General features: G+C 38.2%; 1 protein-coding gene across 1 annotated transcript; it reads right to left on the bottom strand.

Moving 5' to 3' along the window:
* Positions 1 to 31060: 31060 nt before the first annotated feature.
* On the bottom strand, positions 31061 to 56517 carry Adgrf1 (adhesion G protein-coupled receptor F1). The gene is made up of 15 exons (XM_076859500.2): positions 56451 to 56517; positions 55160 to 55213; positions 52771 to 52920; positions 51347 to 51520; positions 49666 to 49766; positions 48769 to 48827; positions 45701 to 45852; positions 43916 to 44079; positions 41567 to 41755; positions 38706 to 40079; positions 37045 to 37086; positions 35899 to 35958; positions 32482 to 32545; positions 31512 to 31586; positions 31061 to 31074 (listed from the first exon to the last, which is right to left on the bottom strand). The coding sequence occupies exons 1-15, from the start codon at positions 56515 to 56517 to the stop codon at positions 31061 to 31063; spliced, it is 2739 nt and encodes a 912-aa protein (XP_076715615.2).
* Between the last annotated feature and the right edge of the window lie 15572 nt (positions 56518 to 72089).

Here is a 72089-nt window from a genome sequence, read left to right as displayed (position 1 = left end):
ATTTACTGTTTATTTGAAGCTGTTCTCTTGTTTCAGGTAACCCTTCTCTACCTCTGATATCTTGTCTAAATCAAATCATATTTCTCTAACAGTATTAGTGTCATGATGGAACAACTGGGGATGGTTGTATGGCCCAATTTGATATTAGTTTCTTTAATTTTCCATCTTTTGGCAGATACAGACAGCACTTTACATAGTCTTCAACTCGTTCCATAGAATGCCATTATGATACATAAGTTAAAGATTTGTCTCCTGTGACAAATTCAAACTATGTTGAATATTTTGGCTTACTTGCTTTTTCTTTACCAACCGCCAGAGCACAATTTTTAGCAAACTTTTAAATCAGTACCTAAAATTGAAAGTTATGATTTTAGCTTTTCATAGAAGTCAAAACTTTTACTTTTTCAACAATAGATGTAAAACCCAGGAAATGTTTTTAACTTTTCACTTCCTTGTGTGTCCATCTAGTAGTTTTTAATACTTTCTAAGTATATAGTGTGACTTTAATCACTGACATCATCTAGTTGACCACTGAAATTTTTATCCATTGAATATTCTTATTTAATTACCCATGATTAACAATTTTTTATCAAAATCTCCATTCTATGTAATGATCATTTAAAAAAATAGGTTTTAATATGTTTGGCCATTTTAACATCAAATTTCAAAAGCATTTCTATTTAACCTACAATTTTCCATTATTTTCTGTAAATATTGTTCTTTTATTGCCACAAAAACATCATAATGCTTGGGTAAATATTGCACACAATATTATTCTTTAAAAAATATCACCCAATGCCCAATGGTCTGTTTCAGTGTTTAAATAACTATTGTTTGTTTTCCATTTATTCAGCCTTTATTTTTCAGTTCTAATAATTACTATTTGCCTTCTCATGCATCTTTTATGTTCTTTGTATTGAGAGGCTGAGTGCTTTCATCAGCAGGTATCATCACTAGCCAAAGCTGATCTTAAAAACAGGTTTTAAAACATGCACTGGTAGTTAACACATTGTTTTTGAGCTAGAAAATAAACATGTTTTACAGGGTAAAGGATTTTATTCATTTTATTCAATCACCCAGAAACTTTCATTTAGAAATGACTGAAAATTAAAATTTTAATGGACATCTTTAACTGGGTGGCTTAGGATACACTCCAATATTTGTATTTGTAAATAAATATGTCTGAAAGACAAAAGCCATTTCATCATACCATTCAAATCATCAAGGAAGACTAAGGCAAAAGTTATAAGCATTTCCAATGGGGGTTCTATTTATTTACAAAAACCAAAAGTTCTCTTTGTGAAATATTTTCCCTGAGATGCCTATTCCCTACAGGTTAGTGAAGCCACTTTCTCCGGATTCAGCCATTTTGCAAACACAACACAGCCAATCCTGGGTTGCTTGGACTGAACAGTTAGTGGAGGCTTTGACTACTTTCTCTCCCCTTTGTGATGGCCATCAGTGGCCAAGTGCTGACAGTCTGTCCTCCCGCAGTGCCCTCTACTTTTCAGTTTCTACAAACACTTCTCTAGTTTGGGCCATCAGTAATTCACACTTAGACTTCTGAATGGTCATCCCGGGCCTCTCAGTTGGACTCCATTCTTTCCTTCTTTCAAGTCAAAACACTCAGTACCACATTCATTCTCTAAAACCTCAGACCCATTTTCCTTCATGGATAGCTTATCCATTTTTCAAAATCGAACTGAGTTGCTTCCTCTTCTGTGAAGCTTTGCCTAATCTTCCTATCCAGAGGAGAGCTCCCTCTCTGACTCTCCTGGTCGACTTCCTCAGGGAAAAATAATCTTCCTGCTTATTGTCTGATCACTTTCCTCATTCCCCTTTCAAAGGGGAAAAGACTGAGCGTATTGAGGTTCAAGTCTTGGTCTCTATTCTTTGTCCTTTACATGATGCCATGTGCACTGACAAAATCACTAAATATTTGCTAAATTAATTAGGAATTTATGGAAGCATTCTCTTCTAAATCAGCCAGTTTAAGTATCTGTTTAAACTGAGTTTTTCTTTTGTCTCAAGTATCACAAGATGAGACTTGTTCCATTAAAAACAACCTCACTTAATAGACCCTCTTTGTATGAGCAATGATTTAAATTCCAGGATCTGTGGATAAACTTTCTGTCCTGATGTATCAGGACACTTGTAAGGCTTAGGAAGCATCAGACAGCAGAGTTATCTTTCCTTCAGCATTACAAAAAGAGGGAAAAAAAAAAAACCTGAAATAAAATATCACTGATTCATTCCGAAAAGAGTCCCTCAGTCCTCCAAATCTGAGGGCATTGGCAGTGAAACAGTAATACCGTATACTTCCATCTCATTTGAGAATGTTTTTACATATATGATGCTTAGAGTATCTGTGTTTCTCGAGTCAGGTATTATTGATCTAAGTTTCAGAGCGTAAAACAGATAGTGGGGAATTGATAATTCTATCTATCCATCATTGCAGTAGCATGTTTTGATTTCCTGAACTCTTGGTATTATTCCTTGGATAAGTCCACAGAATAGACTCAAAATTTTCCAAAGATTTAGTCTATTACTCTTTCCCTAAAGCTAATCTTACAAAGGACACACACACACACACACACACACACACACACACAGGTCCTGGACTGAAAAGCTCATTTGATAGTATTTGGAATTGGAAGACTAAATGGTCACAGTGTAATCATGCCAGGTCTATTTGATTGGTAGCAGCTACTAACGTATTTAATTGGGAAAGATCTAACTCCAAGTGAAGGCTAAGTGGGAAAGAGTTCAGTGGTAGATTAGCTGTGTCTTCCATTCATGAGGGGATGGAAGGGATGGTACATGCCCCATTATTTTTGATGAGCCTGATCTAGTGCAATTCTCTTGTTTTATAGATGGGGGAGCTTGACCTCAGAAAGTTACAATGACTGGTTTTCAGAGAAACTTTGTTCACCAAGGACTGAAACTGAACTGGAATCCAGGACTTTGGAGGTACAGAGAAGTCTCCTTTCTACCTTGTGGTGCTCATATTCACATGCACAGATGGGCCTGAAACCATTGACAGAATCTTGGAGCTGGGAGGATGATGACTCTTAAAGAACACAGATGGATTGACATTTTAATTGCCAGTATAGCGACAGACCTTTCCATTTTCATGGATGTGAAAACTCTCCAAGGAAAAGCAATATCTCCTGAATGCACAGGCTTGTTTTCAAAACTTCTGTTTGAAAAATCTCAACCGGAACCACAGCATCAAACAAGAGAAACTCTCTCTAAGCACATTTGTTCCTGTTTGTTTAAGTGAGAATATGTGAAGACATTCTGGCGACCCAGTCCGCTTGTTGCTATGCAGAGGGACATTTTGTCCTCTAGAAGGAGAAAGAACAAAGCTTGAGCCTGGGAAAAGTGGAAGTAAACTCTTTCCCTAAAGCTAATCTCCTTGCAGAGCCATAAATATGACATGTTGTTAATAGAGAATAATTAATTCCCTCGTAATTATCATTCTTATTTCACCATGATGCAGATTTTCTCTGATGTTCGCACTTTCCCCCGCCAAAGGTACAGATACCTCAAGATGGGCTGTAGATCAGCTGAGGTGTCGGAGAAGTTCCTACCTCAAGAAAGCAATCATTTTGAAATGGGCCAGGGCAAAATTCATATTATAGGCAAATGATACATTTATTTCCAACACTTTGTTCTGATACCTCTGAATCAGTAAGGCAAATATTTACTCAGCCCATCAGGAAATATGACTGTGACCAATAAAAAATTGATTTTTTAATTTACATATCTGTCTGGGGAAGGTGAGTTATAAAAGAATAGATTGACAGGTACGTTGGGAACTTTGTAAACATTTGGAATGGAAAGTTACTTTTCTTATATAACATTCTTAGTTTGAGGAAAGGTAGGTTTCAAACAGCATGCTAAATAATTTTAAAATTAAGTGGAAAAAATGTAAATGTCTATAGTAAATTATTATCTTGTGTGATTTGCACATGACTCCATCACACAAAGTTCTGACATTAATCCAAATATTTGCAGAAACAACAATATAACACACCTGTGAAGGGCAATGGAGAAAGTGAGAACATTATACCCTTGAATTGTTCTTCATCCTTGATCACCTTGATGACTACCAGTAATCACCAGATCTGGCTCTGAGTACTTCTGGTTCTCAAAACTATCAAGCTTTGTACCATTAACTCCAACGTCCTTCTCTGAACTGGTGATTGCACTGGGGACAAAGAGGCGGGCCACTCAAGAATAATGTTGAGATAGTAAAAAGGATTTTCTAGTGAACTGGTTTGGAAACAGCATGATGAAGAAGAGCAAGGAATTGAAGACAATGCCCAAGGAAGGAAGAGGGGCCAAGGAGCTCAATGATTGGACAACTCCCGAGACAAGGAATGTAATAGGAAGATCCTGTTTGATTTTTTTTTAAGACCAGGAAAGAATCACAGATGCCTGCATTCATGACCCAAGGCTTCCTCCACAGGGTGACAGTGACATGTTATGTCCTTAGCACAGAGTCTGGAAACATTCTCAACTGTCCCAGTCAGACTGTGGAAGGCTCCCTCACCTCACACTCACCTGTATACCATTTCTTGCACCTTCAGATGGGCCAGATGGGTATCTATATCAATCCAACATTAAAATGAAGCTGATTCAACCAGCAGAGGAACAAGTAGATAGATATTTCAGATAAATGAGGAGATTCTGCCTGACACACCACTTCATCAACATAGACCTTCCAGTGAGCCAGGACGGGCAGGACATCCCCAGATCTGAGCAGGGAAGCCTGCCTACTCCCACTCCTCTCCTGTACCACAAGGAACCTCATGCACAAGGCTGTGCACATCCAGGTCAACACATGCTGAAATTCCACCCTCATACTCAGCAATAACCACACCTTAGTCATTCCTGGGGGCTTAAAGGTCTGCACAGCAGGGGTACAGCCCATTCCAGGAAAAGGCTGCACAGGTTCAGAAAACCAGAGTGAGATCTTTGGTAGTGAGTTTTAGGGCTCTGGATTGCTGGGGTGAAATCTAAAAGGTGTTTCTCATGGATTCTGGACAGGCTTGTCCTTCTATCCCCGTGAGGAGGCGTATGGCTGAAGGATAACCTCTTTGCATTGTCACATTTTGACACAGAACTGCAAGAGTGGAAAAAAATTCCCAATTTGAACCTGGTCTCTCCTCCATTATGAAAGACTATTAGTTGTTGTCTCTTTCCTCTGACAGGCTCAGTTTCCATGTTTCTCTCACCCTGAATATGTGTCTAGGATTGAGAGATACACATTGCTCAGATCACACAGCCCTTAAATGCAAGACGGGGACTTCAACTGATACCAACACAGCCCATATTACTAACCTTGAGATAACACTGGCCATCTTGGGCTTACTGAGTGATAGTATGTCATATATCAGTCAGCAAGTGGCCCATAAATATGGGCATTTACACTGTTGATAGTTCTTATTAAGGGATTATTCAAGAGTAATTTTGCTAATATTTTCACTATAGTCACATGCTGATAAAAAATGAGTACCAGGTCTTTAGCATATGAGCCTTTGTGGGGCATTTAAGATAAAAAAAATCATAAAAATAATAAAACTGAGATCTGGGGGGAAATGAACAAAATGTTGAAGAAAAGCTGAAAGGTTTGCAAACTTAGGCTTGACAATCACTTTTTGAGGCTACTAAATATATTTATTTGAAAAATCATATTTTTCTCCTTAATGAAGATCTAAATATAACATCAAGATAAAACCAATTATTCAAGATTAAATTTTCTCCACTGCACTTTCCATTTTGTAAGGGGTAAGAGACATCTACCACACATGTCTTGACTTCAGAAAGCCTTTTTTATCAGGAGTCTTTTCTACCAGGAAGAATGCAAAGCCACGGCTGGATTTAAGTTTGTAGACAGAAACAAAAACAACTGTCCATCCTGTGAACTCTGGCTGTGCCACTCACTGTGCAAATGACATTGTGCAAGACTTCCAGTCACTGTGTGCCACCGTTTCCTTATCTATAAATAGGACCAAGAATGATCTGCCTCTCTCATGGAGTTGGGGACTTACATGAGTTACAGTGTCTGGTACCTAGTGAGTGCTCAATAATTTTGACTAATGATATTATTACTTAGTTTTTTACTTAGTAGACTAGGAGACAATACTGGATTTATGAACATACCAAAAAAAAAAAAAACAGGTTTCTACAATCTGGAATAGCATATTTGGGGACATAAGTGGAAGAATCATGAGCTAAACCTTTAATAATTATAATAGTTATAATATACTATATATCAGGCAATGTGGTAAGTACTACACCTATACTATCTTACTCAATGCTTATAATCACTTTTAATTGAATTTGTACATTTTAATTGAGACTAGGAAAGGTTAAATACTTGCCCAAAACCACATAGTAAATAATGAAGCTGTTATTTGAGCCATAGTACTATGCTCAGGCAGACTGAGACCACAGGCAATGTGGCTTTCTGGTACAATCAGTTTTATTCTCTATGCAGCTCTTGTATATCCATCACTTCTCAGATCTTTTTTTTTTAAAGAAAGAGTGAGAGAGAGAGGGAAAGAAAGAGAGAATTTTTTAACATTTACTTTTTTTTTTTTTTTTTTTAGTACTTGGCGGACACAACATCTTTGTTTGTACGTGGTGCTGAGGATCGAACCTGGGCCGCACGCATGCCAGGCGAGCGCGCTACCACTTGAGCCACATCCCCAGCCCTCAGATCTTTAAAATTATAACAAAAAAGCAAGAGAAGCTATGCATGAAAACCAAAGGGGAGACCATGTTCGATGAAACTGAGATCTTGGTTAAGGAACTCAAATGCTTGAGAAGGGGATTCATTTCTCTGGTTAAGGGCACAGAGTAAAAGCATGTTTAACTTGGCCCAGGTCCTGTAAGCATGGTTTTGCTATCTCTTTAGGAATCGGGGTTGCAGCTTCCTGGGAGAGTGGAATCAAATGATTATATTTTTATTCTATGATCCATCAACTGGGGAAGGATTTACCAAGTCTCTCATCTGACAAAATCAGCTGAATGGATTTTTTTTCTATAATTCTAACAGTGCAAAAGAGGTGTATCTATCCCAATAAAATACATTTTCTCCTGGTAGACTTTGCTCAACACACTTCTTTTGCTTGAAACAAGCAATTCTCACACTTATTTATCTCAGCATGAATATATTGTTAAAAATTAAACTATTAAAATTTAGAGCTTTTGTCAACGTTTTTGTTTTGTTGTGTTAATTTTTATCAATATTAACTATTAAAGAGATTTACAAAAATGTAAAACAACATTCTGTCATTCATTTTTTTGCTTTAGAAAGTATAATTGCTTTTCATAAAAATGTAATTTTAATATGCAATCGGTTTACTATTGCCATTTAAAATGAAATAAATAAGTCAGGTGTCATGGTGTGCTCCTGTAATCCCAGTGAATCAGGAATCTGAGGCAGGAGGATGGTGAATTCAAGGCCAGCCTGGGCAACTTAGTGAGACCCTATCTCAAAATAAAAATAAAACAAAAGGACTGGAGATGTAGCTCAGTGCTGAAGTGCCTCTGGGTTCAATCCTCAGTACTATGCATACATACATACATACATACATAAAATGAAATAAATACATTTTAAAATTTCTCATTTAATTACACATACAGCTAATATTGATAAAGAGATAATGTTCTCTTGATGAGTGACTTAGCATACATTTTCCACCTGATTGGCCAGAGAATGAAAAATGCAATTATTAGGTTCCACTCTTCCTAGAAACTGCAAACTTTTCTTTTGAGAGCTGAATTCTCCTGTGTATTCATATATGTGTATGCCATCCCTTGGTATCCACAGGATATTGGTTCCAGGATCCCTGTGAATACCCAAATTGATGGATGTTCAGTATCTTATATAAAATTGAGTAGTATTTGCATACAACCTGTGCACCCTCCCATAACTTTAAATTATCTTGCTATTTCTTATAATACCTAATACAATCCAAATGCCATATAAATCATCATTCAGGGAATAATGAGAAGATTGGAAGTCTGTACATATTCAATACAGATGCAATTTTTTCCTCAAATACTTTTGACTAGAGGTTAGTTGAACTCACAGATGCGAACCTGTAGATATGGCAGCCAACTGCATATTTCATTTGTGTTGATTTCACATGACCTGTATCCATTGGAAAGTTTCACTGTATGTACACACAAAAGAATGAAAGTGAAAAAAAGGCAAATTAAATTTTATTATTATTATGAAAACCTAGTAAACTGTGGTCCATGATTGACAACTTCTGGCTTAAACTCTGCCAGCCTTTTTACATTCATCTCTTGTTTCCTTCTCCGAACAGGGTCAAACCTGTCCAGTAATAGGATAATTCTAAGAGGACCCCATGACCACACTCTGGTGTCACTTCTGTGATTAGGTCCTCTACATAGAGTAACAGATTTTATTAATTGATGTCACTAATCAGCGGACATGAAGATAGACCTAACCTAATCACACAAATTTCTTACAAGCAGTTTCCCCGATTTTTTTTCTTTTTTCCCCTTGCTTCTCAGAACAGAAGAGGAAGTTAGAGAGATTTGAATGTGAGTAAAAAGTTCCTAAATTTGCTAAGAATTTTTTTTAAATTTGCTTATTTGTTTTGCTTTCTCTTTGAACAGGTCCCAAATTCAAAGGCCAAAAATTTAATTGGGTATCATGTTATATAATAAAAAAAGATGAAGTTTTTGGAAAGGATAGATAGAAATACAGAGTACCAACTTAACTCATTTAAAAAATAAAATGAAAACATAATTCATTTCATAAATTCAAATTTAGTTTTAAATATAGTTTTCTTCCTTATAGTAAAGACAGAGGTAGATTCTGAAAGAAAGAATAGAGAAGAGGAGAAGAAAACTTAAAGGATAGGAAAGGAGGAGAAAGACCTAGAAGAGAACAAAATGAAAACCATTTAGATATTTAGAGAAAAGGCAGATAAGAAACTGGAAAAAAATTGGTAGGTTTTGACATAAGTGTTAATGTGAGTAAGATAAATTGCATTGGTAAGACTCTACTTCTTCCCTTTAATTATACTCTTCTGAGAGTTACCCCAACTTTAAAATGCTTATTAGCTTATTAGCTTGTTCAGTTACTCTCTTCAATAAGCTTTTTGAGGAGCCACTTGTTAATAGGAGCTAGCATCTTGTGCAAAATTTGCAGAGCCCAGTGCAAAATGAAAATTAGGACCCCTTGTTAAAAAAAAAATTAAGAATTCTTAGTTAGTGACAGTAGCATTAAACCAAGCATGAACCTTTCTGAATGTAGAGCCTTATGATTCACAGTTTTCACACCCATCAAACTGGTGCTGGTAGGAAGACTGAGACTTATTCCCAGGGCTACATTGGCAGTGAGCAGGGACCTATCATCCTTGGTCACCAGCCAAGTTGTTGGAAGTTGCACATCTGTTTTCCATTCCTTTCCAGGCCCACTGGGCACTTTCTCTCAAAATGTAGTAATTTCACCAATGTTTCCAATGTATCTAGAAAATTGTCCTTAGATAAGAGGACATAGGAGGAATAGATAAACTCTCGATAGAGCAGAGGGATAGGAGATAGTTTGCAATATTTGAAGACTTTATGCTTTTGAAAGGTGTGTCTTTTTCTAATAAAAGACCTGGAATTGGGGCACTGGCTTCCATTAATCTATCCATTTATGCTTTGTCATAAAATTTATCAAGTACTCTTTATGTGCAAGAGCCTATCATAAGTGCTAAGAAGATAGCTGGGTACTTCCATTAAATGTGTTAAGATATTGTTATGGTTTATTCAAAGAACCAACTTTTTGTTCTGTCAATTTTTTCAATTGTTTCTTTTGTTTCAATTTCATTGATTTCAGCTCTGATTTTAATTATTTCCTCTCTCCTACTGCTTTTGATGTTGATTTGTTCTTCTTTCTCTAGGGCTTTGAGATGTAATGTTAAGTCATTTATTTGTTGACTTTTTCTTCTTTTGAGGAATGAACTCTATGCAATGAACTTTCCTCTTAGAATTGTTTTCATAGTGTCTCAGAGATTTTGATAGGCTGTATCTGTGTTCTCACTCACATTTAAAATTTTTTTACTCTCCTCCTTGATTTCTTTTGCAACCCATTGTTCATTCAGTAGCATATTATTTAGTCTTCAGGTATTGGAGTGGATTTTATTTCTTATTTTATCATTGATTTCTAATTTCATTCCATTATGATCTGATAGAATGCAAGTAGTATCTCTACTTTTTTTCATATTTGCTAAGAGTTGCTATGTGGCATATATACACCCTGGAATATTACTCAGCAATTGCCGCAGCCCGGCTGGCTGGGCAAAATAACCGGGGGGGTGACGAATGACTTGTGTACCTTGATACAGCAGGAGTGGAAGCCGTTTATTGTAGGACAGGAGTGGTATTTATACATTTCACACAGCCTATCTAATTAGCATAAAATAGATACAGCAGTCAACCAATAAGGAATCTCCACACTTAATGGCTTGCTTTTGTTATTTCACAAACCACTCCCTCTGGCATTTTGCCAGGCACCATGCAGACTTGTTTATAGACTCTAACATTTCTGGCAAAATACCAGGTGCCATCCTGACTTGTTTACAGACCTTAACAAGCAATAAAAGAGAATAAAATCATGGCATTTGCAGGTAAATGGATGGAGTTAGAGAACATAATACTAAGTGAAGTTAGCTAATCTCAAAAAACCAAATGCCAAATGTTTTCTCTGATATAAGGAGGCTGATTCATAGTGGGATAGGGAGTAGGAATAGGGAGCATAGGAGAAATAGATAGACTCTCCATAGAGCAGAAGGGTGGGAGAAAAAGGGAAGGGGCATGGGGTTAGAAATGATAGTGGAATATTATTATTATTATTATCCAAAGTACATGTATGAAGACATGAATTAGTGTGAATATACTTTGTATACAACCAGAGATTTGAAAAATTGTACTCTATATGTGTAATAAGAATTGAAATGAATTTTGCTGTCATATATAAGCTTAAAAAATTTTTTTAAAAAGATATTGTTATGGTTTAGATATGAGGTGGCCCCAAAAAAACTCATGTGGAAGACAATAAAAGAATGTTTCGAGGTGAAATGATTTGATTGTAAGAGTTGTGACCTAATTAATCCACTGATATGGATTAGCTAGGTTATAACTGTAGGCAGGTAGGATATGACTGGAGGAAGCAGGCCACTGGGGAGAGATTTTTGAGGTTTATAGTTTGTCCCTGGTGAGAGAAACTTTCTGCTCTCTGGTTGCCATATCCTGAGCTGCTTTCCATGGTCATACTCTTCCACCATTGTAATGATTAATTTGAATTCTCAACTTGATTGGATTAAAAGATGCTGAGGATTATGGGTGTGTTGATGAGGGTATGTCTAGGAATGATTGGCATGTGGGATAGCCAATTGAAACAGAAACCCTCCCTAAGTGTGGGAAGTACCAACCAATTGGATAATGGCTTGGATGGAATAAAAGTTGGAAGAACAAGAAAGCAGCAGCAGATGTAAGTTGAATTCTTCTTGAAGGGGTTCTTGATTGCTGCTACAATTGTCTGAGAATATGGGACTCTCACTTCTCCACTCTTCCAAAGCAGACTCTGCCAGTGATTCCCCAGAAGCCTTATGTCTCAGACTAGGGTAGTACCATTGATCTCTCTTGTTATGGGGTTCAGCCTCTTAGACTGCTCAGCTACTGGTTCTTCCAGCTCTCCAGCCTGCAGAGGGCCATTGTGGTCTATCCAGCTTCTGGTCGTGTAAGCCAATCTAATAAGTCCCCTTCTATAATTATACTTCCTGTTGATTCTGTTCCTCTAGAGAACCCTGACTAATACAACCATGATGTTCTGCCACACGTCAGGCCCAGAGATATGGAGTTGCCTATATAAACTGAACCTCAGAAACCATGGGCCAAAATAATCTTTTTGTCATTGAAGTTGTTCTGATCAGGTCTTTTAGTCATAGTGATGTAAAAGCTCCTGAAGGTTGAGCATAACCCACAAAATTACCTGCACTTCTGATGTTAGTTGTTAGGACTGGAGGTTCTCAAGGACACCTTCAGTTTCAATAATGCACTATAAGTAGTCACAGAACTCACTGAAAGTTTTCATACTTGTGGTTACAGTTTGTTACAATGAAAGAATCCAGATTAAAATCAGCTAGGGTGAGATGTGCATAAGGCAGAATCCAGGCAATTTCTAAATGGGAGCTTCCATTTGTCCTCTTCCAGTAGACAACAGAGTGAGAACACCACCCTGGCAAGTGTGTGTGTGTGTGTGTGTGTGTGTGTGTGTGTGTGAGAGAGAGAGAGAGAGAGAGAGAGAGAGAGAGAGTATTGTGAACCAGAGAAAACCACTTGAATCTTGTGAGTCCAGATATTTCAATGGGGTTTGATCATGTAAACATAGCTGATTGTCCATGTAGGTGACCTTCAATCTCCAGTCCATCTGGAGGTAGAATGGATACCACATGGCCCAAAGCCCCATCATAAACCATATTATTAGACTGCTTATATGTGCCCCAAGACCCCAGGTAAACAAAGACATGCTTAGGATATTTCAAGGGCCTAGAGATTATCTAGGTAGCCAAGGGCAACAGCCAGGCTACTCTTTGGGTAAAATAATTCTTTACTTTATAGTCACAACAAGGGATTGTTTAAATTAAATTTAGTATAACACCATTAAAGAATAGTATACCCATTAAAATTCTATTTTTAAACTTACTAATGATACAGGGAAATTTGTAGACTGTACTCTTGTGCATATCATTTAGATTATCTGTGGGTGTATGAGACAGAGTATGTCAGAAGTGGTATGTATGGAAGATATATCTTTAAGATAAACAATTATATATTTCCATCTTCTACTGTAATAATTTTTTTCAATTGCCCAAATTTATTTTCTATAGGATACGTGCCCCCCTTTCAGGTCTACAGTTTTTTAGTGAAATAAGAGTCTCTTCCTTTTCCTTCCTGTTAATTTTAGACTCAAACCAGGCTTTGTGTCAATACATAAAATTAAAAAGTAAGTAGAAATCTTCCTTGGAAAATCACATGGAAGAAAGAGTTTTCAGCAAGGATTCTCTGTTTCTCTGCTATTAATTCTTTCACTATTTCATTCATTAAACAATTTTATAGAATTAATACTAAGACTGGGGAATATATAGATGAGTGAGCCCTGTGGTCTTCCACTTACTGGTCTTGAAATGTGGCAATAGAAAGAAATGAGTAAAGGATAAGCTACTGTATGTGACAAAGGAATCTTCTTACCCTATGGAAACCCAAATTGCTCTAGCATGTTCCAGTTTGGAAACAGAAAATCAATAAGAAGTCACTCAGAGTCATGGAAGTTAGGGCATTAACCTAGAACTCTCCTTTCTTTGTGGGTCCCCTACTTTCCAGACCATAAACAGATACTGGCATATGGTATTAGGATGGAGACTCAAGCATGTGCCACCTTATTGGCCCACAGTCTCAATTTCTTCTATTTCTTTTGGAATCTGAGCACTTGCTCTCCTTTCACTCTTGGATACAAAGTACATCTTATTGATTTTCAAGACTCTAGAAAGGCAGAGCAACCATGTTAAAAAAAAAATGCCCCAAGTGTTTCCAAACCTAATCTTGAGTGATTTCATACTAATCCACCTGGCACCATTTCTGGCTTTACCATTTGTCATAGAGCAAAACAAAACAAACCACAAGTATAAATCATTGTTTTACTTGGATTTGTGTAATAAAAAAATCAGAAATATTTTTAACATGTGCATGTTCACATACATGCACACAAAGTGAAAAGCATCACAACAGAATTGGAACAAAAATTGTAGCAATCCAGGAGCAAAAATCAGCTCATCCCACCTTGAGAAATAAGATGCCATCCCTCTTAACCCCCAGTTCTGTTTGTTCTCAGGACATTGAAATTGTCTTTGGCTCCATTTCTAATGACTGCAGTGTGCCAGGAATTATATCTAAGGCACCTCTTTTATGCAACATTAGGCATTTCCTGAAGCACTTCATAAGTCAGTGTTATTATTATTGAGTTAAAGAACAAGCCCACATTTTCAGCACCATTGAAAGCCCTGGATCACAGGAGAAATCTGCCCATAAGCAGGCAGGGAACACATGAAAACATACACAGTGAGAAGTTTACACACCAAACAACTACCAAGAAGGAAATGGATCTCATTTTGGCTTGCCCAGATGGGCTTGGCAAACAATAGAGAGCACTGAAGTGAAAAAATATCAAAAAGCTACTTTAAGGCCTTCATTTGTGTGTTTAAAGAAAACAGAGTTGTGAATGGCTCTGGATCACAGTGTGTTGAGGTGAATGTATGAAGCCACAAGAAATGAATGGGCTTTACTTTCCTCATCTCATTTGATCATATTTTCCATATCTTTACTTTCTTCATTTCATTTGATCGTATTTTCCCTATATTATCCAGAGGTATTTTTTGTTATACCAGGTTCAAAAATTGTTTTGGCCACAGTGATATTCATTTTTCAAATTGCATGAAGAGGAAAAGTCCTATTACTGAGGACCAGTTCAAGGATTTATTGTTTAGTGTTAAGCAAATATAGGTCAGTCTTCTGGTGGTTTCTTCTCTACATTTTGAATATCTGGATGATGTTAGTTTTTATCCACTCACCTTGTTTTCCTGTGGAAAATTTCAGCATAATATAGAAGTTCATTAAGATAGGTTACAGTTGATCTTTCCTCTTATAAATCAAAAATAATTCACACCCCACACACTCACAAACACCCATGCACACACATATTCACATACAAGAAGTTTCTGAGAATAAAAACCAAGAATTACAAGATGAGTTTATTTTTTATCTCAAAATTATTGAATTGTTGCTTAGTTTTTCTTCATTCAGTTAAGAAAACATGAGTCCCTCAATTGGAACCATTGTGTTTTCAACTTCACAATAACCCATCATTTAGGACATAATAAGAACTCAAAATATGGTAAATGACTATGTATGTGAATCACTCAGAATATAACTCAAATATTTGAAAACTTTTTAATTGGCAAGTGAAAATCTACCATTAATATATATTTTAAGTCTCATGCCAATGAGCTAGCTGCCATCAAAGAATAAAGCCCCATCCTCATGGTAAGGACTGCACAATCTAGCTGATAAAATAAGATTAAAGGAAGTAAAAACAAGCAAATGATGTAAAAAAAAAAAAAAAGGCATGTAATAATACCCCACTGTAGCATTCTGGCAGCTATGTAAGTACTACAAAATTCAGAGGATTTGATGGAGACAGGAAAGTCTTCATGAAGGACATGGATACCCCTGACCTTTGAAAGGCAGTGAAACTGGTAAAGGTGGAAAAATGAGTGGGTTTTCTAAGTGAGTGAAACAGCACAATGAATGAAAAGTTTTTCTTTTGGAATTAGACATAAAAGCAGATGAGCACTGAATTATTGACTGATAATGTCTATGTTCTCCAAATCAATTAAAAAAAATAACACCTTGCAACATAGCAGAAGTTAAAAGAAGCAAGACACTGGCCAGACAAACTTGAAAGTTGTGGGGTTTGTAACGGGTTTGTAACCCGTGTATGCATGACGAGTGACAGACACCTAGTTTCCATAAGGGCAGGAATTTCATCTTTGTTTATCTTGTTCATCACTGTATCTCCAGTACTAGAACAGTGTCTGGTTCATAGTAAGCACCCACCCAATTCTTGTAATATAAATGAATGAATCTTCAAATACTGTTTTTAAGGCTTAATGTATGACCCAGTCCACACACCCAGTCTGCCCAAGCAGAACCATTTTCAGGAAATGCACTTAGTGCTGTTTGTTTTCCTAGTTGGTTGAACTCCAGTGGTGTTTGCTAAAAATACAAGCTGATCTAGCTAGAATAGCAAAGGTGAAAGAGCTCAAGAAATGTTCTCTTCCCTTAGAAGTGAATGAAGGTGAATGTCCTTTTCTAAGCCAATCTGCTCACTGCCCAAGCCTAGAATCACTAAACTTGATTGCTCATTCCAAAGTTTGCATGACTACCAACATTAATAGAGGCCATAAAAGTGTTCAACCTTTGCAAACACCCTGGTTAATTATTTTTTTCTGTCTCATCTGTGGAGACTGAGGATGGACCAGGTGTGATAGAGCTTATCATGCATACTGGATTCAAATCTGGTCAAATCCCCTAATTTTTCTGCAACTAAATGCAGAGGAAGGATGTGTTCTCAAATATTTGGATACATTCAGGGAAAAAAATGCTCCAAATAAGAACTTATAGAAGTCAGTTCCTAAGCCAACATGGTGAAGATTTGGGCCTATTTTTTCTTCTATTAGGCACAGGGTCTCTGTTCTAGTGCCTAAGTCTTTGATCCACTTTGAGTTGAGTTTTGTGCAGGATGAGAAATAGAGGTTTAATTGCATTTTACTGCATATGGATTTCCAGTTTTCCTAGCACCATTTTTTGAAGAGGTTATTTTTTCTCCAATGAATGTTTTTGTCACCTTTGTCTAGTATGAGATAACTGTATTTATGTGAGTTTGTCTCTGTGTCTTCTATTCTGTACCATTGGTTTATGTGTTTGTTTTGGTGCCAATACCATGCCTTTTTTGTTACTATGGCTCTATAGTATAATTTAAGATCTGGTATTGTGATGCCTCCTGCTTCACTTTTCTTGCTAAGGATTGCTTTGGCTATTTGGGGTCTCTTATTTTCCAAATAAATTTCATGATTTTTTTTTAATTCTATGAAGAATATCATTGCAATTTTAATAGGAATTGAAATAAATCTGTATAACACTTTTGGTAGTATGGCCATTTTGACAATATTAATTCTGCCTATCAAAAAGCATAGGACTCCAAAACACTAGAAGTAAAATCAGGAGTCAATAAATGAGATGGATTCAAACCAAAAAGCTTTTTCTCAGTAATAACATGAAGAGAGAGCCTACAGAATGGGAGAAAAATCTTTATCAGATACAGTATTAATATCTAGGATATATAAAGAACTCAAAAAACTCAATGCTAAAAAATAAATGAATAATCCAATCAATAAATTGGCTAAGGACTGAATAGACACTTCATAGAAGAAGAAATACAGTTGATCAACAAATATATGAAAAAATGTTCAACATCTCTAACAATTAAAGAAATACAAATCAAAACTACTCAGATTTCATCTCACTCTAGTCAGAATGGCAATTATCAAGAATACAAGCAGCAATAAATGTTGGCGAGGATGTGGGGGAAAATATACACTCATACATTGCTGATGGTACTGCAAATTGTGCAATCATTATGGAAAGCCCTATAGAGATTTGTCAGAAAACTTGAAATGGAGCCACAGTTTGACTCAGCTACCCCACTCCTTGGGATAGCTTGATCTTAAGACCCAAAGGACTTAAAATCAGCATAATACAGTGATGTAGCCACATCAGTGTTTATAGCAGCTGAATTCACAATAGCTGAACTATGGAACCAACCTAGATACCCTTCAGTAGATGAATGGATAAATAAAATATAGTGTATATACACAATCAAATATTACTCAGCCTTAAAGAAGAATGAAATTATGGCATTTACAGGTAAATGGATGGAGCTGGAGAATATTATGCGACGCAAAATAAGCCAATCCTTCAAACCAAAGGCTGAATATTTTCTCTGATAAGTAGATGCTAATTCACAATAAGGGGGGCGGTTAAGAAAGAATAGAGGTAGTTTGGATTAGACAGAGGGAAGGGAGGAGATGGAGTATGGGGATAGGAAAGATAGTAGAATGAATCAGACATTATTATACTATGTACATATATGACTACACAACCAGTGTAATTCCACAACATGTACAACCAGAAGAATGAGAAGTTATAGTCCGTTTATGTATGGTATGTCAAAATACACTCTAATGTATAACTAATTAGGACAAATTTTTTAAAAAAGAATTTACAGATGGAGTTGAGGTATCATTTCATGGCATGAAAACAGAAAGAAGGCCAGGTTTAGGTTCTTATTCCAGAGCTAATGGAGGCCTTGTGCTCTCTGACTCATTCTACTTTGGCTAATGTCTCATCAACCTGTTAGTTTAGCCTCGACATGGCTAGCTGGGAACCGTGATATTGCCACTTTTTCTGAAAATGGCACTTTCATCTCATGCTTTCCTTCTCTTCCACCTTTACCTTTTACTTTATTCTCCTCAGGGTGCACTTCTTGTTTCTCTGTGTGATCTCAGAAGCCCTCAGGGTGGCAATTTGCTTTCCTTCTAGGAATGTACAACCCCCTGTAGCTTCTCCACAACAGGCTCACGGTACCAGCAGGAAGAGACGTGACACCTTTTTCTCTTTATTCCTCCTCCTCACACCAACATGCTTTCCAACATTCGTGGGGGAAAAAAAAAAGCAATTTTGTTTGTTTGTTTGTTTTTTAGTTGATTTTATTTATTTGTCTGTTGGACAGGTCTCCTTTGGTCCCATGTCCCTGGGAGATGGACTGGGAGTGAAAGCAGAGGATTCCCTAAGGAGGGTCACAGGGGAACTTCTAAGCTAGTCTGTGTCCTGCTCCAGATCTTCCTCACTTGCAGGAGAGAAAACAAGTTTCCTTCCTATTTAGAAATTCAGCCTGGAAGCCTGGTTTCCTGAGGGTGTGTGCTGACACTCTGAGGAGCCTCTGTATTTTTTTAATGTTCTGGTCTGTCCACACCTTGTGAAAGTTAACATCAGGGAAGCAAGGAATGCAGCTTTTGATGTCTCCAGAGGGCTATGTAGCCTGCGGAGGAGAGCCCAACAATCAAATCCTTTACATGAACTCAGAATTTAATGGCTAAGCAATGACATTTCTTGGTAGAGTTAAATTAACAGATTGGAAGGAAAATATGAACCAAGGTAGAATGTGACAAATATCAGAATGCACCCTGGTAATCCTTCCTCACCAGCTTTCAGTGGTTTGGGGTTTGAAGCAGAAAAAAATTCAGACTTGGGAGTGAGAGAGTGTTGGATTAGAACCCCACTTTTGTCACTTTCTAAGTGAACTTAGCCTCTGCTTCTTCATCTATAGTACTAAGAGAGTGGTTATAAGGACCAAGTGACATGCTGTATATAAAGAATCTAACACTGAGACATATACCTAGGACAAATAAGTTTTGCAATTGGTGGCTTATTGGGTCTAAAAGATATTAATCTCTAATATGAGTGTTTTGAGTGTGCCCTTCCTGAACAAGGTAGAGATGATAAGTATGAACATTCAGTCAGCAGAGCCCTAGGAGAAGTGCTGTTGTTTATGGTAGATATTAACCAGGAGGCAGAGCTGTGTCTTACAGCAATATATATGGACCCTGACTCCTGGATTTTTTGCTCCTGCTTGTCCTTCTGGAAATGTGATAAGGTAACTGAGCACATGTTGGAAGCATGTTTCATAATGTACTCTTGTCCGTCAAAAAGAGGCATTTTATGGGCTGGGGATGTGGCTCTAGCAGTAACGCACTTGCCTGGCATGCACAGGGCACTGGGTTCGGGGTTCAATGCTAAGCACCACATAAAAAAATAAAAAAATATAAAGATGTTGTGTCCACTGAAAACTAAAAAATAAATATTAAAAAATTCTCTCTCTCTTTCTCTCTCTTTAAAAAAAAAAAAAAGAGGCATTCTGAAAGGAAAAACAGGAATTTGGTAAGGAAGTCTCACCACTTGGCTCTAGAAGCTACTGGCCCCTGACAAGGTGTACTTTTGTTTTTTGTTTGTTTTTCAGATTTTGAAATATTTTTTTTTTATTTTTAGATTAGTCATGCATAAGATATGAATAAACGGACTTCATTTTAGTCCTTGGGGGTAACAAAGATCAGCTATGTGTCTGAATATATATATCTACACACATGCATATATATTATATATTTATTTATGATATTTATTAATAGTACATATATGTGGGTTACAATATGACATTTGAATGCATGTATGCAACATATAATGATCATATCAGGGAAATTGGCATCTCTGTCACTTCAAACATTAATTATTTCTTTGTGCTGGGAACATTCAAAATCCTTTCTACTATCTATTTTAAAATATATAATTAATTATTGTCAACCATAGTTACCCTAGTGTGCTATAGAATATTAGAAGTTATTCCTTCTATCCAACTGTACCCCTGTACCCATTAACCATTCCCTATCCGTTACCCTCTACTCCCACCCTTCTGGTTGAATTTTTTATTTTAATTTTTTTTAATTAAACCAGAGACTCTGTATCTAATAAAAGAAAAAGTAGGCCCTAATCTTCATCATGTGGGATTAGGCCCCAACTTCTTATAGTGCAAGAATTAAAACCAAGAATCAATAAGTGGGATGGAATCAAACTAAAAAGTTTCTTCTCAGCAAAAGAAACAATCTGTGTGGTGAACAGAGAGCCTAAATTCTGGGAGCAAATTTTTACTCCTCATATATCAGATAGAGAACTAACCTCTAGGATATATAATGAACTCAAAAGCTAAGCACCAAAAAAGGAAAAAAAAAAAAACAAATAACCCAATCAACAAATGGGCCAAGGACCTGGACAGACACTTCTCAGAAGAGAATATACAATCAATCAACAAGTATATGAAAAAATGCTCATCATCTCTAGCAATCAGAGAAATGCAAATCAAAACTACTCTAACATATCATCTCACTCCAGTCAGAATGGCAGCTATTATGAAGACAAACAACAATAACTGTTGGTGAGGATGTGAGGGAAAAGGTACACTCATAGATTGCTGATGGAACTGCAAATTGGTGTAGCCATTATGGAAAACAGTATGGAGATTCCTTGGAAATCTGGGAATGGAACCACCATTTGACTCAGCTGTCCCTCTCCTCAGACTATACCCAAAGGACTTAAAAACAGCATACTACAGGGACACAGCACATCAATGTTTATAGCAGCACAATTCACAATAGCTAAACTGTGGAGCCAACCTAGATGTCCTTCAGTGGATAAATGGATAAAAAAAAAAATGTGGCATATATACACAATAGAATTTTACTCAGCAATAAAAGGGAACAAAATCATGGCATTTGCAGGTAAATGGATGGCGTTGTAGAAGATAATGCTAAGTGAAGTTAGCCAATCCCAAAAAAACAAATGCCAAATGTTTTCTCTGATATAAGGAGGCTGATTCATAGTGGGGTAGGGAGGGGGAGCATAGGAGGAATAGATGAATTCTAGATAGGGAAGAGGGGAGGGAGGAAAAGGGAGAGGGCAGTGGATTAGCAAGGATGGGGGAATGTGATAGACATCATTATCCAAAGTACATGTATGAAGACACAAATTGGGTGTCAACATACTTTATATACAGAGATATGAAATATATATATATATATATATATATATATATATATATATATATATATGAATTGTAATTCATTCTGCTGTAGTGTATTTAAAAAAATTAAATCAATTAATTTTTTTTAAAAGGTATACTTTTGTAACAAAGTTGCTCCTTGCTAACACCTTTGTATCTGGTATACTGTTGCACATGAAACTGGAGTTTATTGGCTGCAGGAGCAGGAGAGACCCAGAGTTATACTTCAATTTGGAACTTGAAGTGGTATTGAGATGCAGGGAGGTTGGGATGGGGGAATGGGGCTGGAGTAAATAGGGTAACAAGGGGGCAGAGTGAATACTTCACTTGGAGTTATCCTCAGGAACAGCATCACAGTCTTAATATCTGTGATGGAAACAATGTGGCATCTTTGAGACAGGTATGAATTTTTTGTCTTGGTTTTTGGCTTTTTTTAAGAAAAAAAAAACTTCTCTAGACCTGCCTTTTGTGGACATGAGTAACAAGATAGAGCAAGATAGTTTTGTATTTTGAAAGTTAGGTATAAATTGAAAGTTCTAAGGAGAGCATTAGGACTAGATCTAATGTCATGAGACAGATTTCTTTCTGTATTTTCATATATGGCTCAGTTTTTATAGAAAACAAAATTCACAAGTTTCTTGAATGATTTTTTTTCCTTTTGTTTTCTTTCTTTCTTTCTTTCTTTTTTTGTTTTGTTTTGTTTTTTGGTACTGAACTCAGGGTAATTTTACCACTAAGCTATATCCCCGGTCCTTTTGATATTTTACTTTTGAGACAGGTTTTCACTAAGTTGCTTAGGGTCCTTGCTAAATTGTTCAGACTGGCCTAGAACTTGCCATCCTCCTGCCTCAGCCCCCTAAGTTGTTGGGATTGCAAGCATATGCCACTGCTGAATGATTTTTTTTTTTTCTTTTTGGTACTGGGGATTGAACTCAGGGGCATTTGACCACTGAGCCACATGCCCAGTCCTATTTTGTATTTTATTTAGAAACAGGGTCTCACTGAGTTGCCTAGCTTCTCATTGTTGCTGAGGCTGGCTTTGAACTCACGATCCTCCTGTCTCAGCCTTCTGAGTCACTGGGATTACAGGTGTGTGCCACCGCACCTGGCCTGGATGAATTTTTTTGAAATAAATTTCAAATATAAATCTACAAGCAGAATACATACATGTGTAACGTGGGATCCCATCCATGTGGAGGGATTAACTCTTGAAAGATACATTCTAAATTTTTAATAATGATTACTTCTTGATGGGGGGAGTAGAAGAAACCCGGAAGGTAAGTATAAGGACTTTTTCTATCTTACCTATGTTTTACATTAATAATAAGACAAAACCTAATAATAATAATAGTTAACTTGTATTGAGCACATACTGTGCTCCAAGAATTTTGCTAAAGGTGTTATTTGTTCAGTTCTCTTAACAAGCCTGTGGGCAGATACCATGACTTCCCTATTTTACAGTTGGAGAACTGAGGATTTGGAGAGACTACATTAATTACCAGAGGGCGCATGGTTACATATAAGAGCTATGATGCAAGTGTGGAGTCCAGATTCTATAGTACAGGCCACTGTACCAGACTTCCTCAAATGAATAAATAAATACAAATAAAAATTCCTTTTTGAAAAACAAAGAGTCAATCTCACCAGCTCATAGTCACATCTCTGTTGTATCTTCTGCTCATGCTTAGAACATAAACTTTGTTCATTTAAACACTCAGTCGAATGCATATTACTGCCACACATGACCACTCCTGGCATTTGAAAGGCCTGGATAAGGAAAATGGATGGACATTTGCTGGTGGGAAAGGGAGACAGGAAGAGAGTCCGGAAGAAGGTCCCTGAGGCTGGTGGCTGGACTTCCTTAGAGTAAAAAAACAGAAGGCAGAGAGGGAGATGGGCTAGAAAGGAATTGCAATATAGGTTCCTGAGAATATGGTACATTTGGAAATGTCCCAAATAGAAGTTATGCTCTTTGCTTTCTGACAAAGTTTTTAAAGTCTATTTTGTATTAATGGAGAAAAAATTAGAAATAGCTTTTGGATTGTAGCTCTTCAGCATTATTCTCTTTAAAGGACTTCTTTTGCTTAAGCTCTTTTTCTTTCTAAATGTCAAGAGTCATTTAACTTTTCTATAAAATAATGACCAAGAAAAAATTATAAATACATAAGTTCCTTTCTTTTTCACAGTCTCCTGTAGTCCTTCCCACTACCTTTAAACAGGCATACACTAAGCCAGCCAAATAGAATACCAATAGAAGTATTTTGCCTGAATAAATCTATAGCACACTGACTTTTGTACTCTTAAATTTGAGGGGTTATTTTTCCATGGATAGGAGTAGAAAAAATAGAAATGTTTATTTAACCCCCTTAGTATTCTAAGCACCAAACAGCTACTTTACCTACTTTTCTGTTTTAAGTTTCCCAATTATTTGTGAGGTCATTGTCGTCTTTCACATTTTATAAATAGAGATAGGACAGCAAGGCCTGTCCTTGCTGCTCAGTGAGCAAACTAAGGCCCAAACTGTGTTTTTACTTTCAGCATGACTTTTTGCAGCAGTGACCCTTGAGCATTATTAGTACTAACAATAGCCACTATTTGTTGTTTGTTTACCAAAGGCCAGACAGCTATGCCAAGAACTTTCAGGCTTCTCTCATGTACTCCCAAAGATAACTTTAAAGGAATTACTACCCTTTGCTTACAGATGACGTAACAAGGTTTGGCCATGTAACCGAGTCAATAAGTTTCGAACCCTTTTCATTCTTAGCAGTTTTACTATAATGCCCAGAATACCACCATCCAATATGATACTTCTCTGTTCAAACTGTTCCCAAGACTTTCTTGATGACTGAGGCTCAGAGAAGTGTTGACAATAGAGAAGGAAACAAGAAATCCCTCAGGGGGCCCCTATCCTCCCACGAGAGGGAAGCTTCCAATCCCCTGGGATCCTTAGCCTGTAACACTCAGTCTCTATCACTCCACGCAGGTGGTTCTGAAATTGAAGCATGGATCTATTATCTGGAAGGCTTGGGAAAACACAGGTCCCTGAGCCCCACTCAGAGAACTGGCATTTCTAACAAGTTCTTGACAACACTGATGATGCTGGACAGGGAATACTACACTTTGAGGATCATTCTCTAGACTGAGGGAAAGCAGGTCATGAGCAATTCATATTGTTGCCAACTTGAATCATAAACAATTGTCAACAAATTCTGCAAGTGATTTCATGAATGTGATTTTTAAAAAATGTATTCCTTTGTCAATTAGTTGGGGGAGGGGGACTGTAGAACATTTCCTGAAATCAGGTGAAATAGATGACAGGTGGAGCTGGCTCTCCTGCCCGGCCTACTTCAGGAAAACAGTCACATTATCACCAGCACCAGGCAAAGTTTTCATGCTGTAAAGAGTTATCCTTGGCAGTGCCCAGCTGCATGTGGTCATGGAATTTACAGATCCTTCCCCATGCCCTGTTGAGGGTTATGAGTGAGATCTAAGAGTCAGGAAGCCTTATCCACAAAACCAGTGTGTCCCTTGGCAGCACATCACACTGGGGAGCTCCTCTCCTCTGATTTCAAGCATCAGGTCAGAATTCCACCAGGGTGTTGCCTCCCGATCAGTTGGCATAATGGAGTTGTTGGCAATGCTTTATCTATGATTCCTACGCAGCAAGATAAGGACTTGCCAAATCCTCTGGGGCTGGTATTCTCTGGTGATAAATTTCTCTTCTCCCAGGGTGTTACCCATGAAGAGACATAGAAAGGGCTGGAAGGGACGTTTCAGCTTATCTAATGAATGCAGATCTGTGATGGGAAACTGAAATGAAGAGACACAAAGGGGTGAGCTAGAGCCCAGGCCTCCCAAGGGCTCCTTGATCCAGAGAGAAAGCTCCACATCACCTCACAGGAGCTAATCGAGGAAGGGTCACCAGGCACATTTGGTTAAGACCAAGCCTGGTGTGATGTGGATTCAGTATGAGAGAGTTAGTGGTGATCAGGGAACTGTGGGACTCTTCCTCCATGATTTCTCGCCTTTAGTTGTCTTCTGCTGTTCCAGTCTTTCTCCTACCTTGCCCTAGTTATCAGGATAATCTGCCAGTAGAAACTCTTAGAAAAAAAAATGTACCTTGTGATTTTAGTGTTAGGAATGGTATCCTTTTAGTAAAAGGCGAAAGATTTATACGATCTGAAGAGAAACCAGAGTATATGGGAATGGTATCCTTTTAAAAGATAACCAGAGTCTTATTTTTATTCCACGAGATAAATCCATATCAATACATTTTCTGGCTGACACTCCCCCACATCTCACCTGCCTTTTTGTTGTTGTTTGTTTGTTTGCTTGTTTGTTTAGAAGTATTAGACATTCTAGGAATTGAACCCATGGCCTTGTACATGCTCTACCACTAAGCTACACCTCTACCTCTTTGTATTTTATTTTGAGACTAAGTTTGCTAAGTTGCACAGGCTGATCTGAAACTGGAGACCCTCCTGCCTCAGCTTCCCAAGTAGCTGGGATTTCAGGCATGTGCCATTGCACTTGGCCCTGGCCAATCATTGAGGACCTGGTAGGTCCTTGTTCTGCATACAAGTTACTTTTTTATGTTTGTTTTGTTTTCTTCCTTTTACCCCTAAGACCTTGGGTACAAATTCAGTCTGTGAAGAGTTTGGGTAACTCATCCATGGTGACATGTGGTTCAACCTGACAATACAATTTAAAATTCTCCAAACTATTTCTTCCCAAAGTAAAAGATGCATCCCAAAAGCATAGGATATGAACTATGCACTTGAATTAATTGTGTATTTGCCCAGGGTCTCCAAGGTATAGCCCACTGATACAGAGGAAAATATAAATGAAGCACTAGTTTTCTAGCAGGCAAAACTGCTGTTTTCTTCTGATCATCCCTGATGATGGCTCATTCCTCCTTTGCTTAGAAGCAGCCTTCACTGTTTACCAGCACCTTGGTTATAAACCCAGGAAACAGAGGCATTGTTTGTCATCCGGAAACCGAGCTCCTGTGCCCTTAGCTCCATAATCTCTCTTATCATGATAAACATAGCAGCACCAATGCAAATTCTCCATAATTAGAATAATGGGATTAAACTTCTTTTATATCCCCAAATTCTAGAGTGGATCTCAGGTGTGTTTAAGCTGAGCAATTAATCCCTGATTTTTTTCTCGGTCAGAGCCTGCCCCCTGAAGTCTGATAAGGGAAGTACAGTACAGCTTTCTTACAAAAGGCAAATTCTTTCCACTCAACCACTTGCAAGGAAATAGATTTGGGGTTTTTACTGAAATCTGCATCCGTTTGAAGAACATTCTAGATGCTACAGAGTGGCAATCTCTCAGCATCTTTATTTGTTCCAGAAGCAATAGAGAAAGTAAGAGAATTAATTTTTCTTAAAGTCGCTATTTACACATCTGGAAACACACAGGGCCATGCAAAGTCAAAAGACAATTCTTATTATGTATTCAGATTTCCCACAGTGGAATTTCTTATTCTAAGTGCCTAGGATAGTGATGCATCAATGGCTTTCATGTTTCAAATTTAAGTGGTCTAATTGGGGTCCTTATTTCTCTGACCCACAGCTATAGTTAACCTGTTGCTGTCCATGAAATATTCTTTGGAATGTTTCAAGTCCCTCTTGACATGTTTCTCCTAGCAGGGGACAAGACTGGTCTCCCTCCTACCTCACAGACTGCTCCTTCTCATTCCCCATTATTGGACCCTTCTCTTCTCTCTATCTCTTAAATGATGGGGTGTGACAAGGACCTCCTCAATTTTCCACAAGTACCTGCCAGGGGATCTCCTCTGGCTCTGGGCTCTAAGTGCCACCTTTATGCTGATGACCCTCCAGGCCACATCTTCCCCTGAACAGTAGGCTATAATACTCAATGGCTCTCTGACATCTCAAACTGGCTGTCTCACAGGCATCTCAAAGTCTTAGAGCAGCTAACCAGTGCCACCTAAGCTTACAGAGCACCAAAGCCTCAGAGGTCGAGCAAATGAAGCAAAGTGCCTTCTAATTTTAATGTATTCATGTTCCTTAATTCACACACACACACACACGCACACACACACACACACTTTCATTTGTATTTAACCAAAGTTAGATGGAGATGGTTTTAACAGCTAAATAATTCTTATAATCCTCTGTCTCTTAGAGACAAATCTCTTTAAACTGATTACTTCTATTTATTTTTATATTTAAAAAATAATTAAAATGCTCCTTCTTGGGTTTTTTTTTCAGAATTGATAGGAGAAAGCAAGCATTAGGCTGACAGTCTCATCCAATAAGAAGCAAGTATTTTTTTTGTTCTTTTTAGATATACATAACAGTAGAATGTATTTTGGCATATTATGCTTACATGGAGTATAACTTCCCATTTTCGTGGTTATATATGATGTGGAGTTATACTGGTCATGTATTCATACATGAATAGGAAAGTTATGTCCGATTTATTCTACTGTCTTTCCTATTCCTTTCCTATTTATTGGACTGGTGTCTCTCATTTCCCCACATATAACCTATTGCTAGGATGGTGGAAGGGACAGCTTCTTGAATACATGGCTTACAGAGGGTTCTGGGGATCGCATTGCTTCCCAAATTCACTTTGAACCAACTATCCTATTCAGTCCTGTATCCACTCCACTTTTTTTTTTTTTTTTTTGCCTTTTTTAACAAGTTTATTTATTTAGAATAAAACATAATAAATTCTACCTGTTAAAGATGAAATGTTTTGACAGATAGAAACAATAACCACAATCAAGATATGCATACATGCATCAACTTACAAAGTTCCTCAGGCTCTTTTGCTATCTTGTCTGCCTTATTCTCTTACCTGCCCCCATCCCAAGGCAACTGATCTGCTTTCTGTCACTATAGAATATCTTGCATTTTCTGGATTCAAGTAAGTAGATGGTTATTATCTTATTGTGGCTTTTATCTGAATTTCCCTAATGGCTACAGATATTAACTATGTGGTTTCTTGTCAGTGCCGTGTCTTCCTGGTTGAAGTGTTTATGCAATTGTCTACGTAATTTTCACACCACTTTTTAAGGTATTGCCAAGTCTTGATTCCCCTGGGGATTCTGAAGTGTAAAGTAAGTGGCTTCTTCATATTCCCCGTTCCTGGCTTAATATTTAACTTTCTAAGTTAGTTAGCACTCAACCCACCTGCTTTCCAAAGTAGTATTGCTATTATCTCCTGTCTCACTTCCTGTTCTTGAGAGTTCCTGTCTGGGAATTTTGGTGATCCCTAACTCTCTGTATTTGTACCTTTTGAAATCTCATTCCCTGGATTGTGATCAGGACTAGTTTCTCATCAGTAGAAATATGGTAAACATCATGGAATATCACTCCCCTGATTACCTTATATTCAAAAAGACTGTTTTAAAAGCAGGCTGAAGTAAGAGATTGTGCTTGAAAACTTAATGATGTGAATGGCCAAGCTGGGGAAGTCCATATGGTAAGGACTTACAGGGGCTCTAGGCCATGAGACAGAAGTCCACAGTTCTCATTTCCACAACTGGAAGAAAATGGATTCTGTCAACAATCAGAATGAGTTCGAAGTAGGTCATTTCCCCATTTGAGGCCCCTGATGAAAACACAGACCAGCCAGCACCTTAAATATAGCCTGTGAAACCCTAAGCAGAAAATCCATCTAAGCAGTGCCTGAACTCTTTACCCATGGCACTGTGAGATGATTAATGTGCATGGTTGTTAGCTGCTAAGTTTGTGGCAATTTTTACACAGCAATAGAAAGCTATTACAATAGAAACTGAAGAAAATATTACAATAGAAATCATAGCAATAGAAAATCATGACAATATTTTTCTTTTTTATCCTTTTATTGCTGTTTTAAAAGAATTTTTAGGCACATGTGTATAATCAATGGTTTAGACACACATGGTGTGTGATGAAACACACATTTTTTTTTAGCTTCAGATTATTCTTATAAAATTTATTAAGTGAGAGACACTTTCCCTCCCACTGATATACGGTTATATGCCAGTACATTCGGGTAATAGCAATGTCTTGATTAATTTAAATATTTGATATTAATTTAAATGCTGATTCCCAGTATCATGCAATAACAAGAAACTACAAACAAGTTAGCATTAAATTTTTCTTGTTCTACAAGTCCCACTTTGGACTTCTACGTGCACTAACATATCTTCTCTTGCTGGTTGAAGTTGTTTAGTTTTTCTCATTCTTCTTCCATGGACACTGAGGAAAACCTCCTGTGCCCAAAGCCACAGGGAAGAGAGGTATTTTATGAGACAAGGTCACCTTCAAACTCTCTGGACAATACTCAAAATAATGAAAGAAGAAACATCCCAGAAGTCTTTAGAAAAAAAAAAAAAATCCTCTTCGCCCTAAGTTCTCATCTGTGTTTCCTGTAGCCTGTGCAGATTCTTCTATGTCATTGGCGGTCGCTTGTGACTTGTTCCTTATCCCATGGTTTCATCTGCAAATTCTTGATTCTGGGATTCCTTTACCTCTTTGGACGGCCGTATCAGAGAACCCAACACAAACCCACGTTGGCTCTCTTATATATCTCACCATGGCCCATGGGAATCACACATATCCTTTGCCCTCACACACACTGGGCATACAGACTAGTCCCAACACAAAGTCCTAAACGGGCTCTACCACCAAAGCCATGGCCATAGTTCCATGCAAGAATCTAACTCCTAATTAGCATCCCATGCATTCTAATTGTTGTAGTCACATAGAATGCTATCTGGGAAGTCCTTTCACTATATTTGAGGTCAGGGGCCATGCATTCCTCCTTCTCTTATTTTAGGGGTAGGTGGAGTGAGAAGGCTCATGCATCAGCTCTCTCCAAGGAAATGTTTCTCATAAAATTTTCTTCGGAGTCTTTTATACCTTCGTGAGATATAGAACCACCTAACTAACTGGTCCTCAGTCATTTCCTTTGAACTTGAGTATTTCATGTATTCTGCTGTATCTTGGTGCTTGTGAATTTTCTCTATGCCTGTCTACTTAAGCCTCTTCCATTAACTAGAAATTTTCCTATGCTACCTTTATTTAAAAATGATGAAGGTTTTTCAGGTCAGGAACTAACAGATAATTTCAAACTATGTAACTCTCAAAACAGCAAGGATAAATCTGAGGGCTTAGTTCTTCAATGCATTGTGGTCAGGGCTGAAACTCAGGTGAACCCCAAGTGACAGAATTATGTAAGAGAAACACTGCTTCCAGCATCTATTCATCTGTATTCTGGATCTCATCCGAAAGCAGCATTGACTGTACATGTGAATAACTTCCAAAAAACTCCTACAGTAAAAGAAAATCATGATGTTTGGAGGTACCTCCTTGGAAGCAGACAAAGTCTTTCCATCAATTCCCCTCTTATACAGAATTCTAGGAGTGATGAATCATATATTTAACTTATAAAGATTTCTTAGAATTGTATATAATTTTCTAGGTTGCCCTGATGCTACAGAAATGGACAAGGATTCCAAAGTACATTCTCTGTTGCCCTTTCTTAGCTTCACAATCTTTGGTGAGTCAATTTACCTCTGGGTCCCCATTTCCTTATATCTGTGCTAGGTCTGCCTGGACACTTCACTTTGCTGATGGCAGACCACACAAAAGTGTGTTGTAAAGTGGCAACTGCCACATCACTTATCAAATCACATTCTTATACTTCCTGATAAATGACTACAAAAATATCTGAAATGGAAGTTTTTATTTTGTGTCTGATTAACTTTCAACATTAAGAGACTGCACCTAAGAAGCAAAAACAAGCATCAAATTCAACTGGAAAATTTGGAGAGGAAATGCTTTTTCTCTAGAAATTGGTACCAGTGACTTTTTGACAAGAAAGTGAGCAGAGTTTATCAATTTATCTAAGGCTACATCAGGACATTTTCGTATTCCCAATTCAGGTGATTAGAAATACTATATGAATAGTATTACTTTTATGAAAAAGGAAACCATATTTCATAGTCAGGAAGGTATAAATAACACAATTTCCAACGAAACCTATTCTTCTGCAGCTATGTAGCATTTTTAAAAAATCAAACCACATGAAAATAATTCTTCCATTTAATTTAAGATAAAGGAGGCAGTGATGAAGCCACTAGTGACCATAATTTCTTCACTGACATTTAACTCCAAATGTCAAGTTGCTCCAACTTTTTTTCCTTGACTTTATGATTCCTGACCTTCTTCAGTTGATAAAAACTGAGTAAGCATGATATTGTTGGAGGAATCTCCCTTATGAGAAATTGCATTGTTGCCTGAGGGGGGAAAAACAGGATAAAAATTATTGTTACCATTTTGGAATCAAGCGTGAGACCAAAATGAAAATCAGCTGGGAATCTCTTAGTTTTAGGAAGATGTTAGGGGAAGATATAGATGTGTTTGTAAGAGCATTTCTGACATCACTGAAGCTTGCATTTGTCAGGCATCTCTCATTTCAGAAGTAAAGTACTATCTTTTTCAGATATTACTGGGAAATAACATAACAGATTTGAGATCACAGCATGTTATCACTGGAAGGAACCTTAGCAGTCTCTTAGTTTTTCATTTTATTCATAAGGAACAAATGCACAAAAGAGCTTTAATGAACCTTAGCTTTAATGAACCTCCAGTATATGAATGTAGGACCAATGGGTATCATAGGTGGAGGAGAGAGTCCTGTCTAATCCTCAGAAGCTGTGGTTCCTCCCTCCCCTGGGACATTTAAACAGGATATGTCCAGCACTTGGACACAATCACATGGCCCCATTCCTGCTGCTCAGCATCTGGCACAAATGGGGTGATTTCTCCCATTAGGATACATGTTGATGTTATCTACCCACTTCTCAACCCCATGGCTTGGATGATCAGTACCACAGATATCTACATGCATTTGTGCATGTACACACACACACACACACCCTGTGTCTAACTGAGGAAATGGGATAATTTGTGATGAAACTACTACTTGGTAGTCTCCCTGAGCATCAAATCCCCAATACTGCTGTATCAGCACTGAGCACAATTAGTATTGGCCTGGACATCACAGCTGGTTGATACTCTCTCACACTTCTCATGTAGATTTTTTAATAGCTGCCATTGAATTGTCTTTGCATTATGTTTTCATATTCTTTCTTCCCACCTTTTGTAATAATTGGTTTTATGGTGATTTACCTTTGTTTTGCACTGAGTAACGTTTTGAGCGGTTGGGTTTGGAAGATATCTCTGAGGAGTTTTGCTGCACAAAAGAAAAACAAATCATTTGAATGTTCATAGTATTCTTTTGGTGATGGGGTCTGCATTTCCTGACTTCTTGGTGGCTTTAACCATCTTTTATTCTGTCAGCATGACTCTCTTTTCAAGAACTTAGAGTAGTCCCTACCCCTTTCTCTGCTTTAATCTACTTGAAATGCCTAGAACTTACTTCCAGATGAATTTCACCTTTCTTTATATTTTCACAACTATTATTAACAACAATTATGCAATGGATTTAAGGGAGATAATGATCTCCTCCTCCTCCTCCTCCTCCTTCTTTTTTTTTTTTTTTTTTTTTTGGTTACACCAGGGATTGAACTCAGGGCTGCTCTACCACTCAGTAACATTCCCACATCCCCAGTCCTTTTTACTTTTTATTTTGAGACAGGGTCTCACTAAGTTGCTCAGGCTGGCCTTGAACTTGTGATCCTTTTGCCTCAGTCTCCTGAGTAGCTGGTGTTACAGGCATGCACCACTAAGCCTGGTAATATCATCCCTTTTAAAGATCATGCTTATGTTTCTTTGGTTCACACCCTTGTCAATGAAAGAATAACCCATGGAAAAACCAGTACTCCTAGTAAAAATGGCGTCTGTTAGAACTTTGGGTTACTCTTTTACAATTTAACATTTATCTTTCTTTTGAATAATCCCTCAGTCATTGGTGCAGAGATATAGAGTCCAATAATTTTAAAACTTAATTATCAAACTGAAATAACATATTTAAAAAGAGAGAGCATGCACTTATTGGAAAAGATAAAGGTGTTTAGACACATTTCACTGAATATATCATTCATCTATTCATTAATTTCACTTCTAATGTTGAATGTCTCTGTATATTAGGCACTATTTTTTAAGCACTAGGAATATTGGAAGGAACAATTTCCAATCCCTGCTACAGTCCATGTCATAGGGAAGCTAAACCAAGGTGGGAGAAATAGGTTTTTATTATATGCAGTAGGTAGACCAGTGAGTGTTTCCCAATCTTCACTGAGTTATATGAGTGATTACCTCATACTGAGCTCTGAAAATAAATTATAGATAGAAGGAAAAGGTCTGTAATTTTCAAAGCAAAACAACTGATTTCCCAGAATTTGAGGCTCATATAATGTTATAACCCTAAAGGAAAATCTTAGGGAGCGTTGAACTTAAAAGTCCATCTTGCCCCATGTGGAAAGAGTAATTTTAGATTACAGTACACTCAGAAACTCTACCAGGTGGAGGAAGACATAAATTTATGTCAGACATAAATTTATGTGAATCTAAACTGTTGAACAACAGGATCTGAATCACTGGAACTGAAAGGTGGGTCTATAAATTCAGTCTTTGTGGCTAAGTGTCTGTAGAGGCCACCAGAGTGAGCCTCTTAGTGCAGAGTTATAGAGAACATGGCTGGGAGAAATGAAGGACCAAGAAAGGAACTCTGAGCCTCAGCATGAAGAAGTTATTGAAAGAAATTACATTGTGGGTTCACATAGAGTTTTGGTGGCTGGAAGGATGGCCCTTGCTGAGCATTACTGGCTTCTTCTTCTATTCCCTTCTGTCAAACATCATATTTTCACTGATGTTTCCAAGGTCCCTACCTCGTTACCACTTTGCCATCACTCAGTGAACTCTCAACACCATGATGCCAATCTGTACATGTGGCTCTATCTGCATCCATCTGGTACTTCCTGTATCAAGAGTAGTGGCTAGTCACCCTATCTTTAGTCTGCTACTAAGTCCGTCTTCCCAGGAATCCTCTTGTGTCCCTGAGCCTCACTTTCCCATTTGTATTTAAACTCTGCCTTTACTGGTTCATCCCTCCCAGCATACAGACTTGCTTCCATCCATCCTGGTAATCTTAATGATCCCATCACTCCTGGTCCTGAGTCCACATCTTGTTCCCTCCCTATCTCTCTCTCTCTCTCTATCTCTCTTTTTTAAACTCATAAGTGAGTTTCTTGATAGGACTATCAGTACCCAGTCTTATTTCTTCTTCACCTCATCATACAAAATCTAGGTTTCTGCTTTTCATTCAAACTCCCTCAGAAAATTACAAATACTTATCTTTTCTTCTGCAAAACGAATATTTATTTTAGAATAGATGAGCTACTTAACAGATAACAAAATCTTATTTTATCACCCAAGTTGGAAACAAAATTGGGGAAGGGTGTAATTCCAGAAAAAGCAAAGCACTCACTGACCACTCACTCCTACCTTCTGAAAAGGACCTTAGAAACAGGAAGAAACACTGCAGGCATTTTTCTTTTGCTTTTTTTTATTTCATTCTCTCTCTCTCTCTCTCTCTCTCTCTCTCTCTCTCTCTCATTTCCAAATGAGAAAAAAAAAATCTGACTTCCTGCTTTGCTGGTGGGGAGTGTCCTGATTCATTTATTCAGTAAAGGCCTCTCTTTCCATAATTTCCTTTTTTTCTTTAAAGTAAATAATGACATTAGTTTCACATTTTCTGCTTCAAAGGACTTTTCTTTCTTTAAGACATAAAATCAAAATCGCAGAATGTTAGAACTTCCTTAAGTAACTAAGCCAACACTTAATTTTTACAGCTGAGAAAATTGAAGCTCAAAAGGACTAAGGAAGTTTCCCAAGGTCACACAGTCAATTGGATTCGGAGTCAGAAACATAGGGCAGGTCTGCCTGCCCATGGGCCACTCCTCCCTAATTCACAGCAGAGGTTTCCAGTGGGAGATGCAGACCAAGGAAGATTTCTTAATGCCAAATGATTTCCTCACTAATTTTTATTTCAAAAGGATATACTGTCACTGGCAAAAATCTCTGAACACCCACATTTGGACACAGTTAAGTCAGTTGATTTTTTTTATCAAACACAGATATCTCTGCTTTAGAACCCTCTCTGAAAAGCCCTTTGTCTCTTGCTGAAAGAAAAAAGTCTAAATCAACATTGAAAACAGAAAATAGGCATGCAAGTACTTTTGTTTCAAACTATTCTATCGTCATATGGACTGCACTTTTGTGGCAAAGAATGAAGCAGAAATCCTCCAGTTTCATATAAACTTATCACATGGCAGACTTCAGAGCTAAAATTGCAAGGGACTAAAATGAACAATATTGCTCAAAGGTACTCACAAACACCCACAGACCTCATGCTTCAGCATCCTTGTTGGTTCCCATGCTTTTACATTAATTAGTTCAATCGCTTCCTCCCTCAGTAGCTCCTTTAAGAGTATCAACCCTGTGCCAGGCACCCTTAGAGACACCAGGATATTACAATGGTGACAAAACCTCCAAGGAGTTCATATAGAACTGGACTGCTGCAAAATTCCACAAAGACAAAAATGCAAAACTGGAACTCCGGGCATTGGAGCAGTAGATAATTACCTTTAGTGCTTGCATCCAAGAGCTTAGTGGGGACAAGTTGTGGCATAGAAGTTGTCGCAGCTATAAGGGCAAAAAGAAGTAGAGAAGAGAAACACATATATATGTATATATAATATATACACACACACATATATATAATATATACATATATACTAACATACAAACATACTAAGAAAAAAACTGCAGATTGAAATTATTATTTCTAAGTATTATTTCCTATAGGCACTTAATAGACCAGAGGCATGACCATCTAGTAAAAAGATTATTTTCTTAGCCTCTTTACTTATAAATAAAACTAGCATTAAACAAGGAACAACACTTCCAAGGCCACAATAACTCAGATTCTAGTCATCAGTAATTGGCAATAATTGCTAAATTGAAGTTTATCTGTGAAGTGAAGGGTTTTCCTAACCATGAGAATGATACAAACAAGGCAATTATTAGTACAATCAGAACAGCAGATTGTTTCTTTGTAAATAGAGGTTTGTGATGTGAAATAATTATGCTAATTGTAAAGTATTCCTATCTTATTAAAACAGTGTCTATACATCAATAAGCTTCACCTCCGTCTTCACCTCTCTCAACAGAATTGCTCAATGCTTGGGGAAAATAATAAGTTTCATTAATTTTTTTCTATTATCTTTCACTTAAACTGGTGGTCCTTCCTTAGGAATTTTATCTAATGTGGAAAACTATTTTAACATTTACTATGCAAAGCTCTAAAAACACAGCAAGTACATATAATTTTAGCATATTTTAAATGAATGAACAATGAAAGTGGCAAAAGGGAATTTACTCCATAGTAGGGGAATTTTGCTCTTGAATCATTGTCAAACCATAATTTAAGTTAGAAAAATCAAACGTAGAAAGAATTTCTCTCTCTTCTGGTAGTGTCCACAATTACATGTTGTGATTAATTCTATACAACTTTGTCATCACTGACCATTTAATTTCTGTCTTCTAGATGAACCTACATTTTGTAAAATTATAGAATTTTATTACAAACCTCCTAACCTCCTACTATATGAATAAAAGCCTCAGAACTGAAGCGGGGTGGGAGGTGGGGGGTCAAGGGGTGAGGGGTGAAGGTGTGAGCATAGAGAGGCCTGTGTTAGGGAATGAAGAGAGAAATGAATATGCACATACCTTACTATCCAACAGTATTCCAAAACAGAAGATGAAAAACCCCTTTAACAAGAAAAAGGAGGAAATCACACATTATATATTTTTCTTTTTCAGAACAGAAAGCACCTGTATGTAACCTAGTTCTGTTTTATCACCCAACATTGAATTTGTTTTATTGTCTATCTCCTTACTAGACTGCAGGCCTCTTGAGGGCAGGAACACTGTGTGACCTTCCCAGTGCCTGGCACAACACAAAGAACTCAAGGACTTTTTCAGGAGTGTGTAAATAAGTAAATGATTGAGTGAGTGAAGTTATAAGTGCCTTTGGAGCTTCATTCTCCTCTACTGTGCCATCCCAAGCCTAAAGCAAATCATTTCTATTGGCTTCTGTATCTCAGTCCTTATTTAGACTGCCATTTAATAACATTTACGATGCATTTATGACAGCAGCTGGCATTGAGGTCCAACCAAAGAGCCAAGCAGAGGAAGTTGACTTCTATCAACAACCTTTCTTTCAAGCACAGCTCTTGGAAAATCTTGGCAAGGGCTTTCTTCAACCTTGAAATCCTTCTCCATTGATGTTTGTTCAGATTGAATACAGACATGTGCCTGCCCTGACAGGAACACCTATACTTGTCATCATTGGGTGCATGTTCCTTATGATTGCCATCTGCACAACCACCTGTAGAATCTATGTTGAATAGCAGAGAAACAGCTGCTTTTAGGAGACCCATGTTGAACATTTACTAATTTCCATGCACTATGCCAAATGCTAAATTATCTCATCAAATCGCCACAATTACTCTTTGATGTAAGTATTGTTATTAGATCCCTTTAACAGATGAAGAATTGAAAGTCAGAGAGATCAAATAAGACCACATAGTTGACTTCCAATAAATTATTTGAGTTGAGGCATACTTAACTCCAGAGCTCAAACATTTAACCACCACTCCCCAGTCATTGTCCCAATTGACCTGAAAATACCTGCATTAAACCAGGATTGAAAGCTTTCTTCCATATATATTAATAACTAAGGATTATTTTATCCATCTACTCTGAGCACTTTTTGACTATGAAATGTTAAACTCATTCTTTGTGGCAGAATCAGCAAGCTTTTATCTGTAAAGACCAGATAGTATTTGGGCTTTGCCAGCCACATTATCTCTATTGCAACCTTTCTGCTATTGTAGGGAAAGCAGCCATAGATCAAGGCAAATGAACTGGCATGGTTGTGTTCCAATAAAACTTTATTTACAAAAAAACAGGCTGCTGGTGTTCAGTTGCTGGCCCTGCTTATTTGCTTTCTAGGGACTTCCTTTGCACCATTCAGAGTCAACAAGTACTTTTTACTTATTTCTCTGTCTCTGTGTTTTTTCAGAGATCTGCCCAAGAGAAAGAGGACTGAGGTAACAGCAAAAGGGATTAACATTAGTCATGGGAACTCCAACAGATTCAAAGCTCTATGGTAGATTACTGTATAAGTCTGGATATTCTGGATATTCTGCTTCAGTATGACCTTAATTTTGGAGGAAAATAGATCATTTTTTTAAAAATTATAGTTTCCATACAGCTTTCATTACAATCTTACTAGAGAATTGTTTTGTCAACCTGAGTTATCTATACTTATTCCAGTTATGTAAGAATGTAATAGATTATTATTTGGAGGGTGGGTGGGGTCTCACCTGGAATGCATTCAGTAATGCAAAAAGAACATGCCAAGCTGGATTCCGGCCATCCACCATTGTTCCTATACCGAAGCCCCAGGTGAGCCCCAGCAAAGGGGTCAAGATGAGTAGGCTCTTCCCCATGCGGATGAAAGTGGCCTTGTCATCCTGATTCAGTCTTTCTCCAATAGCTGGCCTCCAGAGCTTTGAGAGAACTAACAGCACCACAACCAAATTCATAGCCACAATAGTCAATGCAGGGACAACAAAAGCCAAGAGAGGTTTGCTCTCATCAGACCAGTTAAGCCAGCACACATCTTTGCTTTTGTAGTTATTGCTAGGTTGTGTGACTGCAAGGGTGATGACTGATATAATGAGAGGGCACCCATAGCCCACACAGAACCCAATAGCCATCATCAAAGTCATGGCCATGTGATGGAACACGAGGATGATTCTATAAGCCAGCAGGAGACCAAGCAGGAGCATCCAGAAGAACAAAGAGAGGTAGAAAAAATGTGTAAAGAACACTGCAGCTGTGCAGACTCTAGAAGGGTTTATGGTGGTGTCCACAGTGGCCGCAACAATAAACCAAACATCTGCAATCAAGAGGGACAGGGCTATGTTCACCATGCAAATATGACGTGTGTGTGAAGTTTGGCTCTTCTTGATCTGCTTCCAAAACAGAGCCTCAATGATCAGGCATAAGGTGAGACTTCCCATGGAGATACCCAGTCCCACATAGGTGATCCAATTCACAGCAGGGACAATCGCAGAGGGGACAAAGCGTGACATCAGCATGGAGAAGGAGGTCAGGTGAGTACATTGACACGTCACCATATCTAGACTTTCATTTACTAGGTGGCAGCCTCCACTGTCCCATCGCAAATGACTGAAATCCCAAAACACACAATGAGGCTTTCTCAGATTTGACTCTATCTTAGAGAATATCAGGGAAATTTCACTTATGGAATAGTTTGGGATAACTGTGGATATCACAGGCCCGTTGACCTGAACATTTTCATTTTGGGTAATGGGCAGAATGTTTCCAAAGGTCAATGAAGCCATATTGATGATAGTTTCTGGAAGGGGCTTCTGGAACTGGCCTGGTCCAATTAACACATGGCCTCTGATAGGAATGGAGGTATTTTTTTTGAACATTTCAATTTGATAGTTATAACCCTGTTCATACTGACTTTCGGTCACTGGAATCCCTTTCCAGTTAATGAAATCTCGAGAAAAATCCAGAGGCAGAGCAGTTGAAGGTACCAGAATGCTGATGTTTTCCAATGTTCTCAGTAGCTGTGAGCTGACATCCTTTTCTTCTTGCAATAAAATTGTCCAATTAGTTATTGATGATGAATTAAGAATATGATCAGCTATATTGATGACATTCTGAAACACAAGGATGAAAGTTAGTGTTTTCAGTAAAAAAGATGAGAGGTCTATGAGTGGATAGTTATTTGTGTTAAGTTTAAGGAAAATTGACTCAGTTGAGGATCACATTGAAGCTCATCAGTTTCAGCTCTGCTACTCTGCACAGCAGAGACTTTGGGGAAAGAAACTTGGTTCCAGGGTGACCACCCCAAGGCATTCAAAAACACACTGGGTTGAATATACATCCTTCAGTGCCCAAAGGTGCATTCCCATTCTCCTGAGTAAAAATGTGGAGACATTATTTTGAAAAATTTCCATATTATGATGTTTGTTTTGCTAACATCAGAAGTTAAAAATCCATATCATGGGTGGTTGAGATTTAATTCATGTTTTTTGTTTGTTTACTATACAAGATATAAAATACAAATCCTTACAAACTAGACTCAAGCATCAAATCGGTGTTGAATTGCTGTAGGTTTTTAGGGCCACTCAGAGTTTGAGAGATTCCTTTTCCAAGCAACTCCTTAAACATTGCTATTTCCTCCCACAGGGCATTTTGCTGTAGGTGTCTGCCAGGTTTTACCCTATCCAACCCTCTGTGTCTTCTGGCCCAGAGCCTAGTGAGCTTATTCTACTGCCCCCAGGATCCTCTGCTTTCTCTTGCTCTGTTTGTGTGCTGTTTTCAATCTTCATTTTATATTTATCCTTTTTGTTTCATATTATTTCAGCTGGTCTCTTATGAATAAAATGGAAAAAACAAACCTGAGCATTTTTTCTTTATGACTTTAACTTATTCAAATTTAATGTCATAATTGACATAATTCTCATCATTCATAGTTAAGTATAATTGTTACATAAATTACATAACCTGATTTTGTAAAATGTTACAGACCTTCAAATATAAAATGAAAATATTTGAAATGTTTGGAAGGACACTTATTGAGCAAATATTTATTGAGCACTGCTGTGCACCACTTGTTATTCTTCTAGGCACTGGGGTGATAATTGGAATATAAGCAGCAGCTGCTATTCTAAGATGATGAGATTACAGATCATTTAATTTTCTTTTTGCTTATTTTCATTTCTTATAGTGATCATATACCATCTGTGTGATCTTAAATTAATTTTTAAATGTCTAAAGGAAACCATGAATTCCCCCGTTGAGAAAAGGAGTTCTTATAATGTACACAGCTAAAGTCAGAGCTTTTGGCCACAGGAAAGAATGATTATAAGCTACTAATATGTATCAAAATGCTGGAGCCCAAGTCATATAATAATTCTCTAAGCCAGGTGCTGCCATTGCCCCGTGCTCAGGTGTAACTCCCTTTTACTTTGAACTCACACTATTGATCTCATGAGTTCCTGTATCCAATGGAGAAAGAACAAAGTTCACATGAGGACTGTTACATGGCTCTTCTGTCTTTCCCCGATTACTTAGGACTTTGTCATTTCTCCTACAAGATGCAGCATTTAAAGAAAGCCCTGCAAACACAGGAAAACCATACCTCCAACGTCAAATTAGACACCTTGAAATTCTTTGCCATTGACAGGAATGAAATATTTCCCAGAATTGACACCACAGAAGCCAGATTTCCAGCTGTAGTTGATGGATTTTGCTGAATGATGACCGAAAGATTTTGCACCAGAGATGACATGTCCATCTCTGTAGCGCTGTTTGCAATCAGGCTGAAATTCTAAAAATAAAATGGTTACGTTCTAGAAAACAGAAATGTTTGGGTTTCATCAAATTTAAATCCAATATCTTGGCCACCTAGTACTAACATTTGTATGGGTTGTGTATATTAAAATAAGTATACAGCAGTCATTTAAAAAAAATGACTGTTATTCAGGGTTCTGTCTATTACAGACACTGCCAAATGTTCTACCAGGGACTCACTGTTTGAATCCCTTAAACATCCTTGAGGGAGGTACCATTATTGTATCTAAGCAGATTGAAACTTGAAATATTTATTAAAATTGCAGGTAAATGGATGGAGTTGGGGAAGAAAATGCTAAGTGAAATTAGATAATCCCCAAAAGACAAATGGTGAATGTTTTCTCTGATATAGGAGGCTGATTCATAGTGAGGTAGGGAAGGGGAGCATGGGAGGAATAGACGACCTCTAGATAGGGCAGAGGGGTGGGAGGGGAAGGGAGGGGACATGGGGTTAGCAAGTATGGTGGAATGTGATACTCATTATTATCCATAGTATATGTATGAAGACACGAATTGGTGTGAACATACTTTATATACAGAGATATGAAAAATTGTGCTCTATATGTGTAATAAGAATTGTAATGCATTTTCCTGTCATGAATTTAAAAATAAAATCAATTTTTAAAAAAGAAAATAAATAAATAAATTCCCACAACTAAAATAAATAAATAAATAAATAAATAGATTTTATCAGGTTAAAAAAAGCATCTTTATATAACTCATTATTCCAATTATGCAGAAACTGTTGCTCAGTGATATTTGATGATCTTCCAAAAACTACTCAGCAAGAAAGTGGTATGTAAGGTCTAATAGTACTAATGCTAGGCTATATCCCCACTGGATGGGAAGATGGAGGGACATGGTGGAAGTTACTAGACTTTTGCCAACCCTGACTTTGCCCTTGAATTTGGAGTTTTATTCCTTCTTTCACACTCCCATCTGCTTCTGCTGTGCTGGGTTAATATGGAAGGCAGCAAGGGAGGGGTGCCACCTTCCCATCAACACATGTCACCCCATGATCCTAGACCCTACCTCTTCTCCTTGTTCTTTTTAGCTCAGAGTGCTGTTATTTGCCCAGGGCACCTGGAATGTACCTTCCTCACATTCTAGGGTGAACTAGTTCTAAATATTGCCCGTGTTCAAAAAACAAGGCCAAAGGAGAGATCCTAAAGGTTACCTTCTTTAACTCCTCTTTACAGATAAAGAAATTGAGTACATAAAAGGAGAAATTACTATTCCTCAACACTTTGATGAATACTCTTCTGGGGTTCTCTACTGCAATAGCCAGGTCTGTGGCCAGGATATACATACTACTCAATGTAGAGACCTACTAGCAGAATGGTGTTTGTGAACTGGTCTTGAGGTTATTCTTTTCTGTGATTTAAGTTCTTCTATTTCCTGACTCTTCACTTTCTTCATTCTATTTACTGTGTCTTGGTATTTAAAACTTTCTAAGAGAGCAAGAGAATCAAATCATTGGATTGGGAATCAAGTAACTATTTGTAGATCAATGCTATTGCTTCTAGAGAGACCATTGGCTCCTTGGTCTTTTGTTTCCTAACCTGAAGAAGGAGGTTGTAAACCCAATGACCCTAAGGTCCATTGCAGATTTGTCGTTCTCTGTGGTTCAGGTTTGCCTGACCCACTCCCTGCCCCAAAGATTGATATGTGTACCATCCTCACTTGTATTAAACCTATTGCCCTCTGACTCACACTTCTACTTTAATCTTCAATTCTTCGGCCACTGGACTTCTAAAGCCAGCTCAGTTGCTGTTCTACCATTTACAATAGACTTTAGCACTGATTTCCTCCTTTGCAGCACCCTTTCAGACAAAACCATCAATTCTGATGGTGTTAAATGTCTAGACACGTTGGACACTTAGTAAATATTTGTTGAATAAATATTATTGAAATAAAATGGCATGACTGACCTTTTCTGACCTTTTCAGCTGTCAGCTAGACTCTGCCATTCATGCCCACACTCCCTGGGTTTGCCGCAGTCTGATGTCAGCCTCAGCTTTGCACACTGGCCAATGATACAACTTGATATATTTTGCCCTCTCCCTAAGCTGTACTTACTGGGAGATGCCTACTGTGAAACTCAAACCCCCAAGTTCACAAAAGGAAGAGACTTTACCTTCTGCAGTTCTTCCAGCTGAGAGAGCACACAGGACTCCCTGATGACCTGCCATCCAGAGGGCTGGCACTTGGCTGTGACATTTCCAGTGTAGCCGCTGCTACAGGGCAGGGTATATTCATCATTCTTAGACCCAAATCCAAAGAAAATGCTGTTACACTGGACTGGAAAACAGGAGAAACAAGAAAAATGATACCAGAATATCCAGCACTCTGTGTGACCCATGTAGTAGTGTTTAAAGACTTTAGAAGTCATATGTTCATATATAAAACTCAGGCAAAATTCAGAAGGAGGAAGTGTGACTCTAGCCTCTTTCCTTTTAGCACCTGTACTCCTTCCTGATGCCTCCACCTTGAGGCTGGCTCTTTCTTCAATGTGTCTGATTTTTGCCTTTTGATGAGCTACCAACTAGGAAGTATTAGGTGAAAATAAGGGAAGATATGATCAACCCTAGGAAATGTTTTCTTTCTTTAAGAAAATACCAGAAAGTCAGAAAATCTTCAAGGCATTATGGCTCAAAGTAGTAATTATGTGGTCAAAAGGTGATATCTTCTATACCCCTTTAACAGCATTTCACATTGCAATCAATCTCTATTTAACTTTTCTCTTTTAATTTTTTTATTTGTTCTTTTTAGGTACACATGACAGTACAGTGCATTTTGACATATTATACATATACAGAGTATAACTTATTCTTATTAGGATCCCATGCAACTGGCTCTTAATAATATATTCTTATTATGACTGAAACTGGGAAATGGAAATATCATATGCAAAGCTATAGGGCTGGGGTTTTTGTTTGTTTTCCTTATTGCTATGCCCTAAGTGCCTAGACACTTAGTAAATATTTGTCAAATAAATGTTATTGAAAGACAATGGCAAAAATCTTGACAAGAGAGGTCAAGGGTTGAATATAAAGAAGTAAAAGAAATACATATTATTTTTAACTACAGGCCTCTTACTCTGAATAGAATACCAGACCTTATTCTGTTCCCCATCTCAACTTCCATGACATCAATCAATGTTTTTAAATCCCACATATGAATGAGATCATGCAGTATTTGTCTTTTATCTTTCTCTGCCTGGCTTATTGCACTTGGCATATACCCTGCAGGTTCATCCCACAATGGGGTTTCATCCTTTTCCATGGTTGAATCATATTGTATATTTCAAAATAGCTGGAAGAAAGCATTGTGAGTGTTCTCATTGCAACAAATAAATAAATAAATATTTAAATGAGGGATATTCTAATTACCCTGATTTGATCATAACACAATATAGGCAAGTGTACCCCATAAACATGTATGATTATCATGTGTCAACCCAAATAAAAATTTTAAAAAGAAGCAAAAGGAAAAGAAAACTATTTCAAGAAAAAGTGGTGTATGTGCATGTGTCTGTTTTCGTTAAAGACAAAAATGTATGCATTCTTTTCTTGGGTCCTCACACTGTGATTTAGAAATTGTGTCAGCCCCAGGGCTCTTTCAACATGTACCAGTAAACCATTTCTGAGTAATTTCCATCACAGCTTGCCCTGAAATCAGTCTTCCATGATGTTTATACCAGGAGTTGGAGATTGGATCAGCGATGAGTAAGGATCTAAAATAGTCAGCTAAAGTTGAGTTTACCATGATGAGGGAAACAGCTGCCTGTTTCCACTGAAAGTCTGTTTTAGAACAATTCCTTCTTGAAAAAAAAAAAAATTTCAATCTACTTCCTGAAGATACGAATGCACTAATTAAAGAAGTCCCTTAATCAAAGCAAAAAATGGGAATCCAGTATCACCTTTTCCAAACACCATGAAGGATCCGTTTTCCAGCAGAAACAGCTGGCCCAGGCTGGCCTCCGCCTTCATAGCCACCTGTTCCACAGCTGACAGCAGCTCAGAGGAGCTGCTTGAGCCAATCACTTCATATCCAACAACAATGCTTCCCTCTCTGCAATGATGATAGGAAAGAAAAATGAGATGCACTATTCATCCCTTCAATCAGAGCCTAATCTGTGTGTGCGTGGCATAGGGTTCCAGAGGCATAAACCAGACAGACTTGGTATGCACCTTCAAGTGCAAAAGGAGGGTAAATGAGAAATGAAACAAGATACCACCAAATGCACACATGCACATGCACACACGTGTACCCTTATGTATATTTCCAAATTGTAGTCAGTATTATGAGAGACAGGCACAGTGATCAGAACAATAGATGGAGATGAGACCCCACATTAAACAAAGCTGATCAGGGAGGCTTCTCTGTGTGAAGGAGCGCTCAAGCCCAAAGGAAGAGAAGAAAAGATCCAGTGACAAAAAGAATATTGGAGAGTATGCCAGCATAGGTAAGAATCTGGGGCAGGAAAGTGAATTTGACAAAGACTGGCCTGAATAAAAATTCAATGAGTAAAAAAGAAAGACATAGAAGGTAATATCGGTGAAGTCGCCATGATCCAGATCACCAAGGGCCTTAGAGTTTGAATTTGATTCTTTATCTTAAAAGTTTTAGAATTTATTAAAAGGCAATAGTATGATTATATTTATTTTTTTTTAAGCTCATCACTTTGGCTGCTATTTAGGAAATAAATTCAAAGGAGGCAAGTAAGGAAGGAGGTAGTGAACTTGAACTTGTGGGGTAGTAGTGCATATTGGAGAGAAGAGTCAGATTCAGGTTGGACTGGAAGTCAGCATAGAACTTGCCAGTGAAGCAGATTTGGGATGTGAGAGAAAGAAACCAGTCAAGAATAATTTCAAGGAATGGAAGAACCACTTTAGTGTAGTTATGTAATGGAATAGTACTGGGCAATAAAAAAGGGAGGCGCCATAAATAGTCAGAAAACAAAGATGAATCTCAAACATTTTGCTGAGTGAAAGAAGCCAGATATACAAAAATCCACAGGTGAGGTGATGATTCTAGAGGAGGCAAAAGTAACCTAGAAGAAATCAGACCAGCGGTAGAGAGTGTGGGAGGTAGGGGCGGAAATTGACTAGAAAGGAACATGAGGGAACTTTCTGGGTGATGGAAATACTCTGTCTTCATAGGAAGGGCTTATACAAATGTTTGTCAAAGATGATTGAAGTGTACTTAAGATTGAAACACACTGCTGTATGCAGATCATATCTCAAAAGAAAATCAAAACAAAAGATGGCTCCAAGGTGTAAGTTTGCACAACTAGAAGGACAGCATTATTGTATCTGAGATGTGGAAGATGGTGAAGTGGGCTGTGGCCAGGAGCAGGACAGTTGTGGGGGTGCCTAGTGCAGGTGTGCTGTGTTTGACATGCCCACTGGAAAACCAAGAGGATTGGCAGCTGGATATTTGAAAATGGACTTTAGGGTGGGGACCAAGCTCAAGTAGCAAAGAAACTACCAGCATATAGATGTGTTTAAAGGTATCAAATATAAATCAGCTCACATGTGTTAATCAGGTGACCCTGCAATTAGGGTTCACTGTGTTGCCCACATTTTTAAAGATAAATGAGGCCCAAAGAGAAGATGGGCCAGGTAATCATTATTTATTAATTAATAGGTTAAAAACCGTGATGCTCCAAAGCTCAAATTCTTAATTACTAGGTCAAACTTCTGCTCGCTTCACAATAAATACAAATGTCCTTTTGTGTAGCAGTGGTCACAGTGCCTTTGCATTTTATCACCCTTCTATGTTACTTATGAAGCATTTTCCTGCCGATGATTTCATTTGATTTAATGAACTAAAACAGGTTTCATGGTACTAACTGTCCTGTTTGACAGATAAGTAAGTGAGAGAGTGAGAGATAAGTGAGAGAGTGAGAGAAAGATTGATTTTTAAATCATGTACATTAAGAGTCAATCCTAATATTTACAAGCTTATGCCTCCTTTGACTGTGATTGTGTCTACAAATTACTGGAGACAGTTTATAAGACACACATGATGAAATGTAAATTAGAAATGTAGGTAGAAAATCAGGACCAAGATGGGGAAAAACTATAATATAGAATGCAAAAATCATTGTGATTGAGTTTCAATTTTGGCTATAAGTTGGATGACAGGAAAATCAAAAGGAAAATATGATCAACGATACACACTCAACATTTGAAAAAAGAAAGCAGTGTTTTTCCTGGTACTAAATTTAAAGGAAATTATTTACATGAGACACAGGATGACTTAAAGGGGAATGCCCAAGACAATAAATTTATAGCAAATGCTGTTGAAAATTCCCAATGTTTTTTTTTAAGTTAATTGTTTAAAAAAATAATAATGAGTCAAGTTCTCTGACCTCTAAGCTATTTCCTCTATTAAGCACACTATTAATAGTTGGCAATCAATGTACACATGGTTAACTAAGCAAATAACTTTGGGAATTAAAGCATAAACAAAAGGATAATTTACTAAATATCTTTTTATTTGCTGTAGACAATGACTACTGGATTCTGAATCATGATATATATGTGACATCTACACAAAACGATAATATTTCACCCAAGCCTCCCCCCCGGCCCCCGCCCAGTGGCTCTGAATCATACAGCATCATGTCCCTTGTGGCTGTGGGAGGAAAAAATCCATCCCTCTACAACCCTCACCCCTCCTCCCCACCCTCGCCCCTTCCTGAACATGCACGCTCCTGTTTCCTTCCAAGGTCTGTTTTTGTAGCTCTACTCCTGAACCACAGTTTTGAAAATGTTCTTCAATGTTGAAGTTCCTAAATTCACTTAAAGGAGAATCTAGACTTTCCTGTTCAGAACTTTGAAAGCATCACAGTAAGAACCCCAGTAGGAAGACTAGCTCTGCCCTGTTTTCTGTCAAGGTCACCTGGGAATAGCTCGTGTCATTCAGCAGGACTGGTGCACAGCTCTGGAGATGCCCTTCTAAGGACATTGTGCTACTTACCGAAATTGGGTAACCTCCACTGACTCAAAACCTTGAATTTCTTTGTATACTTCTGTAAGCTTAGAAAGAAAACAAAAGGCAATGTGTTAATCTTTGTCCTTGAACTTGAGAAAGACATTTGAACAAAAAATGGCTGCAGAAGATAAGTAGATCAAAAATAGCAAATAAGCAAAGGAAAGAGGTACTGTGGGAAATGATTGTAGGTCATAACAAATACAGTTAAAATCACAGTTGGGAATATACATATACATACACACACATGCAGACTTAGAGACTCGTAAAATTTAATTTTGAGATCACTACTAAAGAGTGAATAACCAACTGCTGAGAATAGGGTATGGATTTGGTACCAAATAAATTTATCCCAAATCTATTTTATCCATATCAAAATCAAGCCACTTAATTTTCATAGGTCTTTAAACTGAATCCATTTGTTCATGTCTTCATGAACCACACCTGGGCCACAGTCTCAGGCAGAGGGGCAACGATGGATCTGGTTTTCATGTGACTTCATTATGAAGCCCAGAGTTTTGCTCAGTAACTCGCTTTGGCCTCCAACAAGAGAGTCTTTTTTATGGAAGAATCCACAATGCTGACAATTGAACTTAGGTTGTAAAAATTTTCTTTTGACACATGAAAATCAGAAAATTACCAAAAATCCTTAGTGTAAATGCTCAAGTAAGTGAGCAAAACTGAACACATGAGCAAGTCAACTGACAAACTATCCTAGGAGAAAAAAAAATGATCAAGGAATGCCAACTGTGAGCACAGCAAATAATTTCTCTGTAATAACTCAGTGAATTTTTAAAAAATGTATTTAAATATATATGCTGAATTAAAAATATCTAAGTTAGCATTTAGTGAACAATTCGTATGCAATAAGTAAAATGTGCTTACTTTTTCTTTAATGGCAGTTGTATATTTGGAGTATTTATCAGAAGATGAATTTAAAAGGTCTTTTGTAAAATTTTTATTAATTTGGAAAGTGCCCCAAATCTCTATGAGAAATAGAAAGAAATTTTTAGATAATGAGTTTCTAACTTGATTTTATTAGCCACATAAAATTAAAGAAGTATAACTCAAGAGAACATCTTATCACCAGTGGTATTTCAATTATTTTATAATAAATATTCACCTAAATAATATAGAAAACATATAAAACCAGAGTTTTCAAACTGTGTATTTGCAAGCAGTTTCCTGGTCATCAAGACAACCTTCGAAGTAGATAAATGTATGACCACTCACGGGTGGATAGAAAAGGTAGTCACTGAATTCTGAAATAAAGAAATCCTCATCTAGGCATTGAGCTTAAGCATTGTCCCCATCAAAACTTTTTAAAGCACTACTGGCTAACCCTGACACACTCCTTGCTTACTTGCCCATTGTTAGTATTCCTTTGCACTGGGACAGCTCTCTGAATACACAAATCCTGTTTTTCCTTCAATTGGGACCTAGTCCAATGTCAGCTCTTCTGCAAACCCTTTTATGGGCCCTAGATGTGATGTATTTTCTACCTGTGAATTCCTACAGAATTTTTTTTCCATACCTCCTCTACAGCCTCTTGTACCAAAATATCTACATATGTGTCTCCTCTATACACATCCCCACAATACTATGGGAAGAACCTTATGAATGTAATACCCTTTTGATCCATCTTTGTATTTCTTGAAGATGGACCAGATATAGACCATCTTAGAAAAGGTAGGCTTCTATCTGTATTCACTGAAGAAATTATATCATTTCCTTTCTTGTATCATAGTCTGGCCTCCCCAAATAGCCTGATAATTCGTAAATAGCAAAAACAAACAAACAAACAAACAAAAATACTTGTGTGTCCTCTAGAACTGGATATAAAGATGGTACTTAATACATGCACATTGTTATAACTTAACTTGGTCGTGGGAAGGAAAACCATGGATGCCCAGTTACTTCAGACTCCTCTCTCAGTCTTTCCTGAGCTCAACTAGAATCCAGAGCTTCAAGATGACCAGAGTAGGCTTTGGGGAAGCTTCTTAAATTTCTTTAAGCACTGGAGTTCATATCATTTGGTTCATCTCAACATTCATTGAAAATCATCCTAAAGCAACAGTTTTCCAGAGCTAAATTTTTAACATCTGCCTGCTTGCCTTTCCTTCTTCTTTTAATGCACTCAGCACACATATTTGTTGGCAACTCAGAGTTCTCTCAACATAATCATTATGCATGTGTTCCTCCCTGCATTCACATCACTAGAACTGATGTTGGCAAAAGGAGTGAAAAGAAAGTAGGAAGAAAAATGTTGGTCACTCAAGCAGTGGCCTACTTGGAATTTTAGGGATTCTCTTTAAATCTTAACAGAATCATACAGTTGCAGAGCTGAGCTGGATGTACCTAGATGTTGAAATGACACCCAAATGCCAACTTGCATTTCTGAATCTCCTGCACTTATGGAGCTCTGACTGGCTATAGATAAAAAGCACATGGCCATCATCTTCCAATCTCTCTCTAAGTATTAACTCTCCTCAGTGAGGTGAAGAGCCAGAGTACCTTCCCTTTAATTGGGTGATGCCAGAAGTTTAATGAACTCCAATGTGCTTACTTGCTCTCTCACAGAAATTGATGCTCTGGCTGAGGTTGCTGAAGTGACATTCACAGCTCGGGAGAGATCCAGTTGTGTGAAGATAGCAGTGCTGGGGATCGAGACATGAGGGAGGAAACCAGGTGTGGCTGTCTTCGCAGGCACACTGTAGGATCCCATTCAGGCTGCTACAATCTGCACAAAAAACAGAACTTGGTCTCACAAAGCCTCATCTATAAGCTAACTACTGCCAAGTTCTGATCCTTGACACTGACTTGGAATCTGAAGCAAGTATACCTCACCAAGAGCTAGAAAGACAAAATCAAGATGATGATATGTTTAAGTTAAGGAAATGTCCACCTCAATAGAGTCCAAGGTTAGTAATGGAAACCTACCAAACATAAAACTAGCATGGCTGGCGTTAGCATCCAAAAGAAGAATGTATGCCCCATAAATATCCATTGCAATGGAAGAGAGAAGCAGAAGAGTATATTTGTAACATGGGAGGTATTTGAAAGATTCTAAAGGGTACTTGACCACTATCTAATTGGAGTTCCCCTTCTTCCACAAGCTACCACTCCAAGGTAGGCCCTAAAAGTAGGATGGCAAAGGTAGAAACTATTTGGGGGGAGCCATGATGAAAAGTTCCATTAGCCAATCCTGTATGTTCATAGTTTTGTATTTGGACCAAAATCAGTATTTTTAATAGGCTAAAAAAGGGACAGGGACAAAGTCAACAGCTACCTTTGTGAAAACATGCACACTGGCATACAATGAATGGTTCACTGGAGATATTCAGTGAGTGGTTCTTAAACTTTATCAAGCACAAAAAAATTCCTCTGGAGGGTCTCACTCCAGAGTTTCTGATTCAGTACACCCGAAATGAAGTCAAGAATTTAATTTCTATTAAGTTTCCTGATGGTGAAGCTGATGTTGCTCCTGCTTGTCTGAGCACCACACTTTGAGAATCACTGCTTTAGACAACCATTCAATTTCTCTAAACCCCACTTTTGTGATTATTAGTGCTGTTTGCCAAATTTCTTGCTATCTTCTATGCACAGGGAAGGATTTCACATCTTGGCCTGAGATTGGGTGAAGCTATAGAACCAGTTCTGGTCAATATATTGGGAACAAAATTAGTATATGTCACTTCTAAGTCAAAGATTTCCTATGTAAGACTTTCTAGTATTCCATTTCTTTTTCTCTCAGAATGAATACATTTGCCATAAGGCCTGATTCATTTAGTCTGGGTACCTGAGCAATGACCACAGACATGGCCCCTCTTCCAACTTGCAAGAACATAAAACATGAAGAAGAAATCTAACCTTTGTTCTTTAATGCTATGGAGATTGTGGGGATGATTGTTTCCACAGCATAACCTAACCTACCCTGGCTGATGAGCTCACCTTCCACACTTACACTCTCAGTCACCAGAGGGGACTTACACGTTGTGGTCTTCACCCTGATGATCTCCATTGGTGCTGACAAGCAGGTTGATGGAGCCTTCAGTTGCTTCAGAAGACTCTCCAACTCTCTTTTCTCTTTGGAATCTCTGTAGGTCACCTGAAGCAACAGCTCATATTCCTGATCTGGGACTAAACAGAAAGATTGTCAGTTAGTAGTCTCTGTCTTTGCTGGGGGAAGACTGCTGAGGAAGTAGCTCAGAAGCAGTCAACAGATTCTGTTTAGAGGTCACAAGCTGAACCATGATTCCTGTTACTGAGTTCTGCTCATCCAGACACAGCCTGAACATGAACATCCAGAGTGAACACAAGCAGTTCATTCCCACACATGCCTAATATATGTCTCTCCTCTCACTTCTGCCAAGCCAGTGGTTCCAGTGCCCTCTGTCTCATCCAGACTGAAGGGAGAAGAATGAGAAAATCCTACTCATTCTTCCCTCCTCCTTTCTCAGCCCTGGTCTCCTTGAAGTAGCTCTAATAGAAAAAACCCTCCAATCTCCCACTTTCCAAGGAACACTTTCTTCTCCTGTATAAATGTTTCATTAATTAGCTGAATTTTGAATATTGACATGAAATACAAATGCAAAACAAAACTAAACCTTGACTCTAGTTTTTGTGTATCCTTATCTCCAGCTAATTATTTCTGGAATTAGAAATTTTCTTTCTGCAAGTAGTAGGGCAGATCTGCTACACTTTTTGTTTCCGGTGTCCTCGCTCTGCCTTCACATATTTTCACCCTTGCACCCAGACATATTTTCATCCTTGGATCTTTGTATGTGCTGTTTCTGGAGCCAGACTGTCTAGGTTTGAACCCTTCCTATAGTCCCTATCTCTGTGCCTTAGCTTCTCTATCTGTAAAATAAAAATGACCATTGTACCTGACTCTGGGGACTAGTGTGAGCTTTCTAGTGTTTTTGACTGACTGAGAGAGAAGATGAATTCCAGGAGTCTTCTCCCACCCCAAATTCATTTTGGCACATTCACATAAAACTTGTTCTGAAATTTCTGTGGCTCATCTATGGATGACTCAGAGATCATCTCAGCTATTTCTCATATACTACCTATCTCTTTAAAGGCTTGAATCTCCTCCCAAGAGGTGAGAACAGGGGCGAAAATGATGCTGTCAATGGTTAAAGGAAATGGTTCTGGACCCAGATTAACAGGGTTCAAATCCTACTTACAGTTTCTATCTCTGTACCTTCAATTCACTAACTGTAATGTTGTACATTGGATGTGAGATGTCCTCCTGAAAAGTTTGTGTGGCAATGCATAAATGTTTAGAATATTTAGAAGAGGTGTAATGATTAAGAGATTTGTATCCTAATCTGGATTAATCCATTTAATGGATTAATAATTTGAATGAATTACTGGGTGGTAATTATATGCAGGTGGGGTATGTCTAGAAGAAGTAGGTCACTGGGATGGGGATTATATTTTGTCCCTGGCTCATTTCTTTCTCTCTCTCTCTCTCTCTCTCTCTCTCTCTCTCTCTCTCTCTCTCTCTCCTTCATAGCTGCCAAAAGGTAGGCAACTTTCTTCCACCATGTCCTACCACCATGAAATTTTGCCTCACCCTGGGCCCAGAGTAATGGAGTCAGCTGATGAGGAACTGAACCTCTGAAATCATAAGCCAACATAAAGATTTCCTCCTCTAAGTTGCTATTGTTGGGTGTCTTGGTCACAATGACAAAAACCTGACTAGCACAGTAAAATATAGATAAAAGTCTTACTTCACTAGGGGGACTGGTGTGAGGATTAAAGTACTTAAAATAGTGTTTGACAAATAATAACAATTCAATATTTTTTCTGGCATTTCTACTGTCAGGAAAAATGTATTCGCAGCATTCCAAGTTGAAATTTGTATTTCATTCTCCTAAAGAAATGTAGTGTGTTGTGGTGGTATGTTCTATGGTACTATTAGCACATTATTGTACAGCAAATTCATTGCATGGTTGAAAAATTTTTGTGGACTGACCCAGGAAACTTATTATTATCTATGTAGATCACCATTTGTATGAGGAAATACATTCTGTGCTTGAAACATCAGATCTGAGAATTAAATTTCAGAATATAACCCATTATTAGCCTGAGGGCTGTAACCATGAATTACATCACTAAGACTAAGGCATAGAAGAAAAGGAAGCTTATGGAGCTGCAATTTGCCCCAGGAATGGCACAAAATACATGTTTTTATTACATCATTTAATCATCACAGATATCTTGCTCTTAGGAATTACCGTTATTCTCATTTCACAGGCATGGACTATTTTGTAATGTGCCTAAGTTCATGCAACCAGTCAGAGGCACTGCTGGGGTTACAACCCTGTTTTCTTGGAACTGAAGCCCACTATACCAGGCTATGGCGTCTCACCTGCCTTTTCCACACTGAGTACTCTTTTTGTTTTGATGCCATCATTTCTCTGTTAAAAAGAAGAGGGAGAAAAGATGGTTATGGTGAGGCTGTAGAAAGTTGAACATCATAAGGGTTTGAGTTTCCCAGATGAATTAAAATCTTGAATCTAAGCCAAGCATGGTAGAAAAGTTGCCCTGGGGAAAAATTTGAGCAAAGACCTAAAGCAGGTGAGGAAGCGTCAACCCTGGAAGAAACAATTCTCTTGGCAGAAGGAAAAGCAAGTGCACATGTCAGGGATAGGACAATGCCTGATGTGTGAAAGCAAAGCCCAGATGAAAGAGTAGCTGACATGGGCAAGTGAGAGTAGAGGAGGAGATGAGTTTAGAACTCTGGGCAGGCAGGTTGTGTTGAGCTTTACCAGCTGCAGAAAGGGTTTTACCTTTTACTTGAGTGGGAGATGGAGAGTTTTGAACATGCTTTAATTTACTTTTTGGAAGCCTCAATTCTTATGTCACATTGAAAATAAACAAGCACAGGAGCAATAAGAGCATTTCAGGGGTTCTTGAAACAACACAGGGGAGAGAAAAAGAGGGTGTGTAATAAGGTTGAGTCATGGAGAGTGAGAAGTGTTTGGGTCTGGATGTATCTTAAAGATAAAGCAAATGATTTAGATATGGAATATGAGAACCATCATGCATGACACCATGTTTTTTGCCTAAGCAGCTGGAGAAGTGATACTACCTGCTGAGACAGCAAAGGAGGAATCAGTTTAGTGAAATAAAATCAAGAATTTGATTTAGATACATGAAGTTGAGAACCCTTTAGGTGCTCAGCTAGAGATAGCAAGTGGATACGGGGTGTGTGGGGGGGGAGTTCAGGGGAAACGTCTGGGATGGAGATACACATTTGAGAGTCATCAGCAGGCAGAAATCATTCAAACCTTGGTCCTGGAAAAAAGCACCAGAAAGGGAGTTGAGATAAAGGAGAGGGTTCAAACACTGCTCATGCCAATCCATATGCTTTTTTGTGTGTCCAAAAAGCCATACTAGAGAATGTTTGAACTAGACATGTTTTCCAAGATGGTTTCAAAGATCATTGCGCAGTTCGGTCATCTAAGATCCAAAGAGAAGTAATGACTTATCCAAGACACTATAGTGAATGTTAATGTTGAGAGAAGAACTCAGGACTTCTGATTACAAGTCCATTAAATTATGTAGCTTCAGTTACCTGGAGAGTAACCAACCTAAAAGTGCCAAAAGCAGAGAGGAGAGATGATTGAGAAGAAAAATGAACATTTGCCAACTCACCCCAAGGAAGCTGCAGTGGCCCTTAAAGACAGTGAAGAAAGAGATGAGCCACAACACTCCAGCTCTCATTTTCCACAGTCCCTCTCCTCTCCCTGGACTGCACATGAGCAGCCAGGTACATAGTCTATGACTGAACAGGCAGCGCACCACTTAAGGCTGAGATACAAAGACAAGAATTGCAAATCAAAATGTAGAAATGCACACACCAAAGGGCCTAACTGAGCACGGCAGTCCCTTTGCTTGTTTGAATAGTTTTCCACTTCACATAGCCTATGACACCATTACTTCAGCTCCCATTTGGAACTAGTAAATTTCTGTCTTTGCAAGCTTAGTAGAAAATTGTTGTAGACCTCTCTTCTAGGTGATCAAGTTTGATTAAACAGAGACTTTTAAAATCATGACTTGCTTAACATTATAACTAGGTGCACTTATGTTTCACTGACGCTTTCTTTTCATCTCAGGAAATAAAGCATTAAAATAACCCAGGATCCTGAGAACCATAAATAAAAGGATAGATTTTGAATGTTTAAACAAAAATAAGACTAAACCACTCCAGAAAATTTCCTTCTTTTTAGCTGATGTAATTAGCAACAAATCGTTCTCAAACTTAAAACTATCTCAAATAATTTGAACAAAACTCAGCACATAGACATGGTCACAAAATTAATCCTTCATACCCAAGTTTTTTGGTGTCAAAGAAAAATTATAATAGGTTAGAAATATCCTGTGCAATACAGTAGCAACTAGCCACATGTGGGTCTCTGTATTTTAACTTTAATTAAAACATAAGTTAACTTAAAATCAGCTTCTCAGTCCTACTAGCCACATTTCTAATGCTCAATACCCACATGGTGCTAGTGGCTACCATGTTGGGTGGCATACGATGAATACTCATGTCACTGTGAAGTTTCAATGGATAGCGTTGATAGGACTTGAGAGAACATTTCCCTATCTGTGGCCTTTCAACATTTCTTTTACACCTCCACAGGAAAATATTTTTAAAATGTAATTCCCACCATTGGAATGAGTGACCTTGATTAGCAGTACAGAGAACAAAGTGGGGCTGTCCCTCCCTTCCCTTCCCCTGCTTCCTGTGTGCATTTTAAATGGCACACAAGTACTGCCATCCCCACCAGCTGTCCCACATTCTGCTCCCTGATCTAAAGAAATGGGAAAAGGCCTGAGAGGCAGAATAAGGACTACTACAGCTGTTTTATAACAGAGACCTTTCCTAGGGTTTTCCAAGGAGGCATGGAAAATAAGCAACGTGACACATACAATTACTTTCCTTCTTGGGTGGGTGGGCCTTCTCAGGCCCCACCATCCTGCTCACTGAAGACTGCTACTAAATCCGTTGCACTAAAAATCTTTAGGCCATACCCCATGCTCCAGAACATTCTCCTAGGTTTTGCTTCCCAAAGCTTATCTACAGTGAGGCCTATTATTTCTGGCCTGTGCTTTCTACTTTCCAAATATGATGGATATTTGTCTCTAGAGAAGGATTTTTCAAACTTTTTGATGAGATCCCACAGAAAGAAATATATGTGTAACATGAATATAGGCAAAACACATACTGATTCGTCTTTTTGTATCTGCCGGGAACTGGATCCAGGATCCCTGAAAATATCAAAATGTGTAGATGTTCGGGCCCCTCAAATAAAATGCATAAAATTTGCGTATAACATACCCACAGGTTCCCACATACTTTATGTAAATCATTGCTAGGTTACTCGTAATGCCTAATACAATGCAAGTGATATGTAAATAGTTGTTATATTATTTAGGAATAATGACAAGAAAAAAGTCTCTATGTGTTCAGTACAGAAGCATATTTTCCCTTCATGTTGGTTGAATCCATGGATTTAAAACCATGCATACAGAGGCTTACTGTATTTTATTTTATGTGTGAGTGTGTGTGTGTTTGTGTACACACACATATATACATAAAAATCTGAACTGTTTCTGAGATGTGTCTTGAATACCTTCTATTCATTTTTATTTACTTTATTTTTATGGGTAAATTGCCAAGCCTAACTAAATTGACTTTACAACACCTCAAGAAGCACAGCCAGAATGCAGAGGGAGGTTGGGTACTTTCCAGCCTCTTTCCCACCTTTCCTCACTTCCAGGGAAGATTCTTTAAATTTGAATTCCTACATATTATTTGAGCCATGGTTTGTAGTGCTGGAGATGTCCAATAGGATCAGAGAGGTTTCAGTCAGTTTTTCAATGCTGTGACCTCAGGACTTGACAAGAACAACTTGAAGGAGGACTAGTGTGTTTGGGCTCATGGTTTCAGAAGTTAAGTCCATGGTCAGCCCACCCGAAAGCTCTTGGCCCAGGCTGAGGTAGAACATCATGGCAGAAGGGAGTGGGGAAGGAAAGTGGCTCAAGGTATAGAAACTGAGGGAGAAATTCTGCTCACCAAAGACAAAATATAAACCCCAAAGAGATGCCCCTTCCAGTCACACTAGTTACTGCCCCAGTTAATCCATATCAGCTGATTAATCCACTAATGAGGTTAAGGCTTTCATAAGCTAATCATTTCACTCCTGAACATTTTTGTGTTGTCTCACACATGATCTTTTGGAGGGACACCATAACAAGTTTTGGTGCATGTGGGTGTCATGTGTTTTCTTTTATGCCATGGCCTGCTTCCAGATGAAAGTCCTGGCAGTCATATGGATCTCACCCTCTCCCTCTCCCTCTATCCCTCTGAAAATATCTTTCTTCCATGTGTAATTCAGGCTTGAGGGTGAAAAAGCAGCTCAAAAAATCCTGGCCACAGCTCTGGACATGATGAGGAAGTCTCTATTACCCAGTCTCCTTATTTCCTCTTCCTCTCACTCTGCAGGTGTATCCTGGGCTACCTCCTTGGATTCACAAGAAATGTTAACTATAACTGACAGTCAGGGCTTGGACTAGTCTTTAAGCTGATCATGAATAGACAAACTATAAAGAAAGAAGAAGGGTAGAGGAAGAAAAAGAAGAGAAGAAAGAGAAGGAGAGGGAGGAAAAGGAGAAAACATTTAGGAGCTCATTAGGAAATACAGACCTCTCTATCTTGTCCTAAACCTCCTAAATCTTAAACAGGTTAGGCCCAACCACGTATATTATTAAAACTACACAAGCAATGCTCACATCCAGACAGGTGTGAGAGCTGCTATTTTTATACTGTTTCCAGGATAAGACAAATATTTATGACCCTACGCTAGTCCTGTGATAGAAGTTCTACTTCGGGATTTGGTATCAAAGCTTGAACCAATGAAATTTTTTTTTTCTTTGGTTCTTTGGTGCATACAATTCCTTTTGGATAGATTTTGAAGATTTAGCAGATAAAAACAAGACACAAAGATAAATTCAAATTTCAAATAGATAATGGATAATTTTTAATATAAGTATGGAATATTATTAATTATTACAAATTGTTATTTATCTAAAATTCAAATTTAAGTGAGCATTCTATAAATGAAAATCAAAAGTTGGAAAAAGATATCTCAAGGCACAAGATCAAAGAAGATCAGAGCAGACTCTGTAGCTAAACTGCCTAGGGTTCAGGTTCTGGTTTTGACATTTATCATCTAGATGCCCTTTGACTTTTTCTTAGGCACTTTATACCTTAGTTTATTTATCTATAAGATGGGGGAAAAGTATCTAATTCATAGGTCCTTTGAAGAATCACACTAGTTACTGCATATAAAATATCCAAAACAGTGCCTAGGAGGTACTAATCCTCAAGTGTTGTTGGACATTGTTATTCAGTTTTTCCATCACTGGGGAAAAAAAATACCCGGGAAAAACAACTTAAAGAGGAAGGAGTGATTTGGGCTCATGATTTCAGTCCATAGTTGACGACCACCTGAGGCAAGGCAAAACATCTGGCAGAAGGATGTGGTGGAGGAAAGCCGCTCACTTTGTGACAGCCAGATGTCTTGTGGGGGGGGGGGGGAGATAGAGACAGTAATGACCTATTTCCTCCAACTAGGCACCCCGCCCTCTAGAGTTTCGTATCAAGTTATTACTCCATTAATGGGTTAATCCACTGATGAAGTCAGAGTCTTCATGATCTAATCTTTTCCTAAAAGCCCCACCTCTGAACATGGCTGCATTGGGGACCAAGTCTTCAACACCTGAGTCTTTGGGGGAGGCTTCGTATCTAAATATTGGTGTTACTATTATTTCCATCTTATTGCCAATTTTTATAGTTATTTGTTGGAATGTGTTAGAATTAGATTTTAATTCTGCGTCAAAATAACATATCAAAAATGGTGCTCCAGGCTTGATGGCCACCACTGGGTAAATGGAGAGATCCCAGCCTCCAGGCAATAGAAGGACATTTTCACAGTAATTGAATGATCTAATTCAAAGGAAGGCCCTTAGCAGGGAAGATGTAGGAAACACATTGTGTGTGTGTACAGAGTCATCACAGATCCCACAAAACTTTTCCTTTCCTAGATATAAGCCCCATGGTAATTTTATCACTTGCCTTCCAGGCTAGAAAGATCCTGATCATTAAAAAAAAAAAAAAAAAAAATTTTAGAATCCTTGTGTCCTTCCACAGATGAGGAGCTGTCGTCACCCGAGCATGGCTTATTCACATCACACCTCACCTGTGGCAGCTGGGCCTGACCTATGGCTGTATTAGCACTGGCTCCCATGAGAAGGCCTGGCTGGGTGGCACCCCACCCTGACACTTCCTTGAATTCATGCAAGTGGGTTCATTTCTGATAAACCGTGTCCTTCAGTCTCCGGTGAACAATCATCAGAATTTGCTATTATATGCTTCAGGAGATGGCAGCCCATTGTCCCCCTATTCTTTCAGTTATGTATTTATGGACTCCAAGTATCATTTATTTATGTCAACAGCTGTCTCCTTTTGCTGTTCACATGCACACTTGCCAGCATTTTTAGCGACAATCTAATCTTAGGTATAATGGAACTCTGAGGTTGCTTTTCTGGCTTCAGTATTTGTGGGATTATGTTTCATTCTCTATAAATAGAAGAGTTCCCAGTAGAATTGCCTCTTCTGTCTTCTTTTCATACCTGCACATGTGCACATACACATTCGCAAACACATACACATTAACAGAAAGAGCAGGTCACCACGTAGGAAGTAAAAGAAATCATGGCTCAAATAGAATTAGAAAGAGAACCTATCAAGCCTTAGTTGTTTCTACCTCTCACATTTTAAGTTTTTGGTGAGATTTCCACTGGGATCTGTCTGTGTAGGAATACTCGGGCCACTTGCCTTTGAGACAACTTTCCTTGTGTTTTCGTAAGTAGGCAGATTAATACAGAAGATAGTTGAGAAAATAGGTGGGAAGACAGGAAATATAACCAATTCCATATCTGAAAAAATGTTTGGAGATTTGGGGAATTTTATGAGCCTAATTTCTTCTGGAAGGATAATAATCTAATTACTTAAAATTCCAGTGGATGTCTATATATGTGTGTGTCCAGTAAAACTTTAAACACCTACTTTATATGTTAGCATGTTTTTAGCATGTTTATGAGTATAAGCATGGTGGGAAGAGATCGGATGAATTAGATCCTAACCTCAGGTTTTTCCCTTATCTGTGAGGACTTGTGAAACTTGATGGAATCTCTGGAGTCAGGTTCCTCCTCTATTTAGTAGAGGGTAAAACAAGGCAAACTCAGACCCATTCACATTCAGACTCTATTACAACATACCTATTTCCCGCTTTACATTTATAGATTATTTAATTGTTCTTTTGTTAATGTCTGCCAGTCACCAGGTCTAAGCTTGAAAAGACCAAAAAATTTTTTTAATTTATTTTTATTTTCTCCTCAAACTGCTTATGGACTGAGAATCTACTAAGAACTAAGCTCTTGGGTTGAGAACAGAGGTATAACTCTTAAGAATTCTAGAATTATATGTCTGGAAGGGACTAAAAGAATTACGTAGCTTGGTCACCTCTTCCCCAGGGACACATCAGCGATCTGTTAAGCCTTCATTTGTTTGGCCTCTGCATATGGAGAGCGTCCCCTTTCCTGGACATTGTGACATGCTGTGGCTATTAACAACGGAGCCACACAGGGCTCTCAGGTACTGTCATTGCACACATTAAGAGAAATTCAAAAAGCCGTGATTAGACCTACTTTTGCCAACCACTGGTGGATGGCTGAGTGTTGCTGGCAGGATCCCTATTTAGACTCTCCTGTTTGGTTGAATGGATGTCCTGTCAGAGTCCAGGTGGTGACCCTACTCCCTGACTCATCCTTTTCAAGTCCACAATGGGGATAGGTTTTTTACAAGTTTGCACGTCCTTGGCCACTCCTTAGGACTTCAACTGGATAGCACTGCTCCCTTTGCTGGTGCTTTCCGCCTTGCACAGACCCCTGTGTGTCCTAACAGGGATTCTGTTTTCCAATCTATCTATCCTACACTCTATATCTTCAAAGAGCATTATTCAGAATGATTTGTTCCTCTTAGCTCATGGCCCTGTGTCTGCTGGTGTCCAGCTAGAGTTCATTTCCCATGGAAGACAAGTTCAGCTGAATTGCGTCGTAAAATTCCTGACTATAAGCCTCACAGCCTGGCCCTCTGCCAACCCCTTGTAACTGGAGATTTTCTCCCATCAGTAGTGGTTCACCAAGCCTTTACAGGATGACTAACAGCATACCAGAGAAGGTGACCATCTGTCTCCTCCAGCCAAGCCTTCAGCTTAGTAGGAGGCACCCAGCCTTCCTGGAATTCCCAGATCAGACAATTTTCATCTCCCCTGCTTAACTATGCTTAATTAGGGTAGGTAAATCCAGGACAAAATAGAGCTTCCTCTTAGGTAGGTTGCTTTTTAAAAATGTAGCTGAGCAGCAGCACTCCAGAGAAGTAAAATAAAAATAATTCTTTCTAATTTACTAAATGCTTTCCGATGTGTTGATTTGATGATTTAGGCAAGCTTATAAATTAAAGAAAAATTATTTCCAGGCTAGGGCTGTAGCTTAGTGGTAGAGATTTGCCTCATACTTGTGAGGCACTGAGTTCAATCCTCAGCACCACATAAAAATAAATTAATAAACAAAGATATTGTGTCCATCTGCAAATAAAAAAATTAGAAAAGAATTATTTCCATTTTATATTTACAGAAAATGAAAAGGATGGACCTGAGTTCTAAATAAAAAGAATTTTTAAATTATCTTCCTCGATTTCTTTCCCAGAAGAAACTAGTACCTCCTTTGGAGTATGAGCCAGTCAGTTTTTGTTGCTTGGGGTATGATATAATTACAGTCATGATTGTTCATTTGATCCCCATCTGAGTCCCATACACATAAGCTCTCTTTGTGCAGAAAAATAAATGTGAGTACCGTGAAGGTTGGAGGAGACTCAGATGTCTCAGGCTGAAACACAAACCATGGAGCCTGCTGGAAAGAACCTACAGAACAGGTTTTCTGTGGGCTTCACGTGTGAATGGTCCACTTATAGGTGCTCCCATCTCCTGTGACCTACTTTAAATAAGAGTAAAGAATCAAGACTTCTCATTCAAGGCTATATGACAGATCTTAATCGTTTCAAATCTACTCCAAACCAGTAACTCTTATTAAAGTTTTCCTATACATTTTAATATTATTTTCATCAACAATTTTTAATTGTTTTTATTTTCATCACAATTTACTAGAAAGGAAAAGTAAACTTTTCAATATTTCCCAAATGATTCTTCTATAAGCAGAACCAGTTACCTGTCATTCCACCTATCCTGAAAATATTGCCTGCAACCATACTCAGAAGCCTTGGAGACCCCATGCTGTGCACAGAATGAAGACCAAAACACTCACAATCTGCCCTCAGGCCGATTGAACTCCCACAGTCTGCCCTCCGGCTTTCCTTCCATAAACTTCTCCTCCTGCATCCTAATTCCAGGCAAACCAGGATGTTTCCATGTTAAATTAAAAGTGCTGTTTTGAATAGTTTATATATTTTGAATTTTGACAGACATGACAAATTGCTCACCTAACTGGTACCCATTTCTCCTTCCCTGATAAGGTGTGGAAATGCCTGTTCATTACACTGTTTCCAACATCTTTTTAATGTTGACAAATTAATAAGCCAAATATCTTGTTGTCATGGGTGTTAGATCTTGGGCATTTGTATTAAAATATTTGCTCATGGTTTGTCTTTCATCTTTTAACCTTTTATGTTCTTCTGCACAAAATTTTTAAATATTTATGAAATCAGAGTTGTCAATCTTTTCCACTATGGATTTTTAAACTTGGGGTCATGATAAGAATTTTTTTCCTATAAAAAGACTGTAAAAAAGATTCTCCTATGCTTTTTTTTATAATATTTCTTTAGTTTTTACTGCTATAATTTTTATAAATTTGAATCTTTTTTATTTCATCTGTTTTAATGATATGAATATATTTTTAAAAAATCTTAGGCTTCTTAGATTTTTTTAATTAATTTTTTATATATGACAGCAGAATGCATTACAATTCATATTACACATATAGAACATAATTTTTCATATCTTTGGTTGTATACAAAGTATATTCACACCAATTCGTGCCTTCATACATGGATAATGATGTTCATCACATTCCACCATCATTCATAACCCCCTGCCCCCTCCTTTCCCCTCCCACCCCTCTGCCCTATCTAAAATTCGACTATTCCTTCCATGCTCCCCCTCCCTGCCCTTATATCAGAGAAAACATTTGGCCAACCTAGATGCCCTTCAGTAGATGAATGGATAAAAAAAATGTGGCATATTTACATAATGGAATATTACTCAGCAATAAAAGAGAATAAAATCATGGCATTTGCAGGTAAATGGATGAAGTTGGAGAAGATAATGCTAAGTGAAGTAAGCCAATCCCCAAAAAACACATGCCGAATATTTTCTCTGATATCAATTTGAATCTTTAGTCCTTCTAGAGTTATTTTAGGTTTTGGTGTGAAAAAAAAAAGACTTATTTCCACTTTCTCAAAATAAATAAATAATATATGTATCTCATTGTTGTTCACCTCTTTGTGTTTTCTTTATTTAATGGATTGTGGGGAATTTATTGTATCTATAACTTCATGAAATTTCAGGGCTACTTCTACTTTCTACTTTTATTATTAATTCCTATGAATTTTCATTCTCAACATGGCAGAGCACAGGTTTCCATCAGCCATTAACAGGTGCCTCCACAATATTACCTGTGGTGAGTTGAGTGTATGGGGGGTAAGAGGGTCTTCCCATCTCACTAGTATGTATGTTACAGTGTGAAGCTTAGCAAGTCTACAATCATCTGTGCTGGGAGAGAATATGTTTCAGGTCATAGGCTACAGACAGTTTGCGCCATCTCTTCAAGTTTTCAAATTATTTTCACAGCTACCAAGACTGTATATGAACCCAGTAAAGGACTGTGGAGATCTTAACATAAGGTGAGCCCATCTCCTGTAAGACAAATGCCATTCAGGCAAAATCTTAAGATATATTTGGGAATAGTATTTCTCCTTCTCTGTAGATATAGGTATTCCCTGCCAAAGAATGCTAAAAGGGGGGCTAAAAGAAATATTTTGAATGTTGCATACATACACATTTAAATTGGGTGGGTTACACAGCACATAGTGTCATAAGGGGTGGCCTTGGCAAAACTGTGAAATCAGTGACATTTGTTGTAGGAATGCCATCCCTACACTTTCGGAATCATTCACTCTTGTAACACATGTGCTTGCCACTACTGTGCCCTGACATACTCAGTATTCTTTTGCTTCTTGAAGTGTCTGCTTGCTCTCATCCAGAGCACTAAAATAATTAACTTATACTATAGTTTGAATGAATACACTCATTTATCTTTTTCTAGGAGGATATTTGCTATCCTTCACTGTGAAATGAAAGACAGTGCAGGGCATATTGATGCAAAAGGGCTGTTCTCCCCTTGTCCTCAATTCAGCAAAAGAAAGATCCTATATAATCCTATAATGTTTTCCCTATGTTTTAAGAAATTTACAGCCATTCTGGAGGAACAAGGATGTGTGATTTTCAGTAATAATTCATATCAACTTGTGATTGCACATGAAAGAATAGAGTTGGCAAGTCAAGCTTATTCCAAGGCTCAACGTGCACACATATTCCCATTTTCAATCTTATTAGGTGTGGCTACTATTTTATAACTTAAGTAACCAGAGCAAGAAAAGTTAAATAATTTCCTTAATTATTTTATGCTGGGGATTGAACCCAGGGCCTTGTACATGCAAGGCAAGCACTCCACCAACTGAGCTATATCCCCAGCCCTCCTTAAGGTTATACTACTTGTCAATAATACTAGTAAGTGGTACTATTTGGCCATCTTTGTAAGATTGTTTTTAATTTTGGTTAAGGGGGGGTGGGGATCTATAATGGAAAAAAATAACAACAAAAGCCTTGTGCTAATATTCTGATAAATTACATGATGTACTTTTATCTTTATTATTTTCTTCTCTGTCGTCTCCAGCCTGGCTCATTATAAAGTTTTGTTTAAGGAAATCACCAAGAAGAAGCCAAGGCCATCACTTCCTCACACTTCATCCACCTAGACCTTCCTTGTATACTTCCTTCAGTATCCATCATTTAGACTCCCGCATGAATAGATTACATAAGATATCAGGTTTACATAAAGCGATTTGTTATGAAAAAAGAAAAAGGGGAAAGAAAAAGCATATATTTTTGAGGCCTGAGAGTTAGAAAATATAGTATGTCATTTTATATTTATTTGGAGAAGGAGCAAGGGCTGTCGATGAAGGTCAATTTGGGGATTTTCTGGAGGCCAGGGAGGGATTTAAATTGGGAAGTACCTCCCAGGCTTATGCTGATACTGATTCAGGCAAAGTTTAAATTAATTCATGAGAAAATAAACTTAATCTTCCCAAGCACAAATTTATTTTAGGAGATTGCTCTGGTTAACATACTATTAATCATCACTAGCTCTGTGACTGATGTTTTTAACAAGTATCCCTGGTGAAGTCGTCTTTTTTGATGTTGGTGTCCCTCCCAGGCCCCCAAGAACTCTACGCGGTGCTGGGTGTTCTAGCGAGGGGCCTGGGCTTTGACATCAGCAGACGGCTTCAAGTCACACAGCAAGAAACTGAATGGACACTTATTTCTGCTAGTTGCCCTTTTCAAATCTTTTCCTTTATTGAAAGTTCCTTAGGAAATGAAAGATAGAAATCAGAATTTTCCCCATGGGAAGAAAAAATCTCTCCCATCAACGGGCAGCAATTGTGATAACAATCCTCATGCTAAGTATAACACTGCAGCTGTGGGACTTACCTGGCGACTCCTTCTCACCCTGCAGCCCAGAAAGCCCGTGGTCCAGAGTGCTGGAGGCTCAGTCCTTCCCGAGCAGTCTGGAAAGACACCAGGAGCACTGCGCTGAAGCACAGCAGCTGGCTGGCCCCCGGCACACTGCCACTGAGTCACCAGCAACTCCTGGGCAGGTTACTGCGTTAGCAGCAAACAAGCCAGGGACACACCCCCTTCGAGAAGGAAAATTAAAAAAATAAAAAAATTTTTCTGCAAACACTTCCTTCCCCCTAGAGTAGTCAACATCAGGGCTGGGGAGAGGAAGGAGAGAAAAGCACTTAATGACACGCCCCCAACCCCACCCGCAACCATAGGTGAGTATCTGAAATCACAAAAGGGAAATGTGAGAAAAATGCTCTGGAGGAACGCGGAACACCCCCACCCTAGATCAGTTTACTGCAGATTGTCACTCGTGGAGCTCTCCCGTCCTGACCCTGGACAACCTGGGTCACACCCCATGAAGCTGAAGGAATGCAGCCCTTAGTGTGTAATTCCAAGGAGGGCAGGTAGGTGCGCCAGTGGCCGGGTAGAGGTGCTGAATGGTGTTTTCTTTTCCAGCTTTCTCTCTCAGGGCTGAACGATCAATGCGCTTCGTCCCCAGAGTAACTCAGACCTCTGGGTGAGGTAGTATAGAGTGGGCTGACAAATAGGTGTCACCAGGGTATATGCTGAAGTTTCAGTTTGTTTTGGTCCTTAGAAAACCTAGAGCTAAACTTGATTAACTTTTTAAATAAAGATTGGTATCCTTTCTAAGGAATTATCCAGTTTGAAAAGTATGAAGGGTCAACTTTCATTATGTATTAAAGTTAGGCACATTGGCTCATAACTTACTTTGGTCAAGGTATCTTCGATACTAGCCACCAGATCTAAATGAGCCAGGTGTATTCTATAGTGTAATGGTAAGGGGGTCAATAATATGTTAACTCTCAAACAAAACAAGTCACCAGAAAGAAAGGATAGGATAGCTTCAAATTCCATTAACTTATTAATTTTATCTTGGTTCCATTAAGTACTCCATATTCTACATGACCTGAGGTGGTTTACAATAAAATGTACAAAGCAAAATAGTATTAAGAATAAAAATATAAAACCACAATCTGGGACAGTTCTATATAAACTAAATGAACCACAGAAAGGGAAACTATGGAAAACACAAGAAAATCATGCAAATAATAATCTACATGATTATTGTGTCCTAGAAATTTTAAACCTAACTCCAGGGACAGAGCTTCCCAGCAGTCAGAGAAAAGGGGAAGTCAGTCAAGCACATTGTTCTCATCTTCAGAAAAGAGGAAGCATCCATCTTCTTAGGAAGGAAAAAATGACCCTTGAAGCAGTAAATTCTAATAGAAATATCTTTTGTGAGTGGACAAAATTCTTATAACTGTTGATTACAGACTTCCATGTTGAAGACATAGTGCCAGAAGGCCTCACCTCACGATCATACTCTTCTTTCCCACCCTAACTGGGCCACTTCATTTATATAATATCAAATTTATGGTCTCAGGTCCAGAGCTGGCCCAATAGAAAAGTTTTCAGGAGTGCAGATCCTATCTTGTAGCCCCCAGTTGTTCCAGGGCACCAACATTGTTCCTCTGTCTTCTTAATAGCCTAGGAGAAATAAAACTCATCTCTTGATTTAGTCAACTAAATTCCACTCTCCTCACGTGCCTTTTCTACATAAATTTGCTTGTCTCAGGATCTACCAGTTTTAAGTAGAGATGAAATTTCCACTCAATACAAATAACTGAGGACTTATAAAAATACATATTCTCACCCAGCTGATCCAACGTCTAATGAGGTAGGATTAGATGCCCTCCTTTCAATTTGGTACTACCCTTTTTCTGTTCTCTGTATAAAAATGCATGGTTTAAAGGCCAAATGTTTTTTCTGATATGCAGATGCTAATTCACAATGGTGGGGGTTAGAGGTACTTTGGATTAGGCCCAGGGGAATGAAGGGAGGGGAGGTGGCATGGGGGTAGGAATGATAGTAGAATGAATTGGACATTATTATCCTGTGTGTATATATGATTACTCAACCTGTCAAACTCTACATCATGCACAACCAGAAGAATGAGAAGTTATAATCCATTTATGTATGATGTGTCAAAATGCATTCTACTGTCATATATAACAAATTAGAGCAAATTTAAAAAAAAATTTTTTTTAAATGCATGGTTTTCAGGGGCACCTGAGTCACTGACTTCTTAGAAGGAATGTGTTTATAAAACAGGGCAAATAAGCTAATTATTTGGGAGGGAGAGTGTCCATGAAATAGGGAGAAAAAGAGAAGGAGGAGGGAGACAGGAGAAGGGATAACAAAATGTCCAGGATGTGTAGAGCTGAATGTGAGGAGGGCCAGAAGCTCAGAGGGAAGCTGTTATCTACCTCCAATGCACTGTGTCATGGAAACCCAGCAACTTCTTAGGGGCTGGCATACGTCCTTTAGAACCAAAGAAGCCCTACAGTTTCTTATTAGTCAAAAGCATTTTAGAAGGTACTAGAAAATGAGGAAACATGTAGACATTAATGATGTCACGAGGGCATTGATTTTTTTGAATTGAAATGAATGATTGCACTTGATAGTTTTTAAATTCCATTTTTAATAAAAGGAGCTCCTGGTATGTCCAATATTTAGGTTATTTAATAAACAAGGTGTACTTTTGAAACTGGTGACTCACCAATAAACCATTTATCCCTTTCAGTTTCCTCCTAAGAATCTGTTAACAAATTCAATTCTGAATTCCTAAGGGCTTCCTGATTGCAGGGCCTAACCCAGGTACCTGCAACAGATGGAATAAAAGGAAGCAGCATGGGTCTGAGCACTGGGAAATGTCATTACATAATGAGGCCAAATTAAAGTTAACTTTCTGCAAAGGCAGAGCTGAGGAAATGCTGCCCCTTGAATTTGATTGTAATGCTCCATCTGCTACAAAATGTCACATGCTAACCTATGAAGCAGGAACAAGGTATTCATCTGATCAGCAAAACCTGCTGAACAAATGTGTTTTGGTCCATCTGCTCTACTTGACATTTTTTTTCTCTGATAATCTTGCCCACAGAGACTCAATATTCCACAAAGAAACAGGAGAAGGAGGAGGAGAAGGAGGAAGTCCGTGGGCTGAAGAAGAGCCCTTCTAGCCTTCTAACTTCATCCTTTGTTTGTGCCTGTTTTATGTACAGTCTGGTGACTTGATTTGCCAGCCCAAGAGCAGGATCACCGGAATAAACAGCAGCAAACCTGAGTCCTAGAATAAAGAAAATGGCAAACAGAATCATTTAATTGAAGCTTGAATCATATAATGTCAACATACTTTTTCTGAGTGACTACTGCTTAATGAGGCAATATCTTAATTAGGCAGATAGACCAAAGAAAATCATGGACCCTCTCAAAGGAGAGGGCCAATGGTGGGGCCATGTGTCAGAAGTACAGGGCATTCCTTGAGCTTGGTCTTAAAGAAGCTCCCCTCCAAATACAATCGGCTGACTGGAATGCCGTGGTGATTTGGGGTGGGAGAGACTCTGTACTGTTTCAGGGGGCTTTATTCCAAAATTTCAAAATGTTTCAAAACAATGAACAATATTTTTGAGTATAATTTTTTTTTTTAACTGGAAGGAGGGGGTGGGGTTGTGGCTCAGTGGTAGAACACTCGCCTAGCATGGGTGAGTCATTGGGTTGGATCTTTAGCACCACATAAAGATATATAAATAAAGGTATTGTGTCCATCTACAACTAAAAAATATTTTTTAAAAACTGGAAAGAGGAGTAAAGAATGGAGTATAAAATGTATATTAAAGTAAACAGTTGTTTGTGGCTAATATGGTGAGACTTAAAGCCGATATAGACTCACAACTAAGACTTAAAGAGAGGTAGGTGGGAAATCATTGGACTATTTGAGGACAAACCTTGGTCATTGTGATTTAAGAGACACTTTTTTGAGGGGAAAAGGGTGGCATTGCATAATAACATTAAAATAAAAGGCATTTAGAGAAACAAAGGAACAGCTCACAAAATGTAGGAAATCTTCACCGTACATATTAGACAAGGATAGCAATCCGCAAACTGATCTGGACAGCAAATTAGAGGAAAAGGTGAGCTATAAGCACTTAGTATCAGCTATCAGCTCACCTTTACTGAGTACTTACTATGTGCCAAGTACTGTTCTGAGCAGTTTTCATGAGCTTTTCCAGTCTGAGCAACGCCTGAGGCAGTTACCATCCCTATGATAAATGACGGAGTTGAGGCATAGAACAGTTAAGTAGATGATAAGCTAAGAAACCAACATCCTGAATCCAAAGTCTGTTCTGCTAACCTATTCTCTACTGCTTCTCAAAGAAAGATGAGGAACAT

Source organism: Callospermophilus lateralis, chromosome 6 (assembly GCF_048772815.1).
Source record: "Callospermophilus lateralis isolate mCalLat2 chromosome 6, mCalLat2.hap1, whole genome shotgun sequence".
In the NCBI taxonomy this organism is placed as follows: Eukaryota; Metazoa; Chordata; class Mammalia; order Rodentia; family Sciuridae; genus Callospermophilus; species Callospermophilus lateralis.
This window is presented reverse-complemented; position numbering and strand designations above follow the sequence as displayed.

Bases quoted from the DNA above. Each gene is read 5' to 3' on its own strand.
- Adgrf1 (XM_076859500.2), bottom strand. From the start codon at position 56,517: ATGAGAGCTGGAGTGTTGTGGCTCATCTCTTTCTTCACTGTCTTTAAG. The intron at 41,756-43,915 runs GTAAAGTCTCTT...TTTTATTTTTAG, and splicing joins AGCTGGAAGAACTGCAGAAG to AATTTCAGCCTGATTGCAAA. The intron at 31,587-32,481 runs GTAAATCACCAT...TTCCCCCCTCAG, and splicing joins TTACTCAGTGCAAAACAAAG to GCAACAATGCAATTTCTCAT.